Source organism: Magnolia sinica, chromosome 19 (genome assembly GCF_029962835.1).
Source record: "Magnolia sinica isolate HGM2019 chromosome 19, MsV1, whole genome shotgun sequence".
In the NCBI taxonomy this organism is placed as follows: Eukaryota; Viridiplantae; Streptophyta; class Magnoliopsida; order Magnoliales; family Magnoliaceae; genus Magnolia; species Magnolia sinica.
The window spans coordinates 22,626,090-22,692,977 of NC_080591.1; the positions used below are offsets into that span (position 1 = coordinate 22,626,090).

The window sequence follows — 66,888 nt, forward strand, 5'->3', positions numbered from 1 at the left end:
TGGCAATCTATTATTCATGAGATAGGCTTCATTACACGAGATAATTGTAATTCGTGGAAAGAGATGGACATTTGTTCGTCTCTTGGTTGGCTTCGTTATTGAGTAATCATTGTAACAACTTTCTACTCATCATGCAAAACCGAGTTCCAAGGCAAGACAGTTGATGATGGATGGATCTTTGATGGTCCATTCGTCGTATGGCTGAGTTTTATGTTGAGACAGTCATTGGAAAGGACAATCCATTCGTTATCCTGTCAGCTAAGCTTCATGGACAAGCCGATATTATTTAGACGATTAACCATTCGATACTCAGTCACGTTAATTCATAGCAGGAAGGTCAACGGGTGACAACATGTTCGTTACTTCGAGTCCTCATTTCGTGGTGAGATAATCGGGGGAACAACTATTCGTTTGATGCTTGGATCATGACTTCAGAGGCAAGGTTGTCGTAGAACGACCGCTTGCTCATCACTAGATTGGGCTTTTTGGCAAGACAATCATAATTAAATAACAATATATTCGTAACTTGTTCAAGCTTCATAAATGTTAGAGCAAAATTTTTAGACATGTTGCAAGATGACCCCATTAGTCATCTGTTCAAGACCTAGAGATATTACTGACTCTAACAACATGATCGCGGATATAGATTGCCTAATATGCTCAATCTGAACTGATTTTATAGCATTGCATTGGCTTGGTAGTGGAGGAGTTAGATTGATGAATAATAATGATAATGATAAGTATCTATAGTAGACAATGGATAGTTAATGTTCTATTGAAAATATTAGTATTATGTTGTGTTATATTAAAGTGGAGTGGGCCCCAAGCTCTTTATTCTCAATTAAATTTATAGATGTGTAAGTTGGTTTGCTGGAGACGTATATTGAAATAGACCCTTAGAATCTTCTCTGAATCAATTGACTAATTAGCAAACGTAATTGAATCCACTTCTAACTCAAGACAAGTTTAAGAGATATTTTTTCAATCGATTAATCATTAAATAGTATGATTGATTGTATTTCTATATTAAAATAATCCCTCATAATTTTTAGTAATTAACTTACTTTTGAATGCGCATGGCCAATTATATTACACCACGTGTCACTATTGATCATCATCTTAACTAATTATACATATTAGAACTCTCAACTTATGATTTCATGTGTGTGCAACTACTCAACTTCTGTCATATATCATGAGAAGTATCACCACCAGTTAAAACAACGGTTATAAATTCTTTCTAGGTCATTATGATTATATATTCTATCTTGTATTATCATGTGTCATATAACAACTTTTATATAAACATAATGACATGCATGCATCTTATGACAACAACACTTCTTGTGCTTCATGATCTCCTCCTACCAGTAGCATCGACTGTGAAGATCCTATCTTAATCTTCCATACTATGATACCACCACATGTCGAATTACTAGCAGTGAAATATGGCATGGTCAGATCGGTGTAAACATTTTTCATGTCAATTAGGAACTATTTTTATGAAAGAGTATAACATATATATTTACGGCTTTATGTATCATGAAAGTAAAAGTTATTAACTACCAGGAAGCCATATGTTAGACGTTATAGTCATTTTTCTTAAATAAGATTCAGGGAATATGTTTACATTTATGCAATGTTATATATTACACATGTTATCTTACATTAACAACATATATGTAGTTTGTCAAACACCATTTTGCATACAAAAGAGAAAAAAATGAAAACAAATATAGCTAATATAATCACTACTTAAGAGCAGTCTATCCTTAATCAAATGGTATGATAGAATATATATTTTATGCACATGCATTATATGTATTAAATGTTTCACATATGCAGTCATCTATGTTTAAGCACGAACAAATGTCATATGTGTCACTATCAATTTCAAGCACTTTACATATATCACATGTGTCAATCTTTATGCACATGCATCACAATGCCGCCAATTATCTTTAACTCCCCATATGTTCTCCCAATTAATATCCTCAGTTTTTAAGAAACAAAATATAATGCAAGTAGTCCTGCATATTATGTGCATTACATGACTTTACGTTCAATGACTTATAAAAATTATTTGATAATGAGATTATATAAATTACTCTCACATATAATGCGCGTACCATTTAATATTTATAAATGGGGTAGTTAACAAGTCAGGTTTGATTCAAACCTTATAATAAATGCACCCGGGTTAACAACTTATAAGTCATGTCAAGTCATAGTCTCATTCTTAAATATTTCAATCCAGTCCGATTAAGGTCAAATAAGTATTGGGTACCTCTTATGTTTTTTAATTGAGTCCAAATAAGCATTTGGTATCCGTTATATTTTTAGATATAGGTTTCTAGTTCGATCACGGTTAAAGAAGTGTATTTACATGACAGTGACATATATGCACCATTTTTTATAGTTGCATGATGTGTAAACTGACTATCTTATATATGTGTGTAGCTCAAAAAATTTTATTGAGTTGCTAAATATATCAATATATATTTAATATATCTAATAATACTATTAAAACTAATTAAAACTTACTTAAAACCAACATGACCCAACTTAACCAAATTTTAATTGGGTCCAAGTTGGTGGCTTAACTCAAACTCAACTAGACCTTATTTCTAATCAAGTCCACAATGATTAGACCTGAAACTCGATTTCTTAACAAGTGACTGTCGATTGTTAGTTACAGAAAAAAATGTTCATTCCTTAACCAATCAATGAAGAAATGATGAGAGATCATCCAAAAGCTTCCTAAGGTAATACCACTAAACAAGAAACACCTAAAATAATATCGTTATAAGAGGACGTATGAAATAACCAAAGTTTCATAATCTAAGAGTCCAAACATTTAAAGTGTAAAAAAGACAATCTACCCCTAAGGTAAAAATTACATTTGTATCACTTGAGGTAGCTTAAGAGCTTGTTTGGTTTTCTAAAGTAAACGTAATTGCATTGTAAATAAGTAATAATTATTTTTATGTGTAATTACCGCATCACTTTCAAAAATTGATTTGACTCTTATTTTTCTCAACGCTAAAATCGAGGATGCTGTCAAATATTTGTAGCGCCCACCATGATGTATATGGAATATCCACACCGTCCATCCGTTGTGCCAACTGAATTTAGGATATGAGCCAAAAAAATGAGTAAAATTTAAAGTTCAAGTAGACTACACCACAGAAAAAGGGAATCGAACACCCACCATTAAAAACTTCTTAGGGCCACTATTTACTTTGGTGTGGGCCACTTCAATGTTGGATCTGCCTCATTTTTTCAGCTCATGCCTCAAAATGTCATGGTAAAGTGGATGGACAACAAAGATATATCATATACATCATAGTAGGGCCTACAAATTTAAGTTAATCCTTTTGGACCGTTTTTCCAAACAGAAGTACCTGTCTATTTCCAAACAAGGTGAAATTGTAATAAGTAGGTATTTATGGAGCATTTACAATGAATTTGAAAAATCAAACAGACCCTAAAGGTCATTTTTATTCAGTTCTAAGAAAAATACTACTTGTAAATATATACAGGTCAATGAAAGTCAGCTTCCTAGTGTTGTATATTAATTGTAAATTAAATTTACACACAATTTGATTGAGCTTTGTAATAGAAATGCTTAAGATATGTATGGAGAATATAAATATGAATCTATAAAATGTGACAAAAGGTGATGTGATATTTGTAAAATATTAAGGTCTTTATGCTCATATTTAGACAGATTAATTGATTGGAATTGATTTAATATACATATTTAGACTATTGAAAGACTCATCAGCAAAACGTCCACATCATAATATATTTTATCTTGGATGAAGTGTTGTTACATATGTTTACATCTTTATTTATAATGAAAGTAAATATTATCACCTACCACAAAGCCACATGTTAGGCTTTATAATATAGTATTTTTCTCACATAATAATAAGAGTTTATTTTAAGTCAAAAGATATTAAATCAAAGTTTCTTATTGAGAAAGAGATAGTTTAAAGTCATCATGTATATGTTGATTACTATGGACCCACTAACGAGGCATTACTTTCTTATGAAGTATTATATTAGTAAGAGATATATAGATGGTTATCATACTTGTATATACACTGTAATGTATTCGAGTTTAATTGGTATTTAAGTTTTATGGTATTGAACATTCTATTCATTATTTTTATTCGATGTAAATGCATAAATAAATAAACAATAGTTTAACTTTTATTTAAGGCATAGGCATTCTTATAAAAATAATAGGACCGCTTAAAAATTAGTGTGCATGACTACATTTAGCATGTAATTTTTATACCACACTCCATGCTAAAGGGATTTATATCATTAGAAATGCTCATTTTATTAGCATGCTCGATCCTAAACTTTAATAAATATAGTGATTATTATCGATGTGCTATATTAATAATCTCAGTGAAATAGATTATTAAAGACAATGCCTATGACTTGTTATAAACATTTATATATATTCAAGCTCATAGTAAATACTAGATATATTTAATCATTGCATGCCACAGTGCCACATGTGACATAAGTAATATAATATTAATTTATCTTTTTAAAGTGGGTCACACGTAATACCCATGCTTAATTAATGTATTTGAATGGTTTGAATTGTTATGATAAGCAACGAATGTGGCCAAGAGGGTTGTATTCACACATAGTTTCTTATGGCTCAGTATACCATATACTTTTACATATTAAGTCGATGAATAGATGAACTCTATTCTGAAGATTGTGGAGACAGTACATTGTGAGAAGCTTATTTATGAGTAAGATTCCACCACTGCCAGTTCAATTGTTATATATGTCAGTCTTGGTACTCGACTCTCCTCACACACACAAAATGCAAACATGGATATCCCATCAAGCGATACTTCTGAGTAAGGAAGATGAGAAAGATTCAAGCTTTTGGTCATATTATCGATGGAGCTTCATGTTGATCGAGTGCTTTCATTCTGTTATTAAAACAAAGTTTTTAATTCGATCAACAAAGTGTCGATTCGATCGAAATATTTTCAAATTTTCATGTTTGGTCGATGAAGATTTTTGGACGTTGTCAATTCGATTAACAATTGTGTTAATTTTATCGATAATTTGTCAAGTCATGTTGATTTGATTGACAATCAAATCAATAGTGCAAGCAAGTTTGTGTAAGTGCGAGTTTTATTTTTTATTACATACGGAAGTGTATAAATATATTTTATAATACGCGATTAGAGTTAATATATAAGAGCTTAGCACGAAAAGAGGATTTTTAAAGGGGTCTAGGATTTTCATTTATAATTTGTTCTATCTCTTGTAATTCCTCTGATATATTAAATTAATCATTGCTTTGTATTTTGTTTTTTCCCGCAAGAATTTTTCATGTAAAAATCTATGTATTCTCTGTGGTTGATTGCTTTTTTTGTTCTCTATTATTTATTTGATTCGTTATGAGGTTGCTTCCACGCCCATTAAGTGATTTTAGCGTACAACAAGTAGTATCAGAGCATACGTTGGGTTATCAAATTAAATCTGGAAACATATCATCGAGGGGATTGATTATAAAGTTCGAGACAAAGAAGTTCACAGGTAAAAATAATTTTAAACTATGAAGGTTGAAGATAAAGACTCCCTTAGTTCAGTAATGGCTGCAACATGTATTCCATAGAAAATCGAAACGTCTGGAATATATGAAAGAAGATGATTAGGATGAACTTGACCAAATGGCGATTAGCACAATTCAATTGTGTTTGACCAATGAAGTCATTTATAATGTCAATGATGAGACAACTATGGTAGGATTATGGGCGAAGTTGAAGAGCATCTACATAACGAAGTCACTTACTATTTACCTATATCTGAAGAGAGTTTTACATTCTAAGGATATCAGAAAAATCAGATCTCTTTATGCATCTTAACCTCTTCAACGAATTGATTTGCAAACTCACAAGCGCGGAGGTGAAAATCAACAGAGAAGGCAAAGCTCTAATTTTGTTGATGTCTCTCCCAGAGTCGTACGAGTATCTTATGGATATTCTATGCTATGGTAGGGATACCCTAGACATCAATACCATTATCTCATCTCTTCTGGTGAAGCAGTTGAAAAGGAAGAGAAAATATGAATGTACTTCTGCGGATGTATTATTTGGTCGAAATATATTGTCTGAGCAAGAGAAGAGGAATTCGTGATTTGGGTCAAAGTTGATGGGCAAAGACAAGTTAAAGTATTGGAATTGTGAAAAGATTAGACATATGAATGACTATTAAAATCTCAAAACCCAAAAGGAAGATAAATCAAATGATTCACTAAGGGCGTGTTTGTTTTTTTAGGCGGTGGTGAAATCACTGCGAAATGCGTCATTATGACGGTTTCGCTCATTTAACAACTCGGAAAGGGCGGCGTCCAGAGAGCAACTGGGAAATAAAGCTTCACTGGAGAGATTTCGCTGGAGTATTGAGATAGATCTAAAGTTCAAGTGGACCCACCACAGAAATTGGCGGGGTCAAGTTTCGGTGGTGGGATCCACTGCAATATATGTAAGAAATCCATTCCGTCCATCAGTTTTGCGAGATCATTTTATGACATGTGACCAAGAATGAGGCGGATCAGCTACCAAAGTGGGTCACACGAGATGGAAAATATGGGAAAGAATATTTTTTACCATTGAAATTGATGACCACCGTTGAAACCTTCCTAAGGCCCACCCTGATATTTTTTCGAAATCCAACCTGTTCAAAAGTAAAAAAATATACTGAAGAAGGGAAAATACAAATATCAGTTTGGTCAAAAACTTTTCTGGAGTGTTACCAGTCTCCGCAGTGTTTTCTGTGGTGGGGTCCACTAGAACTTTGGATGAGATTCATTCTTTGGATATTACCCTAAAATGATCTCTCCAGATGGATGAACGGCGTGGATACACAACATACATCATGGTGAGGCCCACAGAACTTGGTAACGTCACATTAGGAAGAGTCTCGCACCTAACCAGTTAATAGCAACTCTCGCTAGAACGTTTCATCGTACCGCCACATCGTCAAAAAATAAATGCGGGCAAGGAGATTTGCACTCCTGCCCAACTTTTTCAAACAAAGGAAACCGTGATGATGCTCGCTGACAAACGCCCATCGTTTCCTTGAGCATGTAATAAATGCTCAAGGAGACTGTAAATCGCTATGAAATCAAAAAACAAACACGCCCTAAAGGAAGCTAATTCAGTGGAATTGGGTGAATGAACAAGTAGTTGTGACGTGTTGTCAGTGTCTAAGGTTGGTCACTTACACAATGAGTGAATTTTGTATACGGGGCTTTGTACTATATATGTCTTCATCATAGTTGGTTCACCACATATAGCAAATATGATGGTGGCCTAGTTTTTATAAGCAATGATCATGGCTGCAAGATGATAGGAATTGGTTCGATTTGCATCATGATATTTGATGGGGTGCAGCATACTCTGATCAATGTGAGGCACGTTCTGAATTTAAAGAAGATTTTATATCTCTGGGAACTCTAGATGCACTCGGATGCAAGTTCGTCGATTACGCATGTGTCCTGAAGGTTTAAAAATGAGCACTCACTATTATAAAGGTACAGATGAGCAAAAATATTTACAGATTGATCGGGAATACTATATCGGGTGGAGCTGCAGTGTCTGTGGCAGAATTCACATTGGCACGCTTGTGGCATGCGTGCCTACGCTATATAAGCGAGCGCGGTATGAAGGTACCTCTTGATCATTGTTTAATTCCTTGTTTTAAAAGTTTTGATTTAGATATATGTAAGCATTGCATATACCGAATATTATATTTAATTAGAACATTAATATTGATGAAGGTTCCTTGTTTTAAAATAATTGACATAGGAAAAAGAAAAAAAATCAACAATTGATGTTGAAATAAATAAAGTTGAAACACTTGAAGAAGTTGAGTCGTGGACGAATATACAAGAAGAGGTGATGCTACAACCTGTCAAGAGAAATCCACTAAGGGATCGTAGGGTATCGTTGAGATATAAGAATGACTTAAATGTTGTATTTGCTCTCATTACAAATAAGGGGATTCATATACTTTTCAAGAAGCTCTCGAAAAATAGAGATGCAGAGAAGTGGATAGTAGCGATGCATGATGAGATACACTCTCTATACAAGAATGAAACGTGGGAGTATGTATAGTTGCCCGTTGGGTGGAAAGTGATTAGGTGCAAGTTGATTTTTTTTTAAAAGAAATTAGATAAGTACAAAGCTAGATTGATAACAAGGGGTTATGTTCAGAAGAAATGTATCAACTTCGATAAAATATTCACGCATGTGGTCAAAAAAGTATCTGTCATATTTGTATTGGTATTGGTTGCTCAATACAATATAGAATTGGAACAGTTAAATGTGAATATTGCATTTCTACATGAAGAACTAGAAGAGCAAAACTACATAAAGCAACTTTAAGAGTTCGAGATGCAGGGAAATGAGAATATGGTTTGTAGCTTAAATATGTCGTTATACGACCTGAAACAGTCGCTTAGACAATGGTAGAAGAAGTTTTATTCTTTCACGTTGAGTCAATGGTTTATTAGAAGAAAATTCGATCATTCTATTTATTTTAGATCACTAAGTGACGGAGAATTTATTATTCTAGTGTTGTATATTGATGATATGCTTATCGCCGGTCATAACATTTCTAAAATCTACATATTAAAAACTTAGTTATCCAGGACATTTGAGATGAAAAATCTGAGGGCTACAAAAAGGATTCTCGGCATTGATATACACAGAGACAATAACAGAAGCAGGCTATAGTTGTCTTAGGAGGAATATATTAAGGTCTTAGTCAAGTTTGGACTGAAAATGCTAAACTAGTTAACACACTTCATATTGCCTACTTTCGGCTTTCTTCAGAGGAATGTCTTACGTCAAATAAAGAAAAGTGATACATGTATCATGTGCCCTACTCGAGCGTGGTTAATAGTCTTATGTACACCATGGTTTGTACTAAATCGGATATTTCACACACGATGGGTGTTGTGAACAGATACATGTCAAACTCCAGCAAGAAACACTATAAGGCAGTGAAATGGTTACTTCATTACATACGAGGTACAATGAACTATGTCTTGACATTCGAAAATTCTAAGGAGAAACTTATAGGGTATGTAGATGCGAATTAGTATGTAGATGCGGATTATGCAGAAAATGTAGACAATAGAACATCAACTTCCAGTTACTCATTTGTATTAGTGGGTGAAGCTATTAGTTGGATGTCAAAGCTTCAGTCTGTGACTGTACTTTCCATAACATAAGTTGAATATATAACAGTGATGAAAGCATTCAGAGAAATTGTTTGGTTAAAAAGTATCATGACTAAGTTTGTGCTTCAGCAGAAAGCCTGCCTGTGCATTGTAACAGCGAGAGCACTGTCAATTTTGTAAAGAACTCGATATACCACTCCCAGACTAAACACATTGTTGTGTGTCATCATTTTATCCAACAGATATTAGAGGAATGCAATGTTACTTTTAAGAAGATTCACACTAGTGAATGTGGCAGATATGCTTACGAAGGTTGTTCCTATAGAGAAGTTCAAGTTTTACTCAACTTCTCTAGATTTGGCAAAAAAGAGATGAAAACAGAGTGTGGGCAAGAAGCGACGATAATAGTTTTACTATTGAATAATAGATATGGTGATAGAGCTTGGAGTAATGAAGATAGAAGATTGAAGTCACAATGAAGATTGTTGATCGAGTGCCTTCAATCTGTTGTTATAACAGAGTTTTCGATTCCATCGACAAGGTGTCGATTCAATCGAAATATTTTCAGAAATTCATGTTTGTGCGTTGGACGTTTTTGGACGTTGTCGATTCGATCGATGGTTTATCAAGTCCTATCGATTCGATCGACAATGTGCACCAGTTTGCGTAGTGCGTGTTTTGTTTCTAATTACATACGGAAGTGTACAAATATGTTTTATAATACACAATTAAGGTTAATACAGCTTAGCACGAAGAGAGGCTTTTAAAGGGGATCTAGGGTTTTCTATCTGTAAGTTGTTTCATCTCTTGTAATTCTTTTGATATAGTGAATTGATTATCACTTTATGTCGTGGTTTTTTTTTTTATCACTTTATATCGTGGTTTTTCCCCCCTAAAGGTTTTCCACGTAAAAATCTCTATATTCTCTATGGTTACTTATTCTTTTTTATTCTCTATTGTGTATTTTATTTGTTCTAAAGTTGCTTCCACGCCCATTAAGGGGTTTCAGTGCCCAACTCTTCATTGGTGGCTATTAATGGTGCATGCAAGTAAGACCCTCTTTTTTCATAGATTCACTTTGTATACGACGTACGGATACTCAAAATAATATTCATCGTTATAGCCAATTATCTCCATTGATGCCCAATTAGACAATAAGAAAATGTTTAGACGCATGAAAAATTGTGCATTACACATGTTATCTTATATTGATAGCATGTATACAGTTTGTCAAGCACCTTTTGCATACTGAAAGAAAGAAATAAAGAAAAAATTATATATACAACCAATATAATTGCTACTCAAGGGAAGTATATCATTACTCAAAAGTGAGTGGTCTATCCTTACTCAAATAGTGGTATAAACTATACATTCTATGCATATACATCATATGTACCAAATGTTTTAACACGCAACTATCCATCTTTAAGCACGAACATATGCCATATGCATCACCATCAATCTTCAAGCATCTCACATGTACCACATATATCAATCCATGTGCACATGAGCATACTGAGTTGCCAACCATCTTTAGCTCCCACATGTTCCCCCGTTCCATGCCCCAAGTGCTCAAGAAATGGAATACAATACAAATAGTCTTCCATAACATGTCCAAAACAAAATATGTGGTGCTTGACTTTATATTCAACAACAAAAATATTATTTGATGTCAAGATTATATAAACTACTCCCATGTCTAATGCACTTGCCTTTTATTTGTTATATATATATAGGGCTATTAACTCGGTCACATTTTTTAAGACCCAGACTCAAGTCCAATTGGGTCTTTTGATATAGATTTCAAGTTTGATTAGGGTCAAATCATAACATTTACATGGTAGGGCAGATTAGATGGATAGAGTAGATTTGACATATGTGCCACTTTGTACACATTCTTTGAAAACCTTGAGTTGCTAAAGATATCAATATATATATTCTAATACTATTCAAACTAATTGGACACAATCCGGAGCTAACACGACCTGACCTGATTTTAACTAGGTCCAAGTTGGTGGCCCAAATCAAACTAGACTAGACCTGATTTTAACCAGGTCCAAGTTGATGGCCCAACTCAAACCGAACTAGACCTTATTTCTAACCAGGTCCAAAAAAAAAAATGAGACCAACCCAACCTGATTTCCCAGCGGGTCCAAAAAGTCAAGACTCTTGAGGTCAGGTCGGACCACGCCAAGCTTTTGCAAACTTCTCTATTGAGACCTGCCCCAGTACAGACCAGACCATCTAGGGTGAAACTCAGGTGGGTTGGGTTGGATTAGCTTGAGGGTCAATCAGAGCCCGACCTGACCTCAAGAGAACCTAACTTGCAACTCAACCCAACCCAACCCAAATTGCAACCCAAGGTGCTAAACCTGAATTTTTTTTATTTAGACCCAACCTGACCCGACCCAAATACATGTGATTTATCCCAAACCAATCTAACCCAACCCGACCCCAAACTCGGGTTGGCAATCAGGTTCAGGATGGCCTGACCCAAGTTGCAGCCCTAGGCCCATCTATGACTTTTGTGGGTAGGCTTTGAGCCTAAAACAGAAAGCCCAACTACTTGAAGAAGCCCAGCCCAGCCCAACCCGCGCTGTTGCTGTCCAAACCTCCACGTCACTGCTACACAGATGGAATGCAGGACAAGATCAGGACCATTCATTTGGTGGGTCCGCTGTCAAATAGTCCATAGTCCAAAAATCATACTTTGGATAACGAATCCTCTCGTGGGTGATATATAGACAGACTAAACGGCGCACGAATAGCAGAAACAGAAAACCTCATTAAGGTTCAAAATTTTCAAAATACTGAGGGGAGGCACCTGCAATGCATGTGGAGAAAGGAAGAGAGATTTGGTACCACGCCGTGGCCACGTAAAGAAACATTTGTCATCGTGGGTCTAAGTGGGATGGAATTGCTTTTGGTCCTGTACAAATTCCATCTATCATTTGGGGAGGACAGGAAGGGTTGAGATTACGTTGAATGAAATTGCATTTGGTCCCATGCGGGATTTTCAGTGGATTTTAAAATCCACTACACATATGAGCCCCACATTGATGTATGTGTTTTGTCCATGCCTGCCATCCATATATGTCCCTTGTGACATTTTAGTTATATAACGAACATCCATTATGAATTTGGTTTGTTGATTACAATTCCATGGTCCACCAAATGAGGTTTTGCTTAATCCAGTGTTTTTCCCATAGCAAGAATTTTATCCCAAACATAGGGATTGGATGGCCAAAATACCATGGTATTTCCATACAAGTAATCAGCATGCAACAATGGTATTAATCCCATCTAATGCAATTCCTTACCATTTAATCCCACAGACCAAACAGGCCCTAAGAGCATAGCTTCTATATGGTCATGTTGAAAACATGACCGGTTCAGATCAATCTAAGGACGCAATCTGTGAGTGTAAATCAGCCAACATATCATATCTAAACCCTTTGGAGAAATACCCATAAAATCATTTGAAATGTCCTCCAATGTCCCTCAAATATTAAAAATTCTCTGCCCTGCAGAAACTAATTGCAGTGGCCAAAAAGTCCAACACCTGTACTATGTATCATATCAGCCACTGTCCATTGTTTTCTGTCGTGTGGCCTACCTAATGAACGGATCATGTTGATTTATACAAGGTGATCATCATTGAGACGCCAGCCAATTTGGGTGGACCAGATATTGCACCTACGGATGGAACTTATCCGCTGGTTGATTCAGTAACTAATGGTCCAATCCATTGCACATGAGCATCCCTGAAAACTATATATCAGAGAAAAATGTGAGGTACTTGCTGAGAAAAATGTGAGGTTGGGCATGTCAGTGAAAATAAAAGAGATGCTCCAGTGCACTCAGAGCACAAAATCAGCGTTCCTAGTTGCATTGGTTCACTTGGACAGTCCAATCAATTGATCAAAAACTGACCTGTTTCAAGTTCAGAACACATTTCATAGGCTACCATGCAAAATAACACCTGTCGAAATGATCATCCATCGTGAGGGCTTGTTTGGACGTCCACAAATCCCTTTTTTGCCGGTTGACATTTTCATCAACTCGCTGAAAACCAATCCAATTGGGTTATGGAGCATGGGCTTTTTAGCACCCATTTCAATGACTGGGAATCAGACGGAGGAGTTGGGTTCTCAAAAGTGCATCTAAACACATGAGGGACAATAGAGTTCGGCTCAAAACGGCATTTGGTTAGCTATCAAAAGACCCCTTTTGAGGATGCATCCAAACAGGCCCTTAATTTGGCCTTATTTTTCATAGCTATCAATGTATAGGATGGTTATGATCGCCTAGCAAAAGTAATTCTTTAGAATCATAAGTAATCTATGACGATCCCAAAGAAGAGATGGATCAAACTGTTGAAATGGACCTATTTTTGTGTAAATGATCATAACCTTCAATGTCTAAGTGCATCGATCAAATGGTTAATATAAGTTAGCCAGTGTGATGAAATATGGGTTGGACCTAAAAAGCACTCTAGATAAATGGATTGGACTGTCCAAGTATCCCAACGCAACTACCAACATTATAATTTATAGCGCTCTGGGAGCACCAGAGCATTTCTCAAAATAATTTTTTTTAAGTGCAGAATGGTAGTAATGATCAAATGTGAAAGACTAACAAGATTCATTAGCTTATGAGAATAGCAATCATCCCAATGAAAATTTATTTGGTTGTCAAGGGCAGGAAATCATCCCAATGATCACTATGGTATTTCAATTTCAAAATGGGTAATATATCCACACCATCAAAGCCGTACTCATGTAGCGCTTGATATGGGTAGTGATGGGCCAGGTGAAAGTCAACCCAAACTCAATATATATGTCATGGATTTCAGGAGCCCAGCCAATTAATTGCTCAGGCCTGAATTTCATGCTCAGGCCTGCCATTACATCTATAAAAGTTTAGGCCAGAACTTAATATAAAAGGAAGACAAACATAGCCCCAGACCCACCTGGCCAGTGGTAATTCATGCCCAAGAAATCAATGGCCCATAGCCAGCGCCCGAAAAACCAAGGGTCCAGCCCAGTGCATTACCAGCTCCAATACCTGCATTGTATCAGTGCACTGTCAGCATGGATGATTGATTCATAACTATCGTTAAGAAACAAAGTATCTGCTTAACAAAATGTGCCGGTTCCATGAGGGCTGTGAATGGGGGTGTGCCTAGGGTTGTCTTCGGCCCAATTTTGAACTGATCAGGGCCAGCCTATTCAAAATTTTGAGTTTGCTTGGCCCAAGCCAGGCCCATTGACAGCCCATGTTCTACACATCATCGCTCATCATCAACAGAATTGCCGAAACAAGTTGCCCGAAATTAACATAAAAATGTGAATGCTGCCAAAACCAGTAAAAAAGTACGCGACATGTGTCTTTGCACGATACACACTGGTTTTCAATTCTGATCAGTGGGGCAATCCATACCATTGATCAGCTACACCCACACTGGGACCGAGCATGTCCCAAAATCTCCTGGATTGGAAGATCAAAGTAACCAATCCTCAGCCTTTCTTCAGTTGAATGTGGACCATTATTGAATTTTTCTTCTCAACCATATGTAGACAGCAATTTTAGTGTTTTCTGCTAACATTGAGTGGTATTTTTGTATTTTTTTTCGTTCTATGCATGGGTATTTTAGTCTTTTATTACAAGGGCATTTTTGTAATTTGGAAGAAATCTCTATGTGTGGGTAAAATTGTCACTCTATTATTTGAAATTGTCTAGAGAAAATATGTATAGAAATTCGTATGACCATAGAGACCTCTATAAAAATCCATTGTAATTAGTAAATGCCCTAACATGTGCCTAGAAAGTTCCCTAGGATCTATATACACAGGTAAAGGGTGTTGTTTGCATTGTGTGTGTGAGAAATTGTACTCATAAGCGTGAGTTGTAGAGCTTGTTGTTGTGAGTGAATATACTCGATTTCTCTCAAGCATGTTCTTCTCGCAATTAGGTGTGGGTTTCCGTTGTTCTTCTAGAGTCTTCGTGCATAGTTCTAGTTCATCTAGCTACACTGGTAGCAGGACAACTCTCATCATGATAACAGAGCTATCTTGCTAGCTCACTGGAGTTTCTTGCTTTGTGTAGGAGAACGCAACTAATGATATTTGACTTGGGTCAACAACGATCAACACTAATACTGGATTGAATCAATTCGGCATGGAGAAGCTCAACAACTACAACTATCAATATCGGAGATTGTGTATAAAGGCTTACTTCAAAGGCGATATCTATGGGAGATTGTTCCAGCAATGGAAACAGAACCAGAGAACACAGAAAAATACGGAGGCCAAGAGAAAATCGAAAATATGATGTGGGTGGAAAATATGATGTGGGAAAGCTCTCTTTGCTATCAGGGGATCAATCCAAAGAGACTTGATCAATCGTATTCGGGACATTTGAGTCGCCGAAGGGAGTACGGGAGATGCTTGAAAAGCTCTTCACCCGGAAAAATACAGTAAGGCTTCAAATGCTAGAGAATGAGCTAGCCTTCATCTCCTAAGGAAACATTATAATTGCTCAATACTTTTTAATGTTAAAAGTATGTGTGCCAAAATTTCAGAATTGGATCCGGATGAACCCGTGAGTTAAGGAAGACTAAAGTGGTGCTAAGGCTGTACACGAACTGAGTTAGCTCAGTTAGCTCGCTTGACTTGGCTCGAAAAAGCTCGATTCGACTTAGTTCAAAACTGAGTTCGAGCTGATTTTTTGAGCTCGAAAAAATTTTGAACCGAGTTCGAGCTTGCCCGAGCTCGACTCAACTCGGATCGAACCCCAACTCGAATCAAACTCAGATTGAACCAGTTCGGTGACTCGGTTGCTTTGATATTGATGTCGCTCACCAAGTGTTTGATGAAATGACTCAAGTGTCGGCTGGTGGCAAGGAAGGTATGTATATGAAACAAATATCCTTTTTTCTTGATTTTGATGTTGCCTACAAGGTGTTTGATGAAATACCAGTAAAACCGCTGCTATTGTTTTACATACATTGAGAATTTGAAGGTGCAGTCCATGTGTTTGTGAAAATGCTGCACAGGTGAACTCAGCTCGATCTTGGCTCGAACTTGGCTCGAACTGGCCCAAGCTGCTGAGCGAACTGAGCCAAGCCGAGTTCGAGCTGGGGTCAGCTAATGGCCGAGCCGAGTTGAGCTGTGCCAAGCTCGACTTAGTTCGACTCGTGTACACCTCTAGTGCTAACCTGAGGACTACAAAAAGGAATGCATTCCTTTTGTCACATTTCTTCAAAGGTGGGCAACACAACCATCAATTATTGAGTTTGAAAAATCTTCTATCAAACCAAGAAACTTTGACAGTACAAATGGCCCATGTTTCACTTTCTAGAAAAGACTGCTCTATTTTCCGGAAAGCAAGAGAAAAGTCATAATTCCGATTGGAAAAAGGAAAAATCTTCATGGACATGTTTGAGGAGGAACTCAAAAATGGAGGAAAAAAAAAAAAAGCTTAATGGCCCAAGAATTTCCGGTGCTTCAAATGTGAAATAAATATGGGTATATGAAGAAGGATTGTAGATCCAAGATACTGAATGGCAACATCAGGGCATCAAAGTATGAAAGTGAAGAAAAAGATGGTGGCCTCGAGGATTGGGAAACCTGTCTTGTCACCACAGTGGTCCATGTGAAGGATCACACTCCTGAAGCTCCGGTTCTCAATTCAATTGAAGAAAGGCATACTGAGGTTACTTTTGCAACCATCGACTACAAATGAGGTTGGATAATCAACTCCAGTTGTTCTCATCATCTAATCAGAGATGGCTTGTTGTTTTTAGAGTTTCGCGAGTACAAGAGAAATGATGCAATCATGACCACCGACAACTCGATATATCCCGTGGAAAGTGAAGGATATTTTAAAGTCAAGCCCAGACTGTAATTAGCAAATGCTCTAAAATGTTCCTAGAAAGTCCCCTAGATCTCTATATAGGTAAAGGGTTGTCTGTGTGTGAGAGAGAAATTGTGCTCATAAGCTTCAGTTGTAGAGCTTGTTGTTCTGAGTGAATAAAATCCTTCTTGATTTCTCTCAAGTGTGTTCTCCTTGCAATTTGGTGTGGATTTTCATTGTTCTTCCACGGCCTTGAGTGTGTAGTTCTAATGCATCTAGCTACACTGGGAGTTGGATAACTCTCATCAAACAAATTGAAAGGTTAAGACTGTCCTCTCAAGCAGATTTTTCAGGTCATAGTGCACCCGGGACCCACTGAACAATGTTTGGATTGGACAACCATGGGCTCCACTTGTCAGAAAAGAAAACCTATGTATACTATGCAGTCAAAATGCATTCAAAAAAGGGAAATGCTACCAAAAATGGTCAATAGAGGAATTGTATGGTATGCGGACCATGTCTTTGCGAAGTATATACAGGTTTTCAACTCTGACAAGTGATGCATCACCATGAATGGAGCACGCTTCAAAAATCTCCTAAATTGAAAGGTTAAGATTGTCTTGACAACAAGATTTTTTGGGTCATAGTCCATCCACAGTCAGACCCAACAGAACAATGTCTGGATCAGAGAACCATGGGCTCCACTTGTCAGAACTGAAAATTTGTGTACCAGTGCAAACACATGGATTACAGCCCCCACATGGAAGGGCAAATAGATAGAAACTTCTACAGTAAGCATAGACACAAACCTACTAAACTGCCAAGGCCTGCTGCTCTTCGTGCCAAGTTACAACGTCTTTGTATGCTATATCCCCTCCAAAAATGTCTAGTGCACTCCCGACCGTGACATCTACGCGACCCATGCCTGCCACCTTTATCCTCTCTAAGTCCATCATTGTAGTCACCCCACCAGCATAAGTCACCGGGATCTGGGACCAAACTAAATCATCAAAACAAAGGCAAATGTCTTTCAAGTGCAATAAGTAATGCAACCGCCTTGCGAATGGCATGCGCATGTGAGATGGAAGAGGGTGTGGCACCCATGCAAACACAGCATTAAGGTGAGGTCTGGGTGGGCCATTCACCATATGGACCCCACATGAACATACCCTGGTCCAAGAGGCCATTCGACTAATCAAGCAGGCCACATGCACGTGAGAAATGGATAGCAAGAAACAATAATGATGAACTGAGTGTATTTAACATGTGTGGATCACCTGATGAGTGGACCAGCCTGCTTTATTGGCTTGGGCACATTCACAGTGGGCCTCCACCTGATAGAAGATGTGGATCTTACACACGTCGCATTGACACAAGGGTTAAAAATGGTGTATTGCGCATTGTATTTCCATGAATGATACCTGATACATATCGCACATACACCTATTTTTGCACAGAACGGTCCCATGCAAAACAAGTGAATAAACATTTCTTTAAAAACCCCTCTGTCACATGTGATTTTAACAGGTGACTCGGGAGGTTATTGGTGAGACCTGCCCATATTATTGGGCACCAATGCCAAAACATATTGGTTCTGGACGATGCTTTAAATCTAGTGTTCGCATGCGTTCCACAAGTAATCCCCTCCATCTCATGCACATGAGTGCCATTTGATTCCTCATGTTGTAATACATGTCCACGTAATTGTATGGAAGCAAGAGCAACAAAGGAATTGCAGACTATGATGAAACTCCATTGGCAGTAGGGCCGTCAACTGGTATCCGCACCTGCAGGTAGTCAATGGACACAACCCGACGGGTCTGGGTCCAATTTTTGTCCCATAGTAATCTGATCAGGTTTGCATCCAGTAGAAAAACTAGGTCTAATCAGATCAGGGTCTACCATCTGGGACCCAATTAAAAATTAGGTTGGGTCCAAGTCTACCATCTAGGACGCAATTAAAATCAGGTCGGACAGCGTCTGGTTAATATTATTATATTTCAAACATATTAATTATTCTAGCAACGGAATGAGGTTTTCCATTCCATATCACCGTGCATGTGTCAAACTATCACATGAGTGTGTCATCTAATCCATCTATTCAAATGGGCTGACCATGTGAATGTTGATATTTGATAATGGCACAACCCAAACTTGACTCGTAACCAAGATCCAAAGACCCAATGGGTACCCAATAGGCACCCGAAACCCAATTCAATACGAGTCCAGGTCCTAAAAAACAAGACCCAGCCCGGCAAGACACTGTTCCGATTAAATTGGGTCCAGGAACACTAAGAACCGACCCGAACCTGACCATTGACACCCCCAATTAGATGCTAGCTAATAAGATGAGGCTTAGTGAACTCTGTGTGCGTGTGTGTATTATATATATAACTGCACCCCAGTGGTACCATTACAGCCTTAAGCTTTGGGGTGGTACGTATTCTGTACATATAACCCATCCATCAAATGTGTCACCTCATGTAGCCCCCAAGCCCCGGGTCTGAAAAATAGGCCCGATCCAACACTTGGGCCACAGCAGAGGGAACGAGATGAGAGGGAACGCCCACCCTTGATTTGCAACAGGGCCCATGGACCTCTTCAATGAAGATATTTAGGGATCACTCACCATTAAGAGAAAAAGCATTGTAGGCATTTGATATATTAGCAATGGCCAATGAGAGATGCCATGGTCATTAGAGAAGAAAAAGGGCCAATAGGACATTTGGAAAACCCTTTGTAGTAAAGGTGAGGGTGACTTAGGAAATGACGGAGGAAGTAATAAATCACAGGAACAAATACAGAGTATTACGCACAGGTGAGCACCGGCCGAGCAATGCAACGAGGTCTTCGTCAATTCCTAACCTGCAAGAAGTAGGGAACAAAATCAATAAACGAAGAACATAGATGCACTGTAGAAGGTGTTTCAGTACAGTGTTAGAATTTGAGATGTCGACTAAGTGTACTACGAATGTTGTATACTAATTGTACTCAGATATACATGTTCACCAGATGCTTTCCTTACTCAGACTTCTCTTTTTTTTCTTTTTGTCTTTTTTTTCTATGGGGGGTGGGGATCAGTGGCTTTTCAGACAATTTATCAAGAGAGTATTGCTAAAGAGGCTCTCCCCTTCTGAGCCACTGTAATGATCCAAACCATTCATTTAGAAGGTGTCATACGAAAAAGAAAAAAATTTAAAAATTGAAAAAAAAAAAAAAAGAGGACATATGCAAGAATGCAAGAACTTGTGTGTTTAACGAGAATGATAAATCAGTGGGGAAGACAATCAAGGAGATTTTCACCATGATGAAGATTACGAGTACAAGATTTTCTCTCTAAAAAACAAAACCTTGGATCAAACCTTATATGTGTTCCCAAAGCCTATGAACTAGGAATAGATAGAAAGACTCCCAGTCAAAGCAGAAAAACCTCAAGACGATAGTTTCTCCTAAAAAAAGAAACTATGTGATTTTACAAGACATAAATACTCCTATCTTATGCTTCATGGGAAATAGCTAAGCGGTGCTTCTCATGCGGACATCAGTAGTACACCCTTTAGAGTGTAGGAGGAGGCGTCGCCGACAAAATACCGAAGCGGAAGAGTTGATGTAGATGGACGCCGGGTCCATCGGACCCATCTTCTGACGCGCTACGAGTGCAGGAGCGGCATGGCCGCACCCTGACCATAGATCCATGGGTCAGATTTCACACCCTACCACACAAGTGTTTTAGTTTTAAGCGTTTTTGTTCTTTTTTCTTGTTTCAGGGGCTTTATTGCACTTTCTTTAATTTTGTCTTTTTTTGGTATTTTTCTTGTTTTCAGGGGCTTTAGTGCACTTTTACTTTTTCCATAGCTTATATATACGTTATGAGAACCTTATTTTCATTATTAGTGAATAAATAGAAATTCGTATTTTTCTTTATCTTTATTCAAGAGATTAGGATTTCAGGATTCGCCCTTGGGTGTTGAGGATTCCACCCCGATTTCAAGTTTCCTTCTTTCTAGATTTTCGAGGTGCAGGAAAAGGTGAAAACCATCCTCCCTCTTTTCTTTTGACAACAAAAGGACCTGAACTTTCTTCATCTCGAACCTTTCATTCTTGACCCCTTTTGTTCCTCTCTGGATACACCCTTTCTAGTTTGAACGGAAAAGAGGGATGGTTAGTCAGTAGAATCAGATCCAAACTTGATCGCGGACCGACTTATGCTAGATCTGGGATATCCTCATATCCCTATGTCCTCTCTTTTTACTGTTTATGCAATTTTATGCTAAGGGGAATGATCCTAACGGAATGACCTCATCTTTGTGTTAAAATTTACCTAATCCCTTTGATTGGAAAGGATTAGTTGGTTCATGTATTTACTTGAACATTCTTTCACTTGATTATATATGCATCTAGGATTAGGTCATCACGTGTCCCTGCATTAGCTTCATAGGCCACCAAGCCCACCTCATTATCATAGGAGAAAATAGGAATGTAACACAGAATTCAAGACACATGACAGGTCTCACTGTTTATAGAATAGTTGAAAAGAATCCCACTGATCAGAGTCGAAACAAAAGTGCATCAGAAACTACTTTCACAGTTTCACAAACCATAGTTAATTTGCCTTTGTATAGACATGAGATATCTACCAAGTGAGAATTTCTTTCCATGTGGCCACCTAAGTCAGGAACTTCTAGATGCTCCGTCTCGATCGTAACGAGGTGGAGAAAGCATCAGCATCTCTCTTATAAAGATAGAAGTGAATGTCCACCAATCCATCTATCTTAGACAGGAAAACATGTTGGTGACAAGTATATGATACTATCAAAGGATACAATATACGAAGTTATAAGCACATCTTGACGGTTATATCATAGTATAAGGGCCCATTTGGACACACCCTCCGAAGGGGCTTTTGAGGCCGGAATGGCAGTTGGATCCAAACAGCAGTTGTTGTTGCATGTTTGGATGCACTTTGCGAACCCCCATCTCATATCTCACTCAACCAAATAAGTGTTAAAACACTGACTTGGCAAAAACCAATCTGAGTCGACTGAAAAAGCAGGCTTGAAATCCCCTTTTTTTCTGAAACCACCTTTTAAGTGTGTCCAAACAGGCCCTAAGACTCAAGAGTTAGCTGGTTGTTTTGCTCCTCCTCTGCCGCTACCGCTGGATATCATCTCCTTACCGGTACAGCTGCTACTCCTGCTGCTACTATTATTATTTATTCATATACTATTTGGACTGGGCCAATAGTGTGCAAGAACTGTAGTCATCACATTATGTACTCTTATTGGCTGCTGAAATAGGAGGCCTACAAAAAAATTGTATGGTCCTATCCCTTTTCAATGGTAAAGCAAGGACTATAGCTTACGATACCCACACCCATACTTGGGTAACATAGGACTTCATGGATGATATGGCAATCCATAGCCCCCAATATGTGAAGTTAGATGCAGGCACGTGTGGGGTCAAAGACAGACATGGTATCAGAAAACGTCTGTAAAGTTAAATGATAGCAGTGAAACATCATCATCTACGTCACCACCGGCATCATCATAGCCTTGCCACAGCTATTTGGGGTCTGCTTTGTAAATCTTGCTCCACCAATAATCCCCATATTAGGCCATGTCCTTGGTGCGTTAACAAGCCTTCATGTTCCTTCTTACCACCTCTATCAGAGTCCTTTTAGGCCTTCCCCTCAACCCCTTTCAGGACGTTCAACCTTAATCAAAATTCCTCTCCTCACTGGGTGTCTGGTTTCAAAGCACGGTGAAAATACATCATGATATAGGTAATGGCCAGTAAGTAAACTGAACCAAGCAAGAGTGGAGGAGAATAATGATAGTATGATGTTCAAAGATAATAGAAACATGTGACCAGCCCTGCAAATCATTAGTAGAATTGGTTAGGACATACCCCCTAAAAGAGGGAGATCCAGGCTCGAGTACAACTGATGTCTGCCTGAACCAATCATGTAATCCAACCAAAAAATGAAAAGAAAATAAGAAAAAGCACATAATTGCAAGACAATTTTTCAGATGCTTCTCCTTGAATTAGCTATCAAGCTTTTTGTTAGTTGTGGCCATGATCCAGGAATAATCTCAGGAGGTTAATATCAGTTAATGTTTTAATACAATATTCACACACATGTTCTGGTGCAATACACTAAAATTGGCACTTGTTAGCAGACAGCATCGGCTTGATAAGATTACTTTGGCAATTGCGACATTTTGGTATTTCATGAAAAAGTAATTATACAGTACCAATACATCAATGCAAGTGTAAAGTCCTGATGCCCCCTCCATAAGAGTGGGACCGCTGAAGATTCAAACCATTGATCTGATAGGAAGCACTATGGAAAGTGTTCTGGATTAAGAGAGGCTACCATCCAACATTTGGCCCTTTTCCAGGACTATTGCTGCAATTTTTATTAACAGTCTACTTGTAGGCCACTAATCAAAAGACTAGGATCTTCTGGTCTGGAATTTTTTTGAGGGTGGGATCTCATTTCCACTGTGGGGTCCCTCAGATCAACAGTTCATATCACTAAACCATGAACCCATTTGTAAAGAATGGGGACTGACAATTCCTCTAAATGAAGTGTTTATGCCCATGGAGATGTTAACCTTTTACCAACTAGCACAACTGTTAATATAGTTCAAAATGACAACAACCAAAGGCCTCTTTTATCGTCAAAGAAAGACGATAATCAAGAAATGACTGCAGCAAGAAAAACAAAATAGCATATGCTAGAAAGCTTACCTTTTCCCCTCAACATCAACTCCATGAACCAAAAATTCGTCAGCATAGGAGGCAAGAAAATCCAATGTTCCCTCATCAAGAAATACATCGCTGAACTTCTGCCATCTATCCGTGACAATCACATACTTCCCATCCTGCACATGGAAGGAATTTCCAACAATGGCAGTTCAAACTAAACACGCTACAACACAAATGCCTCCTCTCAAAACCATCAGGTATATTATGGTGCCAATCGAAGTTAACTCGAAAAGAAAGAAAGACTTGCATGGAGAAAAATAGGCAAATTAGCAACTTAAACACCTTTAATTTTTATTGAAGAGTCTTGAAAGCCGACACAACCTCTATATGCAGCCACACGTGTTTGACCTAGAACCTACGGTGCATATCCTCGACATGCATCAGGTGGCCTCCATGTGTAGATAACTAGCCCAGAAATCAGGTTGGCAACTCGTTACATAGCCCATGTGTATGTTGAATGCAAATCAAAATCTTTTTTAAACCCATCCATTGTGTTCATACGTGTTTGATCCACCTCATGAATCGACCAGCCTGCTTCTTGGGCCAGTTATTAATAGTGGATATCACCTGATGTATGGCTCATGTTTGCTTAACATGCAAACTTGATTACATTGAGCCTGCGCTCACCCAGATTCACACAATTATGGTGATGCCGAGCCCCACACTCACCAGTGCTCATTGTAGTTTGGCGAGTACAGGGTCCGGCATTCGCTGGATTCCTAACTTAGGTGGTGCCCAGCACCTACCCTTAATCGTTTTCAACTCCATGCAGCCTTGCACTGTCACTCCCAACACAGCCCTGAGCTGTCAACAGGAACACAGCCCCGTGCTAATCCCTCTGAACTGGATAGTACCCTGTATCACTCTCTCATCACACTACAGCCCCTTGCCTACCTCATTCAGACTTGTGCTAAATTGCAGTGTGTACAAGTGCGCATGGGCATAGGAAAGCATGATTGAGGGAGAGGTTTAAAAGAGGAGATTATAAGCAGATTTGGACTGCCACCATTTTAACTTATCATTTAAATGATGTTCTTTGCAGCTCAAGAAAGTCAAGGAGATATAAAAAGTTAAAAGGTTCAAACCTTTGTGGACCACAAATGCCTATATTTCTGATAGCTTTCTAAAGGTCAAAATGGAAGACACACAAGTTGAAGATTGTAGATGGCCAAGGGAGATGCTTCCTTAAAAACTTGTGAATCCAGTAGAAGAGAATTGGGACACTGGTAGTACCTTGCAGATCTCTTTTTGCAATGTAATAGGCAGTATTTTCAAACCTCATGAATGACTCAGTATACCGTGGAGCTTCTAAGTTACAATTCAGCCTACTCTTTGCAGAATTCATAGGATGTTCTATGGTACAGTCCCACTTCTGCAGATATTCTTCTCTCAATATGCATCTTCTTCTTGGAAGAATTTTCATACAAGCAACTGTGTAAATTCTAGGTGTTGCTTGTATCACAAGTGTATTGGCGATATTTCTATAATATCGCTAATGTACCCATATCACCAAAAATCTGTTTATTAAAAAAAAATCATTTCATTTTTTTATGGGCACATGGTTGTATGCAGTGTTCAATTTGTTGTTGATAATATCTTGATATTATTGTTATCGCAACATGCACGACATTGAAACCACAAATCTTTCACATCCTTTCCAGTTGTTGATGATTTCTTGGCGAAATATCGTGTGTTGTCGATATTCTGAAATATCGATAGATGTTTGGATGGAAGGTTGGGTGGATAGATGGGATGGATTGATGGTTGGACTGATTTCTTACAACCGCACATGCTTTAAGGCCCCCATTAAATGGAAACTTAATATGTATGCATTCCTTTTGCAACTTTTTTATTCCTAAATATGCAAATATATGTATTTTAGCATCTCCTGAAGTTTCACTGAAAATTCCACCATTTTTCTCATGTTACCTCACATTTCTGGTTATTGGCGATATCAATATTGTTTTTGTATATCCCCGACAAGCGAAACCTATGGCAATACCAATACTTCGAACACTGGTCTGACCTGCATGTTTTTCCAAAAGTAAATCTGGTGCACTTGACATGTGGGCCCCAATATTGGAAATAAGTGGATGAGTTAGAAAACTTCAGCCAAGCTTTTCAGAGCCGTAAATTTCTTTTGCAAACTGTGGCCCACCTGACCAGTGGACCAGCCTGATTCTTGGGTTGGGGCATCAATATAGTGGTTCCTTTCTAATAATCCATCTCGATCCTATCATGAAATGCTGGCGCATGTGTGACATGTACACGAGCTTTATTGTGCACTTATGTGCACTTCACAAAGCTCACATTAAATTACTTGGACTCAACTCAAAAACCAGACATCTAAACTTCGACTAGGCTCTGTCGACAAAAACATGGCTGTTGTTTTATGAAAAAAATGAAGTCTGGACTCAGTATTGTAGCCAGGAATACAAGTCATTCAACCCAGTTCTAAGTCGATCGGAGTGTTTTTTAACATTGCTTCAAACTAATAACAACAGATGCATACGTAAGTTTTTTATTCTACTCGAATTTTGAAAATACTGAAAGTTTGTAGCCAATAGGGAGAGTAATGACAAAAGGTAAGTACCATACAAAACACATTTTTCCAAGCTCACACAGGGAAACTATGCTTATTTGATAACTAAAGAAGATTAGAAGAGCACATACATGAGCTGCTCTTGCTAAGAAGTGCCTTATGTTTATTTATCAAATATCAGGTCTTCCTTACCTTCTTTCTACAACTGAGATCCAATACAAGCCAATGTTTATTTATCAAATATCAGGTCTTGCTTACCTTCTTTCTACAACTGAGATCCAATACAAGCCTATGTTTCCCAATCATATGGACGAGATGTTTGAGCCTTTCAAGATCCATTTGTCCATCTCTGAATACATACTGCAGCATGGGCAAGAACAGGTATGTCAAGAACAGGCATTTGAGAGAAAACATAAACAGAAATTTAGTAAGGTCTTTCAATACAAGGGCCATTAGAAATTGAATTATAACATACTCCCTGTAAAAGGTTTGATGCATTCCACTTAGGGGTGTGCTCCAGTGCCGGGCAGATGTAAGACCCATGTGGTGTATTCACACAATCCAATCCATTTATCAGATGTGTCATCTCTGAAAACCCCTAGAATTCAAAAATTAGCCCGATCGAAACTAAGGTGGGCCACAACAAAGGGAACGAGCTGGGAGGGAACACCCAACCTTAAATTCCATAGGGGCCCACCTGAGTCGTAAAACAGCCTGAATGGTCTGACCCTTCATCGTGACTGGACGAAGGGTCTGGACAGCCTTGATTATATATACACAACACGGTGAAACCCCATGGTAATCAACGGTGCATGTTCCTTCTCAATATGTTCCCTGTACGTGGCCCATCCGAACTTAGGTTGAGGATGATTTTTGGTCCCTTGATGTCTTCTGAGGTGACGGATCTGTTGGATTCTGTGAACACATCACTAGGCCCCATATCCATCCAGTACCATCGTAAGCTTATGGTGGTACTGGTATTGCTGGAGAGTGCCCCTTCCAATTAGGGCCACAGAGACTGGTCAAAGGTCTCCTATTTCCATGAGGTTGTATCGGTATCCCAACAATCTTACATTCAGACATAAATTAGCCTCAAATTGCTTCCTATGAGTTTCCATTTCCCTAGAGAAGAATCCTCTGATGACTGCCACGAGATGGGAATCATCCTCTCATTTTTGTTCGAGTGCTAAGTAGTGAAGGGTCGCCATATGGATCCTCATAGCAAATGTCAGCAGTTCAAAGACAGGTTAGGTTAGATTTCTTGCAATTCAGTAGTTCCTTCCGTAAAGCCAAGTTGCCAATTGGAGCTTTGCTACGCACACACACGTGCGCAATGAAGCTCATGTACACAACACACGTGCTAGCATGGCACATAAGTATGAGATACAATCCATCCATCAGGTTGGTCCAACCTTGTATATGATTTCTCATAAATAAATCTGGTCCACAAGCATATAGGCTCCAATATTGGAAACAGGTGGACGGGTTAGAAAACTCCAGCCCAGTTTTTCGGAGCCGTACATTTGTTTTGCTAATTGTAGCCACCTAAGGAGTGGATCAACCTGATTCTTGGGCTGGGCATCAATACAGTGGTGCCGTTCCAATGGATGGACTGAATCTCAGACCTCTCCTGCCATACTAGCACGTGTGGCATGTACATGAGCTTTATTGCACAGGCGTGTGTGCTCGACAAAACTCTTCCACCTGAATTTTCACCATCTTGTTCAAATTGACTCATGTATGAGACAATCATGCCAAATTTGCTCTAGAGATTTCAATCCTATAAATTGACTGTCAAAACCACATCTCTTGGCTACTAAAAACAATAATGGTTTCAAATTCTACTTTGTTCGCACAAAATAAAATTGAGAAAGTGCAAACTGATTAAATAAAAAGGAAGGAAAACAAGGATAGATTTGAGTATCCCATTGCTTTCATTACTGTATACCAATACAAAATTACAAGAATAGAAGGTTCTATTGATGAGTGAACTGGTTTCTGCCCCACAGCCTACGTGGCTGTTTCCATGCAACTCAAAATGTGGATGGCACAGTTTATGCATCCCTGCATCTTCATTTTGGGGAAATGCAGCTTTGCTCCATCCATAAAGATGTAGATGTAAGGTACTAAATTCTCCTGTCTGCAAAAATCGCTGTGGTTCATCTCCATTTTGGGTAGTGGACGTGCTCCTGTCAGCATTTGGGACCCATCTGGATAGTAGGAAAATAAAGAAAAGAAAAGAAAATGGATGACCTTTCCCATGATGAGACATTTCTCAACATTTTTCAAAAGCAATCATTGCCCAAACACCATAGTCAAATTATCATGCACAAGATATGCGGTAACCAATGTGAGAGCTTTATCAGATTTCCACTTCTTATCCAAACAAGGCCCCAAAATGGAATCTGGGGGAATCCATGTCTATTGGAAATCTGGGGAAATCATCATTTGGGTTATCATTACTGTTTTGATTTCTTTTCTTTTCCCACTATCTAAATATGCCCTTAAGGACAATCTCAACTGGCCCTAGACTAAGAAGCATCAATCCCACCTATCTTCATCATATCAATAAGATAGAGCTCAAAGGATTCATGATTTCCCAGATATAAGAAAACCAATAGGTATCTAATCCAATAAAATAGAAGCACCTGAAACTTTTAAACTTCAAAACACTATGAGAGGACTCGAAAGTCCCAATTCCCAGTAAAAGAACCAGATCTGGAAATAAAATGAGAACTTGAATTAGAATCCCAATTGGAACCCCGTTCCAGATGTGTTCCATGTGCACTCTAAATTTCATTAATAGTGAGTTGTTGATTCAGGCCATGTTTGGATACGTGGAGTCCAAGGAAAAGAAGGGAAGTGGAGAAGGTTTTCCATTGATGCTACATTTTAGGATGTTTGGATAACTAAAGAAAAGAGAGGATTCCACATAGAAATCATTATACCTTTCAATAGCAGCACAAGAAACTATAAGAAGGTTGTCTCAAAAATATGTGATTTTCACTTGCCATCCAAACAACAACTCTACTGTTGGAATCGAACATGAAATATATTGGAAACAATGATTAATGTTTTCCTTTCTTTTCCATGTCCAATGCAATCCAAACATGCCCTTAAAAAAATGTGCCTTGTTGAACCAGATTCTTTAGCAAAGGGTGGGCCTTGTTGTCATTTTTTCCCTTCCAATGCCGCCATTAAAAAGGATGTATCATACAAAATACATAAAATGCTCCAAGGTGCAGCACACAAGCACTACTTGGGCAATAGCAGTACTAGGATGGGTGATCTCCTAGAAAGCCACCATAGTAGTATTAGGATGGGTGATCTCCTAGAAAGCCACCATAGTAGTATTAGGATGGGTGATCTCCTAGAAAGCCAACATGTTGCACCACTTGTTGCTGTCCATGGGACACATTTTATTTGTCCAAAACAACAACAACAACAAGAGTAAAAGGCTCCACTAGCAGTCTGACTACCAAAAAAAGTCCTACTTCCCATTCCACTTGATCCTTAGGACATGAAATTCGGAATAGATCATGATCAAAATGGAAGGTGGTTAAAAGGGAGCATTATCAACATAATGAACAACAACTGAATTGATTCCATTCAAAAATATCTATTGAATATGGTGATTTCAGAACATATGTAAATTTCATACCGATGTTACGATCACATGGCTAGCCCCCTCCTCTAGATAACTTGAAGAATTGTTTGAATTAATTCCGCCCCCGACTTGCAAACCGCCTAGAAGTTACCATTCCTCTCAGTATATGAATTCAGAAGAGGAAAAATCTGTAGGTTTAAACATAGTATTAACCACAAAAATCGAATACAGTACAATGAAATCTTATCTAAGAAGACTCCCTTGATTTGTTCAAATAACAGAAACAGTAATGATCATCCAAGTTTCTCTTTTTTAAAAAAAATTGGTAAAGGATATTTATAGAGAGAGAGAGAGAGAGAGAGAGAGAGAGAACTACAATAACGGGAAGCAATTCACAATGACAATGCTGACTCTAAGAACCCCCTCCCTGGCTGATATGCCCACCCCTGTATCATATGAATATGAGCCAGCCTCCAAGGAAAGTCTCCCTGAGCTAGCCTTCTATCACCGGCCCTGATCACATGCAGCACAGCTCCTTCAGCCCAGTCCATAGTGCATGGATCTCCATCTCATTCCGATTGAAAAGACCAATAGGGCCTGAGAAAGCCTTTAACATCCCTCTACTGTCACTATTTAAACCACCAACACCTGAGAAGCCAAATTTTCAGGAGCTACCTTGGAAGTTAAGCTTCAAAAATCCCTTCGACAGAGGAGCATGAAGGACTATTCTCCCATCCACAAAGCTCATCCACAACTTCCAACCAGCCTCTCCAGAGATTCGTGACTGTCAAGTTGGATGGTTGAGTTTAATATGCAGACCAAATATCTTCAATTCCTGATTCTTACTAAATATTACCATATAGCTAAATGGAATCACTTATGGTGAATACTAAGGATCATTCTTCTCAGTCATATCTCACGGGTGATGCCGAAGTCAATTGATCATCATTTGTGGGCATGCCACAGAAGCACATAGGGTAAATCTCGGAAAGCTTTTTGGAGGCTTGTCGCAGTGCGAATCTTTTGGTTTATCTGGAAAGATCGGAACAGTCAACATTTTCAAAACAAGGGATCTTTTGGTGAAGAGGATGTTTGTTTAGTGAAAATTGTTGCTTTGGAATAGGCTTCTTATGTAAAAGCAGTGAAGTCTGCTAACCTTTCTTCTTGGTTTTTGTCCTAGTCTCATGTTGTATTCTTTCCCCATCTTTCGGCAGGTCTCGTAATAAATTTTCAGTCATCTCTCCAAAAAAAAAAAGGCATTGAGCTGCATAAATTGAGGGATTATATGATCTTTGACCAAGAATATTATAGTACCCAGTATCTTGAATTCATGCAACTAGGAAGCATAGTTCAGTGATCTACACAGCTCATATGATGGGCCTTGGTAGAATATAGATGGACCTTACAACAAAATTCCTCAAGACTGGTAAGCTCCCAACTATCCAACTTTCAGACATTTGTCCATTGAAGGTGGACCATTTGCTGTATTATTTTCTAAACTGCCTATTTGGAGGCTGACAATTGAAGGGTTAGTATTGTCCCAACGGGGAGATTTTTCACAGAATCATGCATCCAAAGCAAGGCCGACCAAATCAAATGATGCAGTCTGCGGTCTAGGAGTGGGCCTCACAATCTACCTGGTCAGTGAGGTGACAAGCATAAATTAACTAATCAATCAGTGGGGCCATAAGGCCATGCAGTTGGATAGTTCATATATTTAGTAGTTCTTCTGTAGAAGAAATAGATTCTTTAGCAACAGTCTGTGTACCCTTATTTTCATCACTTTATTTGCCAGGCAACTTTTTGGCTACTAAATGACATCCAAATGACACAAAATTGGTTCGCTTTGAAAGCCAATTGAGTAATCTGTGGAACCCATAACTCCAAACCACGAGGAATTTAACCTCCATTTAAGGAGGACGAAGAGGATGATACAAGATAGCAGATCAAGCTTCATTCACAAGCCAGTTGGGAGACCCTCATCAATTGATGATGGCAAGAATCGCAGACTACCTCATATCTTGTAGAGGATCACAAAGACAATTATTAATCAGCCTGAAAGATCAAACAGGGAACTGGAGTAGAAATCAAACTACAGTAAGTACCTGATATCCTTGAGCAAAGCCTGTGGTTCAAGAGTTCATGGGGTTTGGGAATAAGAAACCTCCATCACATGAATATGACCTTTATAGCTAAGTTTTCGTGGATTATTTTCTCAAAGGACCAGATATTATAGTGTAGACTGTTGAGATGTCTCCCATACGTATTTAGGGAACAAGGGCCTCTTGGAAATGTTTTTTCTTTTTTTTTTTGAAAATTCACTGTATATATATTAAAATAAGAGAGAGAAAAAGGGGAAAGGGAAACAAAGCAGGGGAGAAAAGGGTGATCGCCGAGGAGGCAATCAGCAGCTAGACTCCAAGAAAAAGAAAATCTACATCCTTAAGACCTACTGCATAAACAGCCCATTCGATCAAAAGACACTTAGCCTTGCTGGCGATAACTGTTTCTGAGTTTGAGACGTCCCTGAAACATCTATTGTTTCTTTCTTCCCAAACCGACCACCAGATGGCAATGATTGCCATACGCCAAATCCTCGTCTTATGCTTCCCAAACATCTCTTGGAAATGTTAGAAAGTCTACCTACATACGATGCTCCTGTGGTGCACAGTACCACATGTACCATGCGTTAGGGCTAGTAGTGGGCTGGTGGCTTGGGCCCATAAACTTGGCCTGAGGGTTGCGTCTGGGCTTGAAATCTAGGCCGTGTCTGGGCCCGGTCCTATCATCAAGGAGCCATAATTCAACAAAAGTATGTATGGTTTAAATTTTAAAGATACTTGTCACCAACTCCCATATGTACATGAAGGCACTGTTGTATTTGGGTCATGTTTCAATGATCAAAATTCAAAACCAATTTCTGGTGGGACTCACTTGGATGGAGGGGATACCAACAAAAAATTCTTATATTTTACTGTTTCAAACCTTTGATCCTTTCACTCATTTCCGTTTGGGTCAGCGAAAAAAATCTTAGATTGGACTGTTTTAAAAAGTTGATCATTTCACTATTTTCTGTATACAGTCAACCCAGCCTGGCCCATTGTGCCTTTATCTCTTTTCAGTCAAGGAGGAAATGCAACAACAGACACGATTGGGAGAGAGTGACCCCCTCCTCCCTTATTATGGAATGAAGATCCTCCTAGTTCTTTCAATGTTTGTTTGTGTAAAGACACGTGGAACAACACTTTACCCACTAGCACATAAAACAAAGCCTGCAAAGTTAGCTTTCAAACAAGCTCACAACCACACAATTCTGAGAATAATTTAGTTAGTTATGGAAGATCTGTAGAAGTTTTTATGGTAGCAGTAAGATTCAGGGATATTTCTATCATTATTAGGCCTCGTTTGGTGCTCATTATAGTGCTATCATCATAAAAATAGTGCAATCAGGATAGTTAACATTGTGTTGGGTGTGTTAAAAAACTATGCGCATAGTATCGATTAGCAAAGCAACTCTATTTTGCGCCTTTTTCCTCTTGTTAATTGTTGCATTATCAGCATAGCTAGGTTCCTCGAAAAAATCAGAATACAACTCTTTTGATAAGAGAAAAAAGATGCATGTTCTTCCATAATGTTTGTAAAATAAGCTTCTTATACAACACGGTGTGTAAGGCAGACCTTGATATAGGGACCCCATCTAATCCATCCAAAAGGTGCAGCCTTTTAACTCCACCTCATATGCCAAAAATCAACCCAATCAAAAATGTTATTTGGTCACACCACAAGGACATTTGAGATGGCGTCGTCCACCATTAAAACCTTTTAGATTTTGTGGGATCCACCATGTTCCATGTATCCCATCTCCTTCACTCAGAAGAAAGACAATGCCAGGATGGGCGAACACCCTAAAAATTAGGTCATTACAAAACTCAGTGGGCCACGCGATGTGTTTTTTGAGTTTTAGGCATGATATTACATTATGTGGCCCACCTGAGTTTTGGATGGGCCCGAGTTTTGGGATCTGAGGAGAAAATGTGCTGGTGCACATGATGGATAGATTGGATGTCAAGCACACATCACAGTGGGCCCCACACCCCAGGTTGTAGAATAAGCTTTTCTATAGAAGTGGTAATCAGAGAAAAAAGGGGAAATAATGTAGAAACATAGTAGTGGAACAGACTGGAATCCTCTACAATACCTATTTTACCTATCGCATAAAACATCCAAGTATGTGGGCACTGGGGCCCCACCATGTTGTACATGTAAAATCCACTTCATCTATCAAGTTCTATCCTCAATGTAAGGCCCTAAGGAAAAAGAAAATAAAAAATAAAAAATCACCCGGATCCACAATTCAGGTGGCCACACCACATGAAAAAATGGGGATGGTATGCCAACCATAAGTTTGAGTGTGGGGCCATCATGGTGTGCACTTTCATCAAACCCATTAATCAGGTGTAAAGTGTTCCAAATATTGGCGAAATTATCAATAATATCATCCCCAGACCAGCGATATCGAAACTACTGAAAGTATAAAAAATTCCAGGTTCTACATGGTGATATCATAGATATCAGCAACAGTTTGAAAAGAATCCCTTAAAAAGGTTCCCTGGTATTGGCCATTGATAATATCCCCGATACCAGCGATATTCCTATTGATACCAAGGCAACATCCATATATAGGCGAAAATTGATAGAAAATTTGGGAAATTTTCAATTTTCCAAAAAAAAAAAAAAAAGGATAATCTCCTTTTTTTAGGATTTTTTAAGGTGACGAAAAATCCATAAAAACTTCATTTTGTTTCAAATGTTACCATGGATTGCAATGGAAATCCATGTCTAATTGTCTATGCATGATTCTTATGTATTGACATTGATTTGTGACTAAAAAATTAACTTTTAGCTGAAAAATGGGGAATTTTGAGAAAATCCTTTTTTTTTTCATTTATATACTGGAAAATGTGTTCTTCACTGTTAATTAATGTCAAATTTTGATATATTAATGAGTGGTGACCAATCTATTGATTGCTACAATTTTGTATCTTTATTTTGATATATTAATGAGTGGTGGCCAATCTATTGATTGCTACAATTCTGTATATTTATTTTATACTGATTTTTTCAACAACACATGGTTAAGCCCTAATAAAATGAAAAGCTATTATGTATAGTTGTTTTTTACAATATTTTGATTCCTACATGTGTAAACATGTGTCATTTAACCTCTCCTAGAGTTTCGCTGAAAATTTCCACTTTTTTCCCAATGGTTCCCTCAGTCGACAATATTTTTCTGAGTATCAGTGATACCAATACATGTTTCTGCTTCCCCCGTCATCACTACATGTGACAATACCAATACTTTGAACACCGTGTAAGTCACAAAGACAAAGAAAAGATACAAAAAATGGGCCTGATACAAAATTCAGGCGGTGCCACACTGTGAATTTACTTGTTTTGGGAGTAATTTCACATTGTTCCCATTGATGAGGCCCATATGAGTTTTTAAAAAGGCATTGATCTTCTATGTGTATGGTCCAAATAATGGTACTCACTTGATGTACGAAGTGAACCTTCCATATACAACAAGGTGGACCCCACGGACCTTGGGTGTTTTATGCAATGTAAAACAAGTATTACAGACTATTCCGGTCCTAGAGAAAATGGTCTCAGATGAAAAGGACCAGAATCCTACACATATCAGGTTCTATCTTCCGCTCTAGGCCCTAGGGAATAAAAATCAGCCAGATCGAAACTCAGGTGAGCCACACCAAGATGGGGATAGGATGCCGGCCGTAGGTTTTATATGGGGTCACCATGGTGTGCATCTTTTATGTAACCCGTTATTCAGGTCTAACTCATTAGAATGAAGTGAAGATACAAAAATCATCCGGATGGAAAACTCAAGCACAGGTAAACTTGGAGGTTTAGAGAAATTTTACATTGTTCCCACTGGTAACGTCCAAAAGAGCTTTTTCTTCTTTTCTTTTTTTTTTATTAAGATGATCTTTTGTATGTACAGTTAAGCATTTCCACTTGATGGACAGAGTGGATTTACATTACAACATGGTGGACTCCACAAAGCTTGGGTGTTCGAAAAAGGACTTGTAGAGGAACCGAAAAAAGACTGGTAGAGGAACTGACCTAGTGACAAAAGTTCTGCATTTGTTGCCACTTTTGGCTAGATGATGACTATTGATCTATAACATGACAGTCATGGTCTAGTGTTACACCTTGCCCAAATGGCTCACCACTGGTCATATCTGACCATTGGATAAGTGGGGTCCATGGTTCTATGAACCAAGCCCACATAGGAACTTAATATGAAGTATTTACTTATTTTTTAAAATAAATTAAAATTTTATATATTTTATCATTAACATATGGCATGCCAATTGTGCAATCCAAATACCAAATAATGCTATCCACATAAGTTTATATTGGCAGTCAATGTTGCTGACAAACGTCAAATATTCATTATCATCATAATTTATAAGAGTAATCATCATAAAATAACCATATCATGATGACTCTATCCATACAATTCAATTATGCATGTCAAACAGACCCTTAATATTTTACTAAACTAGATGGTTGGGATTAAAATAACAGTTGGTTAGGATTAGATTAGGGTTTTTTTCTTTGAGTTAAAGTAAATACACGTGCAAAGACTATTTTATAAATAAAAAATGGTGAATAATGAATTAAAAGGAAAAAATGAATAAATTTTGTTTTATTAATTCTTTCGTTGGACTGATTTTTGGGGGTGTGATGCTCCAACTGGTGGTTTGATTTAACCACAAGTTTTGGGTTTGAAGTGAATTCAAACTCAAAAGTCAAAACTTTCACTTAGGTCTTAGACGTATTGCTTCGATATAGCTGTCATGCACCAACAAACATCAAAATTGTCGAAGCATGGGCCCATTGGTAGGATTTCCATACCAAATTGGAGATCATATAATTCCTCTCATAAGTTATTGGTTTTGGATTTGCAATTATATACTGTGTAGCAACACCTAGTTCTGTAAATGGTGATAGGTAACTCCTCAGGCTTGGCCCGCATCGGGCTAGGCTTGGGCTGGAGTATTAGGCCCGAGGACCAGTGCCGAGCCTACAATTAAAGCCCATTCATTAATCAGGCCAGGCTCAGGCTGGCCTGGCCTGGTCCATTTAAGGTTTTGAGGGCATTTTTCTCCAAATATATCACGCATGGCGGGGCATGCCTATTGAAAAGCCTTGATCTTGCACAAAAGTGGCCGTATAAGCTCAGGCCTGTTTCTTTTGGCCTACGACAGGCCTGTGCTGGGCTCAGGCTTAAGTTTTACTTGCAAGCCAGGCTTGGACGGACCTCAGCCCAGCCCGGGCCCAGCCTATTGACAGCCCTAGTTATCCAGCTTTTCTTGTCCAAACCACTGAGATGAAAACAGACTTCAAAAACCACAACTCAAACACTGAATACTGTCTTAAAATCTTGCATGATGTACTATACCAGAACTTGTCAAGCTCCATGATTCGACCATAATGTAAGATGAAAGAGAAATTACACAGCTAAGGAAATCAATACAATGGTGAGGACCTATTTATATAGTGGGACAAAAGATGCAGTGCGAAGTAGGGTTGCAATCATCAACTTACCAGGATATGCATGTAAGGCTTCAACAGCCGCAGATTTGCTTGAGGCATCTGCACCAAGCATTATAACATGACCACCTGTAAGTCCATCCTGTCTGTACAAATTTGCAAACTCTGCTGGTGACTTGTCTGATTCAAAATTGGTTATGAGAGTCGATGTGCCCTCAGTTGAATCCCGGAGGGTGGATCCCACAATTTGCTTCACTTTCCCCTGAAATATTTCCAATTCAACCAAGTGCAAGTTCATATCCATTTCCACAGGCATTTTTGGTATGGACTATAGAATACTCGAATTATAGGGTTCTCGCTGACCAGCAAGCATGCAATTTGCAGGCCTTCATAAATGTGGGGCCCATGGTTCAGAAATTGAACTATTGAAGTGATGGCCCCACCATGAATGAAGGATGCGCTGCACTCTCCCAGACTGGATTACCCCAACCCTTCTTGTAGTGAAGAAAAACATAAGGTTACAGGAACAGGTACAGCAGCACTCCACTCAACAGAAAAAAAAAAAGGCCAGCTATTGAAGGGTTACGATCTCTCAATCTGAGAGATTTCTTGGCCATCCTCATCCACTGGGGGGCAATCAGATTAATGTTTTAGCTCGTCAAACCATGGGCCAAATATGCACAGAATCATGTGCACAGGAAACTGTACATTTTCTGGTGAGCAGGGCCGCTTGCATTGGGGGTCTTCAGATTCCAAGGAGTCACAATCTCCACTTGGGGTCCGATTTTACGTTGGCGCTGTTGGACATTGGAATACCTGGATATTGAAATGCCCGACACCCCAATCAGCAGCATCTCAGTGCCCAAAAATTAGGGAATCAGAATGGCAAAAATGAAAGGAAAAAAAAAAAAAACTAGGATTCTTATTCCTGATATCTGCTAGTGATTACTCCTTTTTGAGAGGGATGGGCAGTCAAAAGGTGCGAAACACGTGATGGTTAAGATCATCCAAACATGGCAATTTTTTGAGAGGATGAGCAATCAACGGTGGGACCCATGTGATGGTGGGTCTGAATCAGCAATCGCACCATGTATAGTGGTCAATATGGAATGTCCATTTACCTACCCATGGATTGGACATTTAGGGATCACTTGGAAAAAAGTGTTTTTGAGAGAAACACGAGATCAATGGCAGAATTCATGTGATGGATGGTCTAGATTAAGGATCGGAGTGTTTGTAGTATGATCAATATGGACCTTCAATTTACTAGGCATTGACTGTACGGTTAGGATCATCCAACCAAAGTGATTTTTTAAAAGGGAATGGTCTTGATCAATGATTGGACCAGTTACAATGCGATCAACATGGACCATCCATATCCCTAACCATTAGATGGACGAGTAAGATAATTCAACAAAAGTAATTTGTTGCACTCTAGTTCTTCAGGTAGCCCTTGCCATGTCATGGAGGCTTTCACTCCAGTCTAGGTTGCCCTTTCCATAGGTTGTCCCTTCCATGACTCGAACAAAGGATGTGGCGTTGGCTCTAATACCAATTGTTACCTGACCGATATGCCAAAAGCCCCAGGATTGATGGAACATGTCAAATTAGGCTCTTTAAATCGTAGGGATCGTAACATTTGTTACGCACATCAATGTTTGAAATGTCAGTATCGTGTTACGTATCACACCCTTGGGATACATATATGTATCGGTTATCGCACGGGATATATCATTTGTATCGGGTAATTTATCACACCTTTTGGGAAACATGGGGAAACATTGGAAAAACGGCTGAATTTTTCAATGAAACTTCAGAGATTGCTAAAAAAGACCTTAATACACACTTTCAAAGCATAACATCTCAAAAAAGAAATGCACATAATAGGTTTCCTTTGCATAGGATCCAAAGCTATGTGTCATCTAATCGAACTAATGCAACTATATTCAAATTGAATGCATAACATTTTGAGTATATGCGATGATGATTTCATCAAACACTCTCAAATATTTCGAAATTAGTCTCAATTGACAGCTGGTTGAAGGGAATTTTTGAAAAAAATAATAATAATATTTTAATATTTTTAATTAAATTTGATATTTATTTTCTGAAAATTGACAAGGACTTAACAAATCAGTAGAACAGCCCTCATACATACTTGATTTCATGTTTGGAGTGCAACATTGTAAGCAATTTCGGAGAAATTGGATAAATTTTGAAATTGCCCCAATTTTTCCCAATTCAGACCACCTAAACTCAAATTTCGAAACTAGAGTGTATGTGATGATCATTTCATCAACTACTCCTAAATACTTCGAAATTAGTCTCAATTGGCAGCTAGTTGAAGGAAATTTTCGAAAATAAAATTTGGGGAACATGAAGAACCAATGGATATCAAAATCAAAGCTCCAACTCTATGATTTTATTATTTTTTTTAAGGATAACAGAGAAATATATTGAAAAAAGGGGGAAAGATACAAAGGAAGGGAGGACTCTGCTGAGGTAGCAGAGAGCCTAAACTCCTAGGAACAGCAAGCTGTCCTGATTCAGCCCGATTACATTACCCACCCATTCAAAAATTAATTTTTTTGCCCTGAACCAAACGTCTTTAACCGAAGACAACTTGTCATTGAAACATCTATTGTTTCTCTCCTCCCAAACAGACCACCAAATTGCGATGATCGCCATCCTCCAAATGCTTTTTCTGTCTTTGCTCATCCTAACCCCGTGCCACGAAAGCAATTGTCTGCCGATAGCAGGCTGCACCAGCATATGTTGAACCGCATCAGAAAATCAGCCCAGATCTGATGGATGAACGGGCAATGAAGCGGGAGATGATTCACAGATTCCTCGACTTTCATACAGCAGAGGCAAATGCTAACAATGTTCATTCCCCTTTTCTTAAGGTCATCGACCGTTAGAATTCTGTTCTTGCCTACGAGCCAGCCAAAACATAAAATGGCGTGAGTGGCCGTAGAGAGAGCTGAAGGGGTGAGGAACGAGTAGAATGAGCGGACCGAGAAGGCGCTGGATTTGTCACAGGTCCAAGAGAGATTATCCTGAGCTTCTGGATCTGGCATGGCTTTTGAGATAGCATCAAGGAGATCAGCGTATTCGGGGATTTCCCAGTCATTGAGATTTCTAAGACATTTAACGTCCCAAACCACATTTGTAGACGAAGCAGAGCAGCAACCAGCCACCGTCACGTTCCTGAGAGGAGCCAGACGGTATATGTTTGGAAAACGGAGTTTTAGAGGGGTTTCTCCAAGCCATCGGTCTTCCCAGAAGCGAATTGAATTGCCATTACTGAGTTCGAACATGATGTTTTTGAGCATTTCCTTCTTCATGCGGATGATCCCCTTCCAAAGATAGGAAGCTCTATGCACGGTCTTGTCGCTTGTCCACCAACCACCTGGCAATGACCCATATTTACCTTTGATAATGGAGTTCCAAAGAGAACCCCTCTCAGACCCCAAACACCAGATCCACTTACCGAGAAGGACCTGGTTCATAGTCTTCAAGTTTCTAATACTAGCCCCGCCCTCTTGATAATGGTTGCAGACCTCCTTCCAATACATAAGGTGAAACTTCTTCTGATTGTCTTTACCGCTCTAGAGGAAATCACGCCTTAACTTATCAATGGCCGCAAGCACCATTGGGGGGCATCTGAACATGGACATAAGATATAGGGAAGTTGGAAAGTGCAGACTTGATCAGAGTGATGCACCCTCCAATCGATAAATACCTACATTTCCACCTAGCAATGGCTTTCTGAATCTTGTCCACAACCTTGTCCCATATCGATTTGGGAGGGGGACCAATGACGAGAGGAAGACCCACAAAAGAGGAAGGAATGAAGCAGTAGAGCAACCAAGCGATTTGGCAAAAGTAGCCGACTCCGCATCAGATAGGTTGACCCCGTACAGCTTGGATTTGGACATGTTAATTCTCAACCCCGACACAGCTTCGAAACAGCGGAAGGTTGTATTGAGGTTGTCGACGTAAGCCTAGTTGGCCTCAGAAATGATGAGGGTGTCATCCGCAAACTGGATGTGGGTTATTGGCGCTTGGACCTCAGGCATCAAGATACCTCTGATGACGCCTTCCTCCTAGCCCTTGGTCAACATCTGAGATAAGGCCTCCCCAATCAGAAGGAAGAGAAGAGGGGATAGGGGATAACCTTGTTGAAGCCCCCTAGAACTCTTGACAAAGCCAAAAGGAGTGCCATTGAGAAGGATGGAGAAGTGGGCTGATCCAACGCAAGCTTCAATCCATTTCCTCCATTTGGCACCAAAACCCATACAACTCATGAGGTATTGAAGAAATCCCCATTCCACATGGTCATATGCCTTTTCAACGTCCAACTTGCAAAAGACAGCTTTCTCCCCAGAGACATGACAAGAATGGAGCACTTCATTCGCAATTAGAGCACAATCGACGATCTTCCTACCTCTGATAAATGCGCTTTGGATAATAGAGATGAGTTTCCCCATCACTTTCGCTAGCCGGGAAGAGAGAACCTTAGTGAGAATTTTGTATGGGCCTCCTATAAGGCTGATGGGTCTGAAGTCTGAGAAGGAGCAAGCGCGTGACGACTTAGGAATTAAAGCAATGAAGGAAGCCCCTAACCCTTTCGATAACCTCCCTCTCTCGTGAAATTCAGACAAGAATTCCATAACATCAGATCTAATGATTGCCCAAAAGGATTGGAAAAATGCCATAGGGAAGCCATCTGGCCCAGGGGATTTATCCCTACCTAGGGAGTCCACAGCAAACTTCACCTCCTCACTGAAAGGGGCTTCTAGCAACTCAACTTCGACAGCTTCTAGCATCTTGAATTGGATGTGATCAAGACCCGGCCTGGGCCAGCCTTCTGAGGTAAGCAGAGAACTGAAATGATTGATAGCTGTGTGGACAATCTCCGTCCTGTCTTCTATCTAGATGCCATCCATGGTAATAGAATGAATGGCCCGAGCCCTCATGTTGGCAATGCTGTGAAAGTATTTAGTGTTCTTATCGCCTTCAGCAATCCACTTGGTTCTAGATTTCAGCTTCCACGAAATCTCTTCTTCCAAAGCCCTGGCAGCGATGTTTTGAATTATCTGGATGCGCCTCCCCAAAGATTCTGATGTCATGGGTGAGACTTCAGCTTCCTGATCAATACGCTGGAGCTCAGAGAAAAGGTCATTCATCTTCGATTCCTTCTTGTGCAGAACATCTGTTTTCCATTCCTTTAGCTTCATCTTCAGAATTCTAAGCTTGCAAAGAAACTTGTGCCCAAAGAAACCATCAGCCTGAAGGGTGGGCCACCATACCTCGATCAATTGGCGAAAACCAGGAATATTCAACAAAGACGAGTTGAATTTGAACGGCTTGGGGCCCCAACTCTGGTCATCCATAGACAGAAGGATTGGGCAATGATCCGAAGTAGTTCTAGGGAGCGCAATTTGGGATGCCAAGGGAAACACGTCCATCCAGTCAGTAGATAATAAGAATTTGTCGAGCCTAGATTGGATAGGGCAACGGCGACCATTGGACCAGGTGAACCTAGCCCCCGAAAGGGGAAGGTCGACCAGTTCATGCGTCTGGATCTAATCAGAGAAATCGAGCATGGCTTGTGACATTCTTTTGTTGCAAGAGTGTTCCTCCATAAACCTGACAACGTTGAAGTCCCCAACAAAACAACAAGCACCTGAAAACAACTGCCTGATATTTGTGAGCTCGTCCCAAAAATCTGCTCTAATAGGGTCCGCATTAGGACCGTAAACCATCGAAATTAAACAACAAAAAGGAGAGGACTTATCTTGAAGAATGACTGAGACCGAGAAAGATCCAGCGAAGGAAGACAGCATCTCCCATTTGGACGATTTCCAGGCGATCAAAATCCCACCGGAGCTGCCCGAGGCATTGAGTGAAACCCATTTAGCATCCTTGGCGATCCAGATGGAGGCCAGAAGAGCGTCTTTGAAAAGCGGGACTTTGGTTTCCTATAAACACAGAACATCCGGATCTCTCCTACTGATTGATTCCTTTATAAGGCCCCTCTTCTGTTTGGAGCCTATCCCCCTAACATTCCAAGAGAGGATTCTCATCGGGTCACCGATCTTCCCTGAGATCCCATACGCTGGTGACGCGCTTTGACCGCGGAAATAACTCCTGGGCTCAGTTGAAGTCTTTGAAGTTCCCGGTTACTAGAAGATCTAATGGCGTGATTAGTTGAGGTTCCCGAAATGGGGATGGGTCTTCCTCTGTTTTCGATACATTGAAACAACGCGACGTAATCTTCAGTTCTATCTCCAAATGACAACCCCGGGGATCTCCCTACGTGGCCCACCGCATCCCTTATCCACTTCTTGTTTTGGAGATCATCAAAGATTTCTTCTCTGCTCTTGCCTGCTCTTGGAGTGGTGTGAACAGCGTCCTGAAGCTGAGGCAGGTAGTCAGCACACATTTACAGAGGTTCAGCGTCTATCACATGGGGGGATATATCTTCCTGAAATAAAGTTATGGGGCCCAGATCTGCCCAGTCCCGGGATTGTTGGGAGTAGGGAGGGGATGTAGGGAGGGATGATGGAGATTGGGATTCAGAGAATCTGCTGAGAGAGTCATCAGCTCTGGATAAGTCATCCCCCATCGCAAAGGAGGGGTGGGTCTGGATGTGAAGGTGTTGGAACTGGCTGTGTAGTGTGTTTAGGTTGTTGGGGAGGGTTTTCGAGGTAAGGAGAGGTTATGATCCAGGAAGAGGGCAAACAGCAGCATTAAGGAGCTTGAGGCGGGGCTGGACCCAAAATACATAAACAGGTATCCTTCCTCGGGCTAGGAACAAAGGAGTCCACGTGTCAGGTCACTGAAGCTATATCTGAAAGAGAACCCACGTGTCGACTCCCTGACGAGAGTGGGCCTTCGGGCCTCGGGCGCCTCAGTGAGTAATAAATTGGGGATGTCGAGCTGATAGGTGGCCACATGGCCTTCTCCGTCGCCCGCTCAGAGCGGGAACGTGAATCGCACGGCACCAGGACGTCTTCTATGCCACATGTAGCCTTCTCTGAACAGGGGACGTGATGCTTTTCGCCTCGGGAGACAGTGAGGTCAGGGAACGACGACGAGCTTCCTGCGATCGAGCCACTTGGCTCCTCTGCGGCTCGGATGAGGGCTCGATCGTCGATGGGGCCAAAGGCTCTGTCAACTACGTCGATCGGAGTTCCGCCGGAGTATGGCGTCGTCCGTGCACCTTCATTGAAGCGCTGCTCTGTCCGCTATGCCTGGGATGGTGGAGGGCCTTCTCTCGATCTCCATAGGTCTCCCCATTTAAGATAAGCTGCGTCGGGCAGCTCTCTTTGAACCGGAAGGAGGATCTAACGGTCGTCGAGGTGAACAATCAAATGAGGAGGGAAAGGGATGCCCTTCTTCCTTCTCACACAAACCCTGATAACACCCAGCTGATCACCTAGCTTCGTCTTGAAGTCAAATTCCACGAAGGAACCAAGACAGGCCGCTGAAGAGATAAAAAATTCCTCGAACCAACATTTCAAGGGAATGCCCCATAAGAGAACCCAGACGTTGTCCATACCCACCGCTGAGTAATCTTCCCACGACAGAACTTTAGTAACCAGGCCATCCGCATGCAAATGGCCCACCATTGAAAGCATATCCGAGTTTATCCCAGGGCAAACCTTTACCCACAACTCGTTGTAACCTATGGGTTTTATGTTGCAGTTACCAGGATGGAAGCCAGTGCATTCTTTGATCCATTCCTTGACCTGAGGTATCGACACCCCATCCTTTGTGATGATGACCACGAACTCCCGCAGGTCAGCTCTAGCCCTGTTGAAACACTCTTGGCTGATGGTCAAAGTGAAATCCTTCCACTCTACCATCCGTTCTGCAAAGGCCAGTCTGGTTGAGACATTGTCTTCCTTGTCGGGGAGATTGATATTGCTGGGGTTGTCGGTGAGAGTCTGAACATGACGGAGTACAACATCTCTGAATGAGTTACCATTCGTACTCTTCACCTAAGAAGCTGGAGGAGGTTTGGTAGGGTCGGTGTGAATGTCGGCATTACCTATCTTCCCGTGTTGATCTCTGTAGTTCAGCCCGAACCTAGCCCTCTGAACTAACATTGGGATGCCTCCGAACTTTTCACCATGAAGCATTTCAACTGCTCTTCAAGTTCTAATTCGAAGCTCATCCTAACCAGAGCAAAACCCCTATAATGCCCACTATTCTGATCTCTAGCCATAACCACATCCATAACAGCTCCTACCCTACTGAACACTCTAAAAATGTTTATGGGGAGCCAACCCTCCAGATAACCCCTGACGAACAAAGTGTGATAAAAATATCTTTTCCTACCTATAGATTTTGCGGTCAATATATTTCGTCTCGCATAGGAGACCTGTTTCCACCCGTTATCCCCTTGGTCATACGGATCTGACTTTTCGACATTGTCTAACCCCGACCAGGCTTCTGAGGCGTCGAAATATCTACCCTTATACGATCTTCCGGTGGTACCTCTAGTTGAAGGGTGCGTCGGACGAAGGGATACCTTGCTTCTCATCTCAGGGCGTTTACCTTTGTCATAGTCCCGATACCTATAATCTCGATCGTCCAACACCTCCCACTCAGATTTCTATAGCCCCTTAACCCCAGGTTGCAGGCAATTCACGTCCTAACAAGTGTGTTTATCAAGAAATAGGGCCCACAATTTGGATATGGTGGATTAGAAACCACCATTCAATGTTTAATCCAACAATATAAGATTTTTTTCATGCAAAACATGAAGAAACAATGGATTTTTAACCATCTGACACTGATTTAATATAATTTCAACAACAAAAAAAGATCAGAAATTGAAAATGCTCACTGGATCGAACATGTGGGATATATTGCTATGTGTTTCATATCGCACAGGTGGGATATAAGATATATCATGGGATATATCGGCCGATATCATCAATATTTAAAACATGTCGTGCACAACCTATATGGGGCTACCGTTTGAATAAGTCATGCCTTGAATAGGCCATGTCAACTGACATTGGGTTGGTTTGCTATGAAATAGGGATATTATTTTCTCTTCAGTCCACATGTCTCTGCTAGTTCTCGTTTTGGAGAGAATTGTACACTTGTCAGTAGAAGTTTGTTGAGCTCTTATGTATTTAAATTATCCTATTGGATGAGAACAAAAATAAGTTCTCTTCGAGGGGAACCGGAACGTAAAATGATATGGTCAGACTTCTTTCGTCAGCCTATGGTTACGGACAAGCCAAATCGAGAATAAAAATAGGTTCTCTTGAAGGGGAACCAGAACCTAAAATGATACGATCAAACTTCTTTCGTCAATGTATGGTTACGGATGAGTTGAATCAAGAACAAAAATAGGTTCTCTTCTAGGGGAACCAAAACCTCCAAACTTCTCATAAAGAGAAAATAATAATTTCCATGCTCTTTTCTCATCCAATAGGATAATTTAAATACATAAAAACCTAACAAATTCCTACTGACAAGTGGACTATTCTCCCTAAAAGGAGAACTACGGAGAACTAACAGAGACTAATATCCATATTTCATAGCAACCAACCCAACTTCACTTGACTTATTCAAGGCTTGACTTATTCAAACGGCAGCCCCATACAGGTTGTGCATGTAACATAAGAGGCTTTCATAGTAAGTTATTTTCCTCTTCCCTTTTTGTTATTTCAAAGGGGAGAGGGGCTGCCCTTGTATCTTCAATACATATCGCATGCATTGACAATACAAGGGAACCTTATAAAGGGGCTTTAACAATATTTTGTGATATATCGACGATATCGTAATATATGTGATATCGTCAATATGTGGTGGGATGTGGGGGGGATTTTGGAATCCCCCAGTGTTTCATATCGGATCCACGCAATATCGATAATATCACTCGATGTTAATAATATTGCAAACAATAGTCACACGACCCCAAGTTATACCCCTTTTTGAAGCATTTACCCACACACCTAGATTCATCTCCTACACAAGATTTGGACTTCCAGACACACCGGACCCCTTTCCCCTACTGCCATTACCAGGTTACAATTTCAGATCTTCCTCTATGAAGCATTTGGTTCTTCGCTAAGCCTCCCCCACCATTTACTAAAGAGATCAATTTCTCAATTTAATATTCCCAGTGCCAACACTGCCACCCCTCTTAGCCTTTTAGGCAACCTTCAAATTGGCTAAAGATATTTCTTCTCTATACCTCCTCCCTCCCTTAAGAAGTCACATTTAGTTTTTTTTTTTTTCAAACTTCTTGGGCACCATGTCCGTGATTAATATAAGGGCACAAACTAAACCGAAAGGTTGAAGACTAACACCGTAATAAGAGCGATCCATCCTAAAGGACAAGTTCCTCCCATCCACTTAGCAAGCTTCCTTTCCGTGTGTTACACAACCACATTCCGAAAGATGCATGTGCTTTACGTAAAAAACTCCAATTACAAAAATCATAATCATAGCCTTGTGCCCAACTACATGAATGCATCCTTCCTATATCGAACACTAGAACATTTTAAAAACATATTTGTATACTTTCTCTTTCTATTAAAATTAAAAGAAATCTCCATCCCCACATACTTATCTCATTGTCATAACGATCAGCTGTGCAATGAAAAGGAGGATAACCCGATCTTTGAGGGCAATTGCATATAGGTGGGCCCCATTAGGGATAAGACATAACCAGAAAATTGCACTAATTGGACAGCCTAAACATTTGATCGCTTGCCACAAAATGGACAGTTAAAAATTGAACATTAACAATCCAAATTTGATGGGAAAATGTTGACCGATCATTGATCAAATAGTTCTGATTGGCCCATCAGCGTAACCTTTTGATCATGCCTCGTCCACGGTGGGGCCAACTATCTGAATACAAGTCTGCCATTTGCACGTTAGATGCATGCATGAGTATTATCCACAGAACTATACCAGAGCATTATATAATGCATGTAATGGAATGTACATCGATCCAGACCACCCAATAGTGAGCCCCACTACAAATGGGGCATAACCCACAAATATAACAATAAGGAAATCATAGCCATCCGATCAGTGGCCATTAGATGAACAGTGGTAGAGAGAATTGGATAATGGTCAAAGTTCAACAAGGTAATTTTAACGGTTAGAATCATATGACCAGTGTATTTTCAGGCCATTATTGAAACACAACTATCAATAAATCATTCCATACTCTGCCAGGGTATCGAATACCATATGCACGCACGCCATGCACATTCCTCAAACCAAACAATAAAAATCATGGGCAACACTGGGATGGCTCGTAAACCCAGAAACCATGACGATTGGGCGATCCTAACCATCCAATTAAGGGAATTCTCTCGCTAAATCAACCATTCACTGCCGTTCCTTTTAACCTTCTGCTTAATGATCATTGACAGATGGTTGGAATTGCCAATTCAGCGAGATCATCGGTTTAAGCCCCATCCATGGTGGGCCCACAATTGGGACAGCGCAGGTTGAGGTAAGCCCCTAAGTGCATGTGTATGATATGCCATACACTAGCAGAATAAAGCATAGCTGGAATTCCCTTGTTATCATCCATTTCACAGGCATGAACTAACCAAACAGTACTAGACGATTGGATCTCACCTTGTGTATGTCAATGCACGGTCGAAAACGGACGGCACATCGAATGGACGGTCGAGATCCTGCGATGCACCAGAAATTGAGATATCACACGGTATAAAAAAATTTCAAAAAAAAAAAAAAGGGAATGGAAATGAGAATGTACTGGAGCCTTGTGTTGGTAAAACTGAAATGAAGCTCTGATTCTTTGGATGGTGGATTGGAAGAAGAGAATAGTCGTTGAGAGAGCTGAGGTTGGGACTAGAGATGTCTCCAAACACCCGACGTGTACCGATTCTCATGTTGCGATGGATGCTTGGTATTTCAGAGAGAAATGTCCGCACGAGCAGCAGAGCTTCCTTGTTCGGAAAATTGCGGGAGAATGAGACGGAAAGCAGTTAGGGTTTATGGAGTAGGTATGCTAGCCCCACGTGGTGCGTTGGACCTTCGCACGTGTCATCCTGGAGGGTGTGTGGGACATCTGAGCAGCTCATGATGTGGCCCACATGAGAGATGACTGTGTGATGAAGTAAGGATGGTATACAGTATCAGGTGGGCCACCCCACCACGAAGAGAATGTATGGTTTGTAATTTTTTTCCCAAACGGTCCACATTCAGCTTGCACGTGTGGCCCTCCTGATGAGTAAGACGGGCTGATTTTAGGGGTGAGTGTTTGTACGGTCCAAATCTGTTTTGGATTGGGGTGGTGGGGCCCAGTGTTATGGGCCGCCATGGTGTGGATCGTGGACACGGATTGGGTACTCCCCCCAGCTGGGACAGGGGTTCTGAGGGGCCAGGTGATGTATGGGTTATATCCACACCGTCCATTCATTTTTTTTATATCAATTTGGGGTGGAAGCCCAAAAATGAGATAGTTACAAGGCTCAAGTGGACCACACGGTGGATATTAAACACTTATTGTCAAAAAATCAATTTAGAGCCACAGAGGCTTTGGATGGAGCTTATATCTGTGTTTTTCCTTCGTCTAGGTCCATTTGACCTTATGAACAGTTTGGATGGAAATTAACCACCACGGTGGACCCTAGAAAGGTTTTTAAGGTGGGTGTCATTATCACAGCTGATTCCTATGATGTGGTCCACTTGAGTCTTGGATTTGTCTAATTTTTGTAGATTGTTCCCTAAAATCACATGGCAAGATGGATGAACGGTGTGGATGAAATCGATATATATCATGGTCGCCCCTCAGAAGACCTATCTATTCCTAGCTAGGTACACAGGATGATAGTGCCGAATCCCTAATCGGTGGATCATGCTCCAACCTGTATCCATGGCCGAGACCGTTTATTGGCGGACAGGGAAGAGGGAAAATGTGGCAATCGTTATATTCAACTGAAAATAATTATACTTGTTGTAAATGGGTAGTTTGGTAGTATAGATTTCATACGAATCATGTGAATTGAAATTCAAATCACAGATACCATATAATTCAGGTGAATTGAAGTTCTTGATTATATTTGCATGTATGCATGAATCTCACGTTAATTCATTTTTTGTGTTTGGCACATTTCTTTATACATGATATGTATCTTACTAATTCTCAATGGTATTATGTGAAATCCACCCCAATCGCTGGGTGCATCACTCTATTTGAGCTGCAAGGCTCAAAAGTTAGCTTAGTGTGTAATTTAGGTGGACCATGCAATTGAAAACAGTATGCAAGGTCCCAACTGTTTTCCCTTCCTATGGCTCACCTGAATCAGGCATTGCGTCACGTTTTGCACCCTACGACTAAGATGGTGTAGCACACCTGGTGATTGAGGTGGATTTCACCTAAACATTGCGGTGAGGTACACTAGTTATTAAAGTCAACTATAGTCATTTTTATGCACGGACATCCCGATCATGAACCCATAAAGGGTTAAAAATGTTGTAGGAAATGGCCACCATAATGTTTCTATAAAATCCACCCTGATCATCATGTGTGTCGCTTAATTTTAGCCATTGGGTCCAAATATCATATGTTTCGTAATTTAAGTGGGCTATAAGGAGGGAAATAGTAACCCTCACGCGCCAAACTATTTCCTTCCGTATGACACGTATGAATTGAGAATAGGATAGTTTTTTGTCCCTGATCTACAATTTAGCTTTGTATCTAATGGTTGGAGTGGATTTCATACATTCATCACGTTAGGCCCTTAAAAAGTCAAGGGCATGTGTCCTTCTCCCAGCTTTTTTCTTGGTATGGCCCACCGAAATCATATACCGAGTTGTTTTTAGGCTCTACAATTAGATTAAGGGGATGCACTTAGGGCCTGTTTGGTTTTTGGAGATACTAGCATTAGAGCATAAAGAAGTCATGATGACTTTCGCCTCCTGTTTGGTTTCAGACATAAATACCTACTAAATGAGTTGGTGGTAGACGGATGTAAAGTAGCCGCCTGACTTTCAAATCCGCTGCAGGTAATCAAGAGGATTACTGTCTCACAGCAGACCGGTCATTCGTACATACAGTGGTCCACAAGTGCATCGTTGGTTTCCGTTCGCGCAGTTGTATAATTTAAAACCTTCTCATGGCGTCTCAGTCATTCTTCGCAGGGAGGAACCGATCCGGACTGCTGCGATTTTGCGGACCTACACGGTGAAAAGACAGCACCCATTGATGTTCCCCCTTCTCAACGCAGATGGTTTTTGAGCTCTTCCCTTCATTGACGCCATGTTCGTCTGTTTTTCCATGGTTCACAGGTATTGGCCTCGGAACAGATCTTGCCGAAGATTGTCGAACGCTACCGCAGCACATCCAAATGCCGAGAGGTATGTACGAAGGAAAGTTTGATCTCTACAGGGGCCTTGCATGTTTATGCATGTTTACCTCCTTGCATGTTGTTGTATTATTCAAGGAGTGCATGTTGTTGGGAAGTCCTGTCTTGCATGCACTGGATTTCTTCTCCATCTCTGATTTTGATATCCACTTCATCTTCTTGCAGCGGACTGCTCAGCCAACAGATCCGAACTTCTTCTCCATCTCCTGTGCATATTCCTCGAGAGGTAGGCATTCATATCGCTCGTCTTCAGTGACAAGCATGTGGCCCTACTCATTCTTATTCATATCTCAATCCCTGAGATAGCCTTGGCGTAACAGAAATCCTATTCGTTGGATGGGTCTCTGTTTTTCCATATATCTCAAAGTTTGAAAAGCTTTGATATTTGTTTTCCACTGTTTTTCTTGGGTTTTTTGTTATACCATTTTCTCTAACAATTGATTTTGTCGCCATATACAGATCTGTTTTTTATCTTTAAATTCTTTATATAATAGGTAAAAATGTTACGCTTTGGGTTCTTTTACAATTGCTGATAGTAGCGGCTACTCTGACCGTTGGAAGGTCATATGTTTCGATAAATTTCAATTTACAATTGCTGGCATAAACGGACCTACTTTACATATGATCCTAATCACAACAGGTGTAAAATTAAATGTTGAAACAATGTCTTGTAAACTTTGCTGCTGTGGGATGTTAAATGATAATGTTTTGATAATCTTGAATTTCAAATGCATTGGGAAAAAAATTATTACATATGATCCCAATGAGAAAATTGTTTCTGCTCGCTTACAGTCCCCACATGAGAGCCAGCGTATGGCATTTCATTCCAATATTGAGATGTTTTACGGGTTGACTAATGACTATGAACATTTCAATTCATACACCCTGAATTGATAGCAATGACAACACCATCTATATGACAGTGGGGGGGATATCGTGTTGTAGGCCATTTCAATTTTTTTGTTTAGATGTTTCTATCTCTAGTATTGCAGAACCTACATTATCTGGAAGAATCTTGTATATTACATATGCAGATTTCGATATAGATCATTTCGAATGTAATATGTCTATTATTGCAAAAACTGGGTTGACATGTAACTGAATCTGATTTAGATATTACAATTTCAAAGTTCCCTATAAAAAACTTCGATTTTGATATCTATAGCTTTGCAATAACTGGTTTGTCATCATCTAGAAATTGAAGTATATATTAAATATTCAGGGTTCCATATAGATAACCTTCATTCTCATATCTGTAGTAATTCAAAACGTGGTTTGTCAGTTAGGTCAAACTGATTTACAGATTGCATATACAGATTTCCATTTCTCTCAGCCTCATGTATATTACATATGTTGGAATAATGTAAATCAAAAAGTGTTTGCGTGTGTATATCAACATATAATCAGAAGATTGATGAAACATTATAGTATTCAACTGTGACACTATCTCAGTGGGTCAGGCTGAGACCTACTGAGTCTTGTACTGTTGTTGATTATGGTCAATTAGGAGATGACTGTTGGCAGTAAGTAACTGTTTATATGTCTTCTTTTGCTCACCAAAATCACGGACCAATATGATACTGAAATTTGATATTGTGTCATAGTTGTTGTCTAACTGTCACTCGGTGTGTTGCACAAGAAATATTCGTAACATGGGGGGACATGGCTGGATAAAAGAGGAAGCGGCTGCTTTTGGAACTACACTTGCTGCAGCAACAACAACTATTACAGTGAGAGAATATTGCATCAATTATTTATTTATGACACCCTCAAGATTTCGAGACTATGAAAGAAGCAGGATAATAAATGGGATAATTAGAGAGGGAGAGCAAGTGTGTGTTGCTCAACTCAGAATGAACAAGGCTACATTCTTCAACTTCTGCTCCCTTCTCAATGATAAAAATATGCTTCCCGATGAGAAACATGTTTCTATGGAGGAACAACTGGTCATTTTCCTTCATACAGTAAGTGATAATGTGAGAAACAGTGTAATTGGAAATAGGTTTTTAAGGTCGGGAGAAACGGTTAGCCGTTACTTTACGAAAGCTTTGAATGTTGTTGTCGGACTATGTCCCGATTTTATTAAACTGCCAAGTGCAGAAACACCTCCCGAGATTCGATCCAATCCAAAATGGAGCATATATTTTCATGTAAGCTCAATTGTAACAACCCTTCATATTCTAAACTTTTTTTTACTATTTCTTTGCTGATAATATATGTTGAATTTAGGATTGTATTAGTGCAATTGATGGCACCCATGTACCCGCCCATGTGCCAGCATTGGAAAGTGCAACCTACCGTAACAGGAAAGGGATCCTCTCTCAAAATGTAATGGCCGCATGTGGGTTAGATATGAACTTCGTATATGTGCTCGTCGGATGGGAAGGATTTGCCTCTGACGCACGCGTCTTACAGATTGCATTGACACATACCACTGATCATTTTACTATCCCCCATGGTACTTTGAATATCGATGGATGATGGAACATCTTCATAAGATGATTTTTTCTTTTATTTATCATGACACATACTCATAATTAATTGTAGATAAATACTACGTAGTTGATGCTGGTTACGCCCTGGATTTATGGCTCCATATTGTGGTGTACGGTACCACCTCAGTGAATACTGCACGGGCCGCAGTCTTACGAATAAGAAAGAACTTTTTAACTATCGACATGCTCAATTACAAAATGTTATTGAGTGGATATTTGGAGTACAAAAAGCGTGATTTTCAATCCTCAAATCAGCTCCACCATACAACCTTAACACGCAAGTAAAGATAGTGATCGCATGTTGTGTGTTATGCAACTTTATCCTTATATGTGAGGGAGATGGTTTAATGGAAGAGGAGGATACCTTAACGAAAGTAACAGAGTGTGGATCTATCACCATGTGAGGGTAATGTCACACAACGTGAAAAGGATGAATGGGTGACATATCGAGACAATATCGCAGAGAGGACGTGGAATGAATCTCTTCCTGTGAGTCGTATAGTATGATTACCGCATGAAATTGTTGTTTTGCATTAGGTAATAGAAATATGTCATGATAATCTCAGTTACCTACAAGCATGTGTCTAGATTTTAGTAACAATAAAGGAGATTTTCAAATGTGTCTATTCAGTATTCCAAGTTTTGTATCGTGTTTTAATTATGTGCATCTTCCTTCAACTTAATGAAAATTTTTTGAATAATGCTATGAATTATATCAACCATGATTTGTTAATTACATTTTTTTCATTTTCTATTTATAGATAATTGAAGTTAGTGAAGGTGAAATGTCACTTACCAACCGAAACAACCAATCAACTCCTACAAAAGAACCTGGCCAAGAACCGTGTGTTACACTCCGTAGGACACCGAGAAAATATAAAACTAAAATCACTTGATGCAAGTGGATCCTTGAGTGGCCCAATGCGATGGACAGATGAAATGGATGACCGTTTGATTGATACGTTGATGGATGTGGTTGTAAATGGCCGCAAGAGTGCGAATGATTTTAAGAAGGAGACGTATAAAACAGTCATGGAGAGCGTTAGGAGTGCAATAAGAATATCAGTGCGAGAGAAACATGTTGGGAATCGCCTCCGCACTATGAAAATGTTGTATTTCGAGGTTCAGGATATCCTAAACGCTAGTGGATTTGGTTGGGACGATGACTTGAAGGTAGTAACCACTTCGGACGATGTTTGGGAGGATTAATACGGGTGAGAGAATCTTCGAAATTAAAATTTGTATAACTCTAGTAATTATTTTTATTCCTAAGTTATACGTATCATCTCATGTTTGTTTACTTATATTGATTTATCTGTGTTGTTATCAATAGTCACATCCGTACGCACAACATGTATGCGGAAAAACAATGTGAAGGTACGATGACCTAACATACATATTTGGTGATGACCGAGCGACTGGATTGCGTGCTTTCACAGGAAACATGCGTAACACTCCGCCTTGGAGAAGGCCCAGGGATCTTGATACTTCACCGACACCGTCGATTGATCTAAATGAGGATGATAATTGGTAGCTTGATTATTATCATCGCCATTCATCTCTTCCCGTGTCGTATCATATGACTATCAGCCTTAAGTTATGCTTGCTTCATTTTTATGAACGTTTTGGGATATGTTTTTGGACAATGATTTACTTCCTTGTAGTAAAGGGACTATGTTTAAACGAATGGTTTGTGATTAAATGTTGGACTTGTCATTTGCATAGTCAATTGCTATATTTGGGAGAACAGGTAAGCTCCTATGTTGGTGTTTATCTTAGACTACTACCGGCCAGTTAGTTTCCATCGCTTGGTATGTCAACACTAATCCAAACGTCGGTTTACAACAGGTTCACCACAGAGAGTTGGAATACATATTGGTGCAAATCGGTTTATGTTGTGGACCATTAAAGTTAGTAAAGAAAGATTATCATTTGCTATATCCCAAATTGAGACCTGGTGGAAAGGCATGTGGACAGCATAATATGCCTGAAAGAATTCCCACTGGTAGGCGATTGTGGCCACTGGTGGGCGATCGTTGCCGTATGGTATATATTCAACGCAGCTGACAAAAATCAACGCAGCTGAAAAAAATAAAACAGCTAATTGCAGTACTATAGTTAATATGGTGGACACCATAAGAGAGAAAATGCCTTGATGTGACTGCTACAGTGTCAACCCAAACATGCGACTACTGTATTGCCCGTACATACACCCACAAAGTTTCAAAAAACAAGCATGATAAAGCGGAAATCAGTATTACACCAATCATTGATAATACAGGTAAAAAAGTAATTATGATGTCTTTACATCCAACTACCATGATAATTGGAAAACCAAATAGGCCTTTAGTGATCAAGGTGGATTTCGCATAAACATTATAGCAAGGCCTACTGATTCTTGAAGTAAGACCATAGTTCATTCTGGTGTTGATGTTATCCATGGTAAATAGTGATAATGCAGTTTGAAAACACACATTTAGCTAAGAAAGTTAAAATGGCTAAAGAGGTGGTAAATTGAGTCCATTTACTATGACAGTATCCCTCCCAAACACACCCACTTCATGCTTTTACCATCAATTACCACAGTTTCATGCTGCCAAATGACCCCTAATACGTTGCAAGTATAGCTGTTGGATCTGTATTGAGTCCAATAATGTAAATTATTTACCCCCGATGGGGCTCAACATGAATAGTTGTATCCAATAATATAACTCGTGCAGTAATAGTTATAATGCTATAATCATTTAATTGGTTTCCTTTGGTCTTTTATTGATGTCTTGTAGGCCATTGCTCAAAGGTTTACGGTCTTCAAGATTTTCAAGGCAACTCGCCGTATCAAAGTTTTTTATTGCTTGAACATGACCCCACATCCAATAGTTATGATTCAATTCCTACACCACTGCTACATGGAATGTAATATAAGGAGTATTTGGCCAATTTTACCCCTCATATTATAGAGAGAGAGAGGGGGTGTATTTAAAAAGGAAATGGGTGTAGTTGGCTCTTTAATTGAAGGCATTTTTGTCATTTTATTTCATATGTTGAGTAGTTCACTTTGGAAGCAAGGATGGATTATCTTAAAAACTATTTTGGTATCCTTCTTGCTATTTACCTGTAGCACCTCTGGGTAACTTCTCACCATGTATCCATCATTTTTTCTCTCCCTTTGTCTCCATATGTTCGTTGCACATGTCATGCGTGTTGGAAATTATACAGATTAATATTATTTCTGTATAATGTGGAAACCGAAAATAAAAATTATCTGAATTAAGGACAGGCTGAAGCACGTCTGGGACGTTGTCCTTAAAGCGTTATTTGTCTCTACTCAAGTGAATTGAGTATGCTGATAGGTTACAGGCAAACCACTTCTAGGATACGATGAGCCTAGTGTGGGTCTGCGTTCAACAAACACGAATGCCCACCAAACGGAACTCTGTTACACTCAGTCTGACAGAAATACAATAAAAGAGAAAAAATCTCAAAAAGAAAAAGAGAGAAGAAGATGTATGTAAATGAGACCACTGTACTGGTCTATTCTTCTTGTTCTTCGGCTATTGGTTCAATTGAACCGTTTTAGACCACACCGCTGGTTTGTTCTTCAAGCAAACGTTCAACCCTTGCTATCTTGTTGGAATCACTGGAGTATAGGAGATGAGCGGTTGGCTGTCTTGGTTCATATGAGTCTACTGGAGTGGGTTTTGAGATGGATTGGAAACCCATCCAGGCCCTCATTTTATAGGCTATGGTGGCTGGGGGTTATGGTCTAGGGACATTGTAACGACCTTGGAATTTTCTGTGCTAATCTTTCCTTAAGTAGTTGTTTTGGGGTAATTAGCGCTTTGCTCGATTGCTTGTGAAATCCGCATCAATCACTTTAAGTTGTATATGCATGGCTCTAAACGTGTAGATTAGTGAGCGCTATGTTACTCTGAAATCTGGGATCCATCGCTAAATCCAGTTGTTCCGGGGAATTTTTGGAAGATCTGGATCAGACCTGGACCGCACGTCGAAAGTCCGATGGCGATGATCTTAGGCTGTTGCGGTCACTAGGGGTGCACACGGTTCGGTTTGGTCCGGTTTTGGGGTGAAACCGGAACCGAACCGTTCCTAACAGTTCTAGGAAATTTGGAACCGGAACCGAACCGTTGGCACCCTAGAACCGAACCGGAACCGAACCGTTAAAACCGGTTCGGTTCCGGATCGGTTCCACGGTTCTTGGCTTTTTATAATCCAACTCAATTGCAAGTCCATGTCCATCCATGTTGTGGTCCGTTTGATGAATGGTTTAGATGTTGTATAAGGTGTTCAAAAATACATTTACGAAAATAATTATTCTAGAGAAAATAATTATAAGGTATGTAAAAATACATCAATTCGGTTCAAGGTTCGGTTCCATGGTTCGGTTCTACGGATCGGATCCATGGTTTGGTTCTACGGATCGGTTCACGGTTCGGTTCGGTTCTACATACCCCAAAACCGAGAACCGAACCGATGTCACCGGTTCTTTGATTTTTGGAACCGGAACCGGAACCGGTGCACTCTAGAACCAGACCAAACCGGACCGTTTGGTCGGTTCCGGTCCGGTTCTACGGTTCTACCGGTTAAATGTGCACCCCTAGCGGTCACTGAGTTGGGCTTGACCATCTCCTCGAAAATCAAGTCCATGTGATGTTCTGGGTCGATTTGCTTGAGCTCGGAGTGAAGAGTGTGAGAACGGTTGGAATTTATTAAGCTTTTTATGAAATCTGAGTCGTGTCGCTTGCGCGACGATTTTAAGCTATCTGACTGTTGGATTCTGACCCAATTTCACCCTCTGATCAGGATAGTTGGCCCAGGCATATCCTAGTGCTTGTGGACCTGATCGAGATTCCGTGACCGTTGAATTGAGTGTGGTCCGCCATGGCTAATCTGAAGAGCTGGTCGGTATGAAAACTTAGCTTGACCTAGATCCATGGTCAATGAGCTTAAGTCCAACCTTTCGTGGTTATAGGCCCACCAGAAGTGCTTCGTTGGATCGAGAAAGGCATGCTTTGGTTATAACCTAAGTATACCTTGACCCTGGAATTATTTTCATCAAGAATAGGCCTATTTATAGTCCTTAAACCCTAGCTCTCTTTTCCATACGAATTTTCTCTAACCCTAGCTTGGAAAGAGAGTGGAAAAGAGAGAGAAAGTGAGAGAGATAAGTTGGTGAATCATTTTGGATTCTTCTTTATTCTTCTTCATCTTTGAACCTTCACTTTGAATCGTTCTTCTGACGGTTCTGAGTTCTTTTTGGGGTAAGTTAACCTAACCCTAACCTGTGTTAGAGCTTAGATTAGTTTTGGAGTTGTTGTATCTCATTTCTATCCTTGTTTTAGGGTATCCTATCGCCGTTGACAAAGACAACTCGTCTAAATCAGTTCGGTGGTTCTTTCTTTGCTTAAGGTGCGGACTTTAAGTGTATAGGTTATGGTTTTCAAGGCTTTCAATCCCAGTTAGTGATTTATTCTTGTTATGGATGAGATTTCACATGCTAAATGTTGTGTTTACGTTGCTTTCCTGATATGCATGTGCTATATTAAGATTTGTGTTTGCTATGTGTATTTATAAAGTACCGTATACGTATAAAATACGCACTTGTGTTTGCCATGATTATTTGTTATGTATGTATGCTAGATGCATGTATGACGACTCCTTGGTAAAAGGACTTGTCTAAGTGCATGTATTCTAACATACGCCATGTATGTTGTTCAATGTATGCTAAGTGTTTGTAGAAATGCATGAATGATCTAAGTGTAACTTATTACACTAATTGTGGGCGTTGAGAAGTGATTCTCAATACTCCTATTGATGCGCATGATTTCCTTTATGCAGTTACATTCCAAGTTATTCAAATTCAAGGATCTCCTATGCTTACATTGATGTTAAGTTGATATTCTTCAGATGAGTATGTACCATGATTTAAGTTATTGTTCCTTTACTGTTTTACAATCCACATGAGTATCTGTAGTAGTGTAATGTGTTTGGGACTATGCCTTAGTCCAGGAAATCGGTAATTGACCCTATGTTCGTGGTTGAGATCGCTTTCGCCACGTAGGACGTATTAGACGAACCCGAGTCGTATTAGAGTTGGCGGCAGTGGTTTGGTCACGCGGAGTGTTTGCGCACTCTATGTCGTTCAATTCAACGTGCGCTCGTGCAAGTCGAGTTCGTCAAGTAACCCGATTGTCCGATGTATGTTCACCTTGTATTGGACGCTATTGTTTGAATCTAGGGTACCGAAATCACCAGTGAAATCCTATTAACTATGGTACTTGATCCGCTAAAACTCATGAGCCAAACATGGTGGTACGGGACACCGTGGTCGAGCTGTCGGCCTACGCTGGGGTGACGAGCCTCCCCGTAGTGACCAGTGAGCAACTAAACTCGTGAGCCGATTATGGTGGTATGGGACACTATATTCGTGCTGTCGGCCTACATTGATTGGTGACGAGCCCTTTGTAGTGACCTCGAGCATACCTGGATACCGCAAGGAGGTGACGAGCCGATCTGTGGTAGTAAGGGCATGAAAGGCGTGCATTGATTGGTGACGAGCCCTTTGCTACGACCTCAAATATATGATCGTATGGGATGACTAGGATTGACGACCCTAGAATGGATCACTGTTTGGATGGTGACATGAGGAAGGTATCTTAGCTTCCCAATCCGGCTGTGTGAAATGGACTAATAACAACTTGGTAATCATATCCATGCACCGCATTTGCATGTGCTTTGTAGATGTGGCGCACTTTGAGGCGATGTCATGCGTAACGTAAGATGAAGACGCTGAGGGTGTACGCGTGAGGGCACGCATCATATTGCATACATCCTTGCATTAACAAGAGTACTTATGATTTATTTAATTGTTCTGCTTTATCATTATTGTTTGATTGAACTGATAACATGTTAACCAGTGCCTTATTGTTCCACTGAGTTGATCACTCACTCCCACGTTTCTGGGACGGTGTTAAACACCCACTAGACTCTGTCTTAGGCCCTGATGTTGCAGATGTGGATGCGACGTCTGAGGTAGAGCGGGAGCTGGATGACGACGAGGCTGCCTTCTCCTATATGCAGTTTTCAGACGGGTTCTAGCGAGCCTCGGTCTGATGCGCGGGATCTCTGGGATTATATTTTTTTAGGGAACTGAAATGATGTAATTTGATACTTATAATTTTGTTAAATAACACTTTCATATGATCTGGCTTGTATATGTACTTCAGGGATTTACACTTGTACACATTTTACTATAAGTCTTTCGCTTGTTTTATTCACTTATCCCCGAATCATATCTGTGTTTTGGCTTAATCTATTCCATGTTTTATGCACTAATACAATCAACATACATCCTTCATTAAATATGTTGCATAAGTGATGTTTTGGAACTCGGGAGCTGAGTTATGCTCGACCCCCGAATTTCAGGGCGTTACAGACATAAATCCCATTAATGCAATTTCTAGCTGTTGAGAAACTAGCCCTTTTATGGTTGTTTCTGACTGTTGTGCATGACCCATTACAGCAACTGTATGCTGACTGTTGTGAGAGCTGGCTAGCCATTTTCTAGTTGTGTTGGCTAGCCATGCAATAGTTTCTGCATGACTTATTCAATCAAGTCTATAGTTATTATACATTTGTATAACAACTATATTTCCAGCCTCTATATAATCAGAGGGACTTTGCAAAGTGCGCCACTGGCGCCTATACATCCACATTGCCTCACATGCCCATGCCCTTGCACCGTGACTATGACCGTGACTGTGCCCGAGCGCGAGCGCGCGCAGGTGTTCCAGTGCGCACTGGAATACGCAAGTCCCATGATCCTCAAACTAGGAAAGCAAATATTATAGTACTCAAACACTTTCATTTAAACCCAAAAAACTTATCCTCTTTTTCCAATGTGGGACTATTGCCAAAAACCCACGAAAAGGTGTTTTTCAAACACTTTTTAATATATATATATATATATATATATTATATTTATTATTATTAAAATATATATTAAAATCAATATTTTGCAACAATGCACCCTTGTATCCTAAAGTGACATTTGGGGATGGCTAGGGGCACTTGACATCGTTGATTGCAGTGCATGAACCATCTATGGTGAGCCCCCCGTGCAATGGATTTGGATCGTTGAAACATGGGCCACCGGTGCAAGAGAAAATTAGAACCATTCAATGCGTTCATTCCACCCAAGCATGTTTTAATAAACTTGAGGGTTTAGCATGTTCAACACATTTAGAGGCAAAAGAGGAGAGAGATATGGAGGAAAAGAGTGAAGGCAAGACAACAAGTAGAATGTCCATCACATGAGCGGATTAAGGTTATAGCCTACTCATGAGGAGAGGGTTTGTATGTGTGAGAGAGACTCCACCGGGTTAGTTACAGGATACATGCTTGTGAATAGTAAAAGAGTTTGGGTGGATAAAATCTAAGCCGTTTATATGAGCTTTTTTATTGCTGAAATCGCATTTATAGGTTGTTGAGCAGTCAAACTATCGAAATACCCTTATATTTAATTATAATGTATTCATGTCTTACTTTGATGTTTGAGTTTTAGCAGTTTATGAAAACTAATTGTGTAGATAAACTTGCATCATGTTATGCACATTGTATATATTAAATATTTCCATAATGAAGAGATTGCATGGATAATCATAAATAGGCCATTGTGTAGCTTTTCAAAATCTTCAATAAAATGGTCAACCGACTCTTCGACATGCTGAGGCACATGATTGACAAACAAGGTGCACAAATATGTGCATTAACAATCTCCACTTCTTTCAATTATATGACAAAAATCTAACCCATATAATGTCACATTCCATACCAATGACATATCCAAACAATTGTAATTATTGAATGTCATATTATAAAAAGATTTACAACTCCAAACAAACTAGACATGTAACACTTGCAATTTATATATCTGATTACATGTGTTAAACTTTACAGGCCATTTCACTAGCTTTTATAATAAATCCTGTGTTATAGGGAATAAACCATTGCAAGTAAAGATTTAGAAAAGGCGATTTCAGAGGAAGAATTTTAGAAGATAAACATCACAGATTTCTTAAAGGCATTGATGTAATAAGGTCCATTAGATGAACATTATATTAAACATTTGACAAGTTAATTAGCTGATTTTATGATTATAATTTTATTTACAGGTTTGCTTTATTTTACTTTTATGTTATGGATACTATGCGAATGTAAATGTGAATTGAATGGGAAAAAACATAAAAAATTATGAAGCATTCATTCATTATTTATCTAACATTCTCGATTTCGAGACATGAATCCTTATAATTGGGTCTCAAAATTTGAGAGCGTTACAGGGCAACAATGATAGAAAGAGGAAGGGGTTAACACCCTTTTCTATTAGTATGATTGTGCAGCCCATACTTTATAAAAATTTAAGGTTTTGAATTATTATTATTATTATTATTATTATTTATTGGGATTCACAAGGCTGTAGAGTATTATTACGTGTAGGGTTGGGACTATAGAAATAATGCATTCAACATACCCCTGACCCACCCAAATAGAAAAGAAAAGATCAATAAAGAAAAGATTGTAATTAAGACTGTAAAGACCTGAGGCTTAACGTCGATCTTAGATACTGTTTGAAAATATCAAGTAAAAGAATTGTGCGGAAACTAAATGCACAATCTGATGAGATGTGAGAGGGAAATTGAGGGGTGAGCTGCTTTTGTAGGCAATGTGGATGCAAATTGAATTCCCATGGGTTGGCTATGTGAGCAAATGCGACTCCTGAGGTAACTTCATTTGACGAGAGTTATTGTATTGAAAGTGGTTGGCATGTACAGCGCACATCAATGTTTCGGAAGTGGATTAGCTGGCATATTGACGTCAGCAAGTCTTATGGGTTTCATCATGAGGTATTTGTTATATCCAAACTGTCCATCCATTTGGTGAGCTCATTAGCAAGGATTGAGACCAAAAAAAAAAACAAATCTAAAGTGAACAACACTGCAAAAAGCAGTGGAGGATTGAATGTCTACTATTGAAACCCTTTTGGGGGTCACAGAAGTTTTGGATCAACACGAAATTCGTCTTTCCTCTTCATACAGGTATTTGTGACATTGTGAACAAATTGGATGGAAAATAAACGTAATGGTGAGCCCTATAAATATTTTAACGGTGAAAATCATCATCATTATTGCTATTTTTGGTGTGGTCCATTTGATTTTTAGATATGATTTATTTTTTGGCCAATGCTTTAAAATGATCTTGAAAATTTGATAAATGGTGTGGATATAATAAATACATCACTGTGGGCTCATATAACTTTAATCTCCTTCGGAGATTGAAGAGCCTCGGGGCGCGGCGCACGATACGTATATACACTAGTTATGGAAATCGGATTGCGTACTGAGTAACTCAGTGTGATCTTATCATACTGAGTAAACTCTGTTGGGCCCACTGTGAATGTATCTGGTCTATCCATACCGTCCATACATTTTTCCATCTTATTTTAGGCGTGGAGACAAAAATTGCAGGATACCCAAAGATCAAGTGGACCATACCACAGGAAACAGTTGGAATAATGATTTCCACCGTTGAAACCTTTATAGGGCCCACGGTAATGCTTATTTCTCATCCAACCTATTCATAAGATCACAAAAACATGGATGAAGGAAAGTCACAAATATAAGCTTGATCCAAAACTTATGTGGCCCCCAAGAAATTTTCAATGGTAGACGTTCAATTCACATTGTTTCCGGTGGTGTGATTCAATTGAGATTTGGATATACTTAATTTTTTGGTTCAAGCCCTAACATTATCAGGTAAAATGGAGGGACAGAGTAGATAAAATACATAAATCAAAGTGGACCCCACAGAGTTTACTCTGAGTTACTCAGTACGCAATCCGCTTCCCCAGCCATATTGCTGGTGTGTGGTGCGCTAGTCAATCCGCTTCCAATGTTTTTTTTTTTTTCTTTCACAGAAGATCAGGGCGCCACATGTGAGTCCCTGGTTGGCTATGGGAGGGAGGCGGCAAGAATGTGATTCATGGACGCGGATTGGACACTGATAGGTTGAGTGGCGGGACGGGCTACTTAACTGATGTCGCCTAGTTCTGTGGCCCCGCCATGTATTGTATCCACACCGTCAATACGTTTGGGGAGATAATTTTAAGGTATGTAACAAATAATTAGGCAGATCTAAGGCTGAGGTGGACCCACCACAAAAAACAGTGGGGAGAGTAATGCCTACCATTGAAACCTGATGAAGATTCACCATAGTGTTTATTTAAAATAAAACCTATTGATGTGTTAACGCAGATATAAAAGAAGACAAAACACATATATTAGCTTGATCAAAAACTTTGTAGCCTAAGGAACTTTTTAACGGTGGGCTTCACTCTCCCCACTAATTTTTATGGTGGGTCCCCCAGCCTCGGATATAACTCATTCTTTAGATCATATCCTAATATGCTCTCTCCTAATGGATGAATGAAGTGGGTACAACACATGCATCACAGTGGGGCCCATAGGACTCAGTGACATTACTCATCCTTTCGGTAGTTAATCGGCGAACTCCGAAATTCATGGACGCAGATTAGTTACTTACACGTTGAACAGGGAAAGACTCACTACTGAAATAATGTCACCTGGGCCTCAATATAATGTATGTGTTGTATCAACACTGTCTATCCATTTTGAGATATAATTTTAGGGTGTGAACTAAAAACTAAGGTAGATAAAAAGTTGTAGTGGATCAACCCCATAAAATGGGGAGAGTGATTCTCAGCATTGAAACCATTCCAAGACATTTATTTGAAATCCAACTTGTTCAAAAGTTAAAAAAGACGTGAAAGAAGTCTAAACACAAATATTAGCTTGATTGGAAACTTTTGTAGCCCTTTAGAAGTTTTTAACCCTGAGCGTCACTTTGTCCTTACTGTTTTCTGTGCCACGGTTCATTGGAGTTTTGAATTTAGTTCATTCTTTGGATCTTGCTTTAAAATAATATCTCCAAATGGATGGACGGCTCCAATACAAAACACACATCAATGCAGGGCCATGGAACTTGGTGACGTCACTTCAGTAGCGAGTCACCCTACTCAAAGCAAATCCGCATCCGTGATTCATGCCGACACCGTGCCCTCTGTTTTTTCACTGGTTTTGTCCGAGGGGGCCATGTGGTGGTGATTTGATTGATTGATTAAGTGTCCATGGCTTTTCTTGCGCACCTCACCTAGGTATCCACCCTAATTACTATCTCTAATGCTGGGAAAACAAACTAACGTTTGTGAAATCCACGCCGTCCAATCATTTACAACATCTATTGTTTAGTTTAATCCAAAAAATTAGGCTGATTCAACACTTAGGTGGGTTGCACCATAAAATATACCTAGCACTTTT

The 66,888-nt window shown here is 39.7% G+C and overlaps 1 protein-coding gene across 1 annotated transcript; it reads right to left on the reverse strand.

The window, feature by feature from the left end:
* Nucleotides 1-13,957: 13,957 nt before the first annotated feature.
* Nucleotides 13,958-49,591, reverse strand: LOC131234907 (1-(5-phosphoribosyl)-5-[(5-phosphoribosylamino)methylideneamino] imidazole-4-carboxamide isomerase, chloroplastic). Its single transcript, XM_058231902.1, has 9 exons — nt 49,367-49,591; nt 49,225-49,283; nt 37,645-37,852; nt 30,067-30,152; nt 26,664-26,765; nt 23,846-23,979; nt 19,909-19,957; nt 17,902-18,081; nt 13,958-14,302 (listed from the first exon to the last, which is right to left on the reverse strand). The coding sequence occupies exons 1-8, from the start codon at nt 49,500-49,502 to the stop codon at nt 17,905-17,907; spliced, it is 951 nt and encodes a 316-aa protein (XP_058087885.1). The 5' UTR covers nt 49,503-49,591; the 3' UTR covers nt 13,958-14,302; nt 17,902-17,904.
* Between the last annotated feature and the right edge of the window lie 17,297 nt (nt 49,592-66,888).

What these genes read in the sequence shown, in the direction of transcription:
- LOC131234907 (XM_058231902.1), bottom strand. Translation starts at nt 49,502, where the DNA reads ATGAGAATCGGTACACGTCGGGTGTTTGGAGACATCTCTAGTCCCAAC. An exon ending in CGTGCATTGACATACACAAG is followed by an intron (nt 37,853 to 49,224) that starts GTGAGATCCAAT and finishes GAAATATTTCAG; the next exon opens with GGGAAAGTGAAGCAAATTGT. An exon ending in GTTGATGTTGAGGGGAAAAG is followed by an intron (nt 19,958 to 23,845) that starts GTAAGCTTTCTA and finishes TACTTCTTGCAG; the next exon opens with GTTAGGAATTGACGAAGACC.